Genomic DNA, 72,089 nt, shown 5'->3' with positions numbered 1-72,089 from the left:
TTTTATTCAAGGCGAACTGTCAAGGGGTTCCCATTATAACCCAACCACGTAAGGAACGCAAAATCCGGGAACGTAACACCGATATGATGGAAACTAGTGGGACAAAACACCAGGCATAAGGTCGAGCCTTCCACCCTTTACCAAGTATATAGATGCATTAATTAAATAAGCGATATTGTGATATCCCAACAAGTAAACTTGTTTCAACAAGGAACAATATCTCCATGTTCCAACAAGGAACAAACTTCAATCTTCACCTGCAACTAACAACTCTATAAGAGGGGCTGAGCAAAGCGGTAACATAGCCAAACGACGGTTTGCTAGGACAAGGTGGGTTAGAGGCTTGGTTCAACAATATGGGAGGTATGATAAGCAAGTGGTAGGTATCGCAGCATAGGCATAGCAAAAGAGCGAGCAACTAGCAAGCAAAGATAGAAGTGATTTCGAGGGTATGGTCATCTTGCATGAGGTCCCGCAAGGAAGAAGAACGAGTCCATGAAGAAGACAAACGGACGTAGTCGAACGAACCCTCACAACACGACGTTATCGGAACTAACCCGAAGAAGCAACACCGGAAAGAAGCAAACAATAGTAAACAACCAACACATAATCATGGCATGATGCACAATCAAGTATGATGCATGTCCGGTTAATGAAGCATGGCATGGCAAAGGGCACAAACAAAACTACAAGTTAAGTGGAGCTCAATATGCAACGAGTTCCATATTGACGGAACACCACATCGATTATTTAGTTCTCTCTCGTTTAGGTACCCAACATTATTAAATGTTGTTAAACATGGAAAGAGGTGAGGCATAACAAAACTATACCATCTAGACAATTTAAATGGGGCCGGATATAACAAACAACAAACCCGGTAAATCCCCATATGCAATTATCAATTTGGTGCAACAACAATTTTAACCAATCTTGAAGTTGTTATCATGATGTGGATGACATGTGCAAGTTTATGCAATTTTTATTAAAAGTTTGACAAGAGCATTATGAAGCATTTGGTCGCCATGGCGGAACAAAAGGGGTGCCACGGCAACTACAACGGAAATGGTGCCACAACAACATTCCGGGTGATCCAACAACTCATTGAGATGTCGGTGCAAGAGAAAATGTGGATGAACGGATCATGCGAGGATGGTGGGGTGATCCCGGATACTGGGTTTCCCATGGGTCGACGGCATGGCAACCGAGGAGGAACGTGCAATGACAAATCGGACACGGTTCGAACATGAGCATCTCATACAACATGCATTCATTCTCGGAAGGTCGTCTCGGCGGTTATACCTTTGAAGCGTGCGTTATCGGAGGGGTTCAGGTTCGATGCGGTGTAGGGGAAGTAGACACTCGGGACGCTCGGTAGTGGAAGTAGGGGGACAAGACGATGGTAGAGGTACTCGTGATCTTGGCGGCGGTAGTCGTTCACGTTCTTAGTTGCACAATTTTTCGTAGATGTTCGGGATCACGACGAGGGACTTGACATCCACGGAGGCTTCGAGGGTCGACGGTAGTTGTTCTCGTAACATCGTGGAAGTAGTCGTACTCGGCGATAGTGGTACTTGGTGTTTCGTTCGGTACTCGTTCGACCATCCAAAGTCTTCGGCGCTACGGTAGTCGTACACACATTCGGAAAGGACTTGTCGTTTCGGTATGAAGTCGTTCGGGCATCGGTCTTGCCGGTGGCGTACTTGGAGAAACCCCGTAGTCGTACACAGGTAGTAGAGGAACTTGACGCATCCAAACGAAGCAACACGAAATCCTCGGGTCTTGGTGGTCAACGCAGGGAGGCGGGCGACGAAGAGCTTGTTCTCCTCTGCACTGCTTCGATGTAGAGAAACAGGAGGCAGAGGCGAGACGGGCAACACGAGGCGGGGACAGATGAGGCAGGCGCGGGACGAGCGGATTCTAGCCGCCGGTGAAGGATCCAGGCGGGCACAGCGGCAAGGGCCCTGGACGGCGTCTGCTGCAGAAGGAGTCCCGCGAGGTTAGGACGGAGCGGCAGTGGAGTCGCGAGGAACGCAGGGGCCATGGGTGAGCTCGCTCGGGGAGCTTGTCGGGCGCATCTGGTCGATGTCGAAGCCAACAGAGGCGTAGCGAGAGGAGCTCGGCCCCTGGCATGTGTGAGGACGGGAAGGAGCGGCGCGGCTCCTCGGCGGCTTGGACTCCGCCGGCCGGAGCGACAGCAGGGAGCTCCTTCTCCCACCGAAGACGGCGACGGGAGGAAAGGAGAGAGGCGACGCAAAGATGGAGGCGCCATGGCGTGTGCTAGCGCGGCGCTGGAGGGAGGACGAGGGGAAACGGGCAAGCGGCGGCGCTGAAAGGGCATCGAGGGAGAGAGCGGCGGCGAGGGAGTGAAGGGGTGCAGCGCGTGCGTACTGATCCCCTCTGGCGGCGTTGAGGGACGAGGAGGGAGCGAGGGGAAGGAAACGGGGAGGCTAGGGTTCGGTCGGGCCTTGGCTGGTTCTTGGGCCGTCCGGCCTGAGGCTGCAGCCGGGCCTTAGGGGAAAAAAGTATGGGCCACCCTGAGATCTAGGCTAGGCTCTCTCTCTCACTCTAGAACGAAAAAAACAGAGAAGAAAAAAAACAAGAAAGAAAGAAAGAAAAGAGAGAAAAGAAGATGGTAGGAGAAAGAATATATTCTCAAACTCATAAAAAATGAGTCTAATCCAAGAAAATAGGAGTGGGCATGGATGCAAGGTTTAGATTCAAACACATTTGAATTAAATTCAAATGGGTGAATAGGAAGTGGAGGTTTGGAAGGTCCAAAAATGTTCGGTTTTTAGAGGAACCTCGATAAAAGAGATACAGAATTGTGGACAAGATGTGAAGATCAAACTCGAAGTAGAAATAGGCATGAGGATTATTTTTGCACGTGTGTTATGGTGAATATCAAATTAAAGAAATATTGAATATAGCTCCCTACTATCGGGAGGATAGGTTATAAAGAGAAACCACCAAGTGAGTTCCCTCGATTTAAATATATCAACGATCTATGCAATTTATTTAAGTGAGATGCAAAAGATTTGTGACATGATGACATGATGCAATGCAAAATAAAAGGAGCAAGCAAGAATGAAACACACGGAGAAACCCGGAACCTATGTAAGTCTTCTCGAGCATTGGTCTTGGGGCGTCACAACACTCCACCACTACGAGAGGATCTCGTCCCGAGATCTAGAATGGCACCGGGAGGACAACGGAAGAGAAGGAGAGGAGGTAAAACTAAGTTGCTTCTTTGACCAATGAGTGAAACCAAAGAACCTTGAAAATGTTAAGCCATTTCGAGAAAAGAATACAACGGAGATGACGAAGTTGACAACACTCCATTTTAAAAGAGGAACAAGGGAGAACAACTTTGGGCAGCACTCCAATTGAAAAGAAAAGGAATTGAATAAGAACTTGGCCAGATGAGAACATACTTGATGAGATCAACAACACATTGTCTCCGGAACTATTGAAAGAATGGCATAATGGGTAAGAAAGATCTCAGACAGCACTCCGGTTGAGAAGGGAGTCAAGATTTGATAAGATGAGAGAGCTCGAATGAAAACACGACACATCGATTGGATGGATAAGCAAAAGAAAGAACATGAACTTCACAATACGAGATGATGAGTGAAGAGAACATCATCACAATGCCTCCGGAAGAAATATAAGAATGGAAAACAAAAGAACAGAGAAGAAGACAACAAGTTCTGCCTGAAATGAATTTGGGAGAGCATCCATAAAAAGAAGGATTGAACGGAGTTGTTGGGAAATCAACAACGAAAAGAATAAGATTGATATGGTCTTATGGAATACATCTCAAATTATGAGGTGACAACCTGCCACTCACGGGAAAAAGAATTGGATTGATAAGAACAAGTAGACGAGAAGCTATTTCACCGGGAGGATAAAAGAAGAACTTGGGTCACTTATGAGCACCATAGATAGCAACAATCCTTAGGGAAGGCTTTAGGTGAAGCATGACACAAGATAGCTCCAACTAGTTGGTTGATGGATTTAAAATACCTCATTCTTAATAACATGTGAATCATGAAACATGAACTCAAATTATCAAGAATGACGTAATGCCACCTCGAATGATACACTTGAAAGAATTGCACTCCGGATTACAAGATGAAGAATGCTTAAGCTCCTGTGAAAAGAATCTTGATGAACGCTTCGAGAAGGGGAAAAAATCCTTGATGAACCATCATGTAGAGTCTCCATGAAGAACTCTGGTAAACAAAAGGATGACGAAAAGAAAAGGAAGTTGAAAACACAAGGTGAATCCTTGTACCGATTTAGATGAATCTCCATGGTGAAATAGTTGGAAAAGATTGGAACTCCGGGAAAAATAGAGGATGAACAATTGAAATCAGGAATTTAATCATCGTGAACAAACTCCGAAAGAAAAAATTAACATATGGATGAAACAAGAATAAGAATTACATTATGCTTATCCTTCACCAATTTAGATTGATGACAAGCAACGGATTTGGCATACTACTTATTCTCATAGAAAAAATAAGAGAGATATAACATAAACTTGAGAATGTCTTCCACGAACCACCGGTAGGAATTTGGAAGAACGAATAAATTGATAAAGAAGACAAATCTTGAACGAACCACCGTAAGAATTAAAAATGAACGAAGAGAAGATAAAGAAAACACCAGAAAGAATTAGCAATGAATGAAGATGCTTAAGAGAATTTATATATGAGAGAACAAAGAGATCATGCACTGAGTAGAGGATATTTGATCGATGCACTCGTAAGATTTAGAGAATTAGAGCTGAAAGCTGAGGATGAATAATTCTTCTGAAATGATGGGCTCCGGATGAATCAAACTGAAAATACTCTGAATTACTCCGGATGGGTGAAAAGAAATTTTCACAACCAAAACAATTATGGGAGGATGGCAGAGAATGGGGCAAGATTTAAAAGAAACTCTACTTCGATCTTCAAATGTTGAGGATGACAACAAGAAACAACACCAAGAATTATTGAGGCACACCGGAATGAAGAATGGAAAAGTTGAGCCAACGATGAAAAGAAATGAAAGATCTTGGAGAAAGGCATTTGACTGATGACAATCATTCTTACGTCAAACTTCGAAAAGAAATTTGAGGATAGCTCCGGAAAAAAATAAGAGTTAGGTAAGATCCTGGGAAAAGAACTGTGGGTTAGGGCCCACTCAAAATAAACACCGTTGAACGATTACTTGAAAAGAAGATGGCACCGGTTGAGTTAAACGGCTTGAATGAGATAACAACCTGGAAATAGGTTGACCGGATCTTGAATGACAAGACGAGCCTTCTGAGATATCTTCAGCACTCCGGAACAATTGAATAGCGAGAGGTGAAAGATTAAGAATTGCACCAGCATGAGAAAGCATTGAAAACGAGGAAAGGGATATGATCAACACCAAAAGCTTGAATTGGATGCACCGTAGAAGAAAAGAGAACGAAGAATGATAAACTAGAAGCTCTGTTAGAATCTTCATGAGAAACACCGGGTAAGAATATTGACGGAAAAGGAATGGAGAGACTTTATATCCATAAAATGGATAACGAACTAAGAAATCCGAGTCCTAAAAAAAAAAGGGGGGGGGGGGGGGGAAAAAAACAAAGGCAACTTGGAGACGGATGAAACAAACACCTTGAGAAGAACTGATACTTGATCAAGCGGATGTTGAAAACGATCGGATCCGCTTGAAAAGAAACACGCAGGTGAAAAGGATTTACATGACAATCTCGATTATCATGAGGGATTAGTATTCACATAGGAGTATGAGAACACCATTTAGGAAAGGTATGGAATCAACATTTGACTTCGAAGCAACTCGAATACCACTACTCGAAACAAAAACAAAGGGTTGGCTTGCAGAATAAGCCGGAACAAACATATGATAGAGATTTCGTCTGAAGTTTTCGTGGTGGGGCCTACACAGGCCCGATCGTACAGCACCATCATGTACAAGGCAGTGCACATGACATACGAAGCGTCCCCGAGTCGGCATAGCCAAGGACTCTTTAAGACACAACGAGACCACTGTAAAACCAACCGTGAATAGGCGGACCACTAGACGTCGAACCCCAATTACATATCATACATCTGTCGGAAAGATATCCTAAGAGCTACTTGAATTCCCACTTATAAACTCCCGAAACTTTCCGGTTATGCAATCAGGTGTTGGGGATACAGGGGAAGCATAATATCTCACCCAAAACTAACAAATCCTACATCCAGCTGTATCCATCCTTCAACACATAACCAAGAAACCTTCGGAAATTGTCTACCTCAACCTTCGAAAAGCATCCGTTATACGAGTTATGGCAATACTCCCGAACTCCCGCCCCAGTACTGGGTGGCGTCGAGGTTATCTCACCAACAACTGCATAAAAGAGATTTTCGATGTCGGCGAAACTAAACTCAGGTATTCCAGAACTGCAACGATAAAATTGTGACGACAACACCTCGGAGCTCAACTCCCCGGGACACTGCCACAACCCCTAAATGACAGGAGGCACCAAGAACAATGTTCTCGTCACAAAACCATCGGAACGATTCCAAGATACCCGCGTGATCCTAAATTTTTTTTAGTGAAATTTGAGAAGAGAAGAGTCAAAACTCTACGTCAGGATGCCTCACCAGAGCGACGAAGGGACTGAGGAGTAAAAAGAAGTCCTAACTCTCCAATATATATAATTCCTAAATGACTCAAAACTTTTTTCTAGACTCAACAACGCCAGCTATTCGATCAAGTAGGGGGCTCCTAAGGTCGGGGAAGGCTCTGATTACCAACTTGAAACACCCTCGATGCGACTATATCTCCCACGTGTCGAAGCACGACTTAGAGGCATAACCGCATTGAAAGCAATGTCGCAAGTGAGGTAATCTTCACACAACCCATGTAATACATAAGGGAAAAGAGTTACATAGTTGGCTTACAATCACCACTTCACACAAATACATGAATAAAACATTACATCAACCAGATACAATCAAGGTCCGACTACGGAACCCAAAATAAAAGAAGACTACCCCAAATGATACACAGAACCCCGATCGTCCCGACTGGGCTCCACTACTGATAAACTAGAACGAAACAACACAAAGGACAAGATCTTCATCGAGCTCCTCCTTGAGCTTGGTTGCGTCATCTGCTCGGTTCAACGGCACCTGCAAGCTGGTTTTGGAAGTATCTATGAGTCACGGGGACTCAGCAATCTCACACCCTCGCGATCAAGACTATTTAAGCTTATAGGTAAGGTAAAAGGCATGAGGTGAAGCTGCAGCAAGCGACTAGCATATTTGGTGGCTAACATATACGCAAAAGAGAGTGAGAAGAGAAGGCAAAAGCACGATCGAACAACTGTGATCAAGAAGTGATCCTAGAACAACCTACGTCAAGCATTACTCCAACACCGTGTTCACTTCCCGGACCCCGCCGAGAAGAGACCATCACGGTTACACACGCGGTTGATGTATTTTAATTAAGGTCAACTTCAGGTTTTCTACAACCGGACATTAACAAATTCCCATCTTCCCATAACCGCGGGCACGGCTTTCGAAAGTTCAAATCCCTGCAGGGGTGTCCCAACTTAGCCCATCACAAGCTCTCACAGTCAACGAAGGATATTCCTTCTCCCAAGACAATCCGATCAGGCTTGGTATCCAGGTTACAAGACATCCTCGACAATGGTAAAACAAGTCCAGCAACACCGCCCGAATGTGCCGACAAATCCCGATAGGAGCTGCACATATCTCGTTCTCAGGGCACACTCAGATGAGACATCCTACGAGTAAAACCAACCCTCAAGTTGCGCCGAGGTGGCCCCGCGGTCTACTCGGTCGGACCAACACTCAGAGGAGCACTGGCCCGGGGGGGTTAAATAAAGATGACCCTTGAGTCTGCAGAACCCAAGGGAAAGAAAAGGCTAGGTGGCGAATGGTAAAACCAATGTTGGGCATTGCTGGAGGAGTTTTATTCAAGGCGAACTGTCAAGGGGTTCCCATTATAAACCAACCGCGTAAGGAACGCAAAATCCGGGAACATAACACCGATATGACGGAAACTAGGGCGGCAAGAGTGGAACAAAACACCAGGCATAAGGCCGAGCCTTCCACCCTTTACCAAGTATATAGATGCATTAATTAAATAAGCGATATTGTGATATCCCAACAAGTAAACTTGTTTCAACAAGGAACAATATCTCCATGTTCCAACAAGGAACAAACTTCAATCTTCACCTGCAACTAACAACGCTATAAGAGGGGCTGAGCAAAGCGGTAACATAGCCAAACAACGGTTTGCTAGGACAAGGTGGGTTAGAGGCTTGGTTCAACAATATGGGAGGCATGATAAGCAAGTGGTAGGTATCGCAGCATAGGCATAGCAAAAGAGCGAGCAACTGCCAAGAAAAGATAGAAGTGATTTCGAGGGTATGGTCATCTTGCCTGAGGTTCTGCAAGGAAGAAGAACGAGTCCATGAAGAAGACAAACGGACGTAGTTGAACGAACCCTCACAACATGACGTTATCGGAACTAACCCGAAGAAGCAACACCGGAAAGAAGCAAACAATCATGGTAAACAACCAACACATAATCATGGCATGATGCACAATCAAGTATGATGCATGTCCGGTTAATGAAGCATGGCATGGCAAAGGGCACAAACAAAACTACAAGTTAAGTGGAGCTCAATATGCAACGAGTTGCATATTGACGGAACACCAGATCGATTATTTAGTTCTCTCTTGTTTAGGTACCCAACAATATTAAATGTTTTTAAACATGGCAAGAGGTGAGGCATAACAAAACTATACCATCTAAACAATTTAAATGGGGCCGGATATAACAAACAACAAACCCGGTAAATCCCCATATGCAATTATCAATTTGGTGCAACAACAATTTTAACCAATCTTGAAGTTGTTATTATGATGCGGATGACATGTGCAAGTTTATGCAATTTTTATTAAAAGTTTGACAAGAGCATTATGAAGCATTTGGTCGCCATGGCGGAACAAAAGGGGTGCCACGGCAACTACAACGGAAATGGTGCCACAGCAACATTCCGGGTGATCCGACAACTCATTGAGATGTCGGTGCAAGAGAAAATGTGGATGAACGGATCATGCGAGGATGGTGGGGTGATCCCGGATACCGGGTTTCCCATGGGTCAACGGCATGGCAACCGAGGAGGAACGTGCAATGACAACTCGGACACGGTTTGAACATGAGCATCTCATACAACATGCATTCATTCTCGGAAGGTCGTCTCGGCGGTTATACCTTTGAAGCGTGCGTTACCGGAGGGGTTCAGGTTCGATGCGGTGTAGGGGAAGTAGACATTCTCGGGATGCTCGGTAGTGGAAGTAGGGGGACAATACGACGGTAGAGGTACTCGTGATCTTGGCAGCGGTAGTCGTTCACGTTCTTAGTTGCAAGATTTTCCGTAGATGTTCGGGATCACGGCGAGGGACTTGACATCCACGGAGGCTTCGAGGGTCAACGGTAGTTGTTCTCGTATCATCGCGGAAGTAGTCGTACTCGGCGATAGTGGTACTTGGTGTTTCATTCGGTACTCGTTCGAGCATCCAAAGTCTTCGGCGCTACGGTAGTCGTACACACATTCGGAGAGGACTTGTCGTTTCGGTATGAAGTCGTTCGGGCATCGGTCTTGCCGGTGGCGTACTTGGAGAAACCCCGTAGTCGTACACAGGTAGTAGAGGAACTTGACGCATCCAAACGAAGCAACACGAAAGCCTCGGGTCTTGGTGGTCAACGCAGGGAGGCGGGCGACGAAGAGCTTGTTCTCCTCTGCACTGCTTCGATGTAGAGAAACAGGAGGCAGAGGCAAGACAGGCAACGCGAGGCGGGGACAGATGAGGCTGGCGCGGGACGAGCGGATTCTAGCCGCCAGCGAAGGATCCAGGCAGGCACAGCGGCAAGGGCCCTGGACGGCGTCTGCTGCAGAAGGAGTCCCGCGAGGTTAGGACGGAGCGGAAGTGGAGTCGCGAGGAACGCAGGGGCCGTGGGTGAGCTCGCTCGGGGAGCTCGTCGGGCGCATCTGGTCGATGTCGAAGCCAACAGAGGCGCAGCGAGAGGAGCTCGGCCCCTGGCACGTGTGAGGACGGGAAGGAGCGGCGCGGCTCCTCGGCGGCTTGGACTCCGTCGGCCAAAGCGATAACTGGGAGCTCCTTCTCCCACCGAAGACGGCGACGGGAGGAAAGGGAGAGAGGCGATGCGAAGATGGAGGCGCCATGGCATGTGCTAGCGCGGCGCTGGAGGGAGGACGAGGGGAAACGGGCAAGCGGCGGCGCTGAAAGGGCATCGAGGGAGAGAGCGGCGGCGAGGGAGCGAAGGGGTGCAGCGCATGCGTATTGATCCCCTCTGGCGGCATTGAGGGACGAGGAGGGAGCAAGGGGAAGGAAACAGGGAGGCTAGGGTTCGGTCGGGCCTTGGCTGGTTCTTGGGCCGGCCGGCCTGAGGCTGCAGCTGGGCCTTAGGGAAAAAAAGGATGGGCCACCCTGAGATCTAGGCTGGGCTCTCTCTCTCACTCTAGAACGAAAAAAACAGAGAAGAAAAAAAACAAGAAAGAAAGAAAGAAAAGAGAGAAAAGAAGATGGTAGGAGAAAGAATATATTCTCAAACTCATAAAAAATGAGTCTAATCCAAGAAAATAGGAGTGGGCATGGATGCAAGGTTTAGATTCAAACACATTTGAATTAAATTCAAATGGGTGAATAGGAAGTGGAGGTTTGGAAGGTCCAAAAATGTTCGGTTTTTAGAGGAACCTCGATAAAAGAGATACAGAATTGTGGACAAGATGTGAAGGTCAAACTCGAAGCGGAAATAGGCATGAGGATTAGTTTTGCACGTGTGTTATGGTGAATATCAAATTAAAGAAATATTGAATATAGCTCCCTACTATCGGGAGGATAGGTTATAAAGAGAAACCACCAAGTGAGTTCCCTCGATTTAAATAGATCAACGATCTATGCAATTTATTTAAGTGAGATGCAAAAGATTTGTGACATGATGACATGATGCAATGCAAAATAAAAGGAGCAAGCAAGAATGAAACACACGGAGAAACCCGGAACCTATGTAAGTCTTCTCGAGCATTGGTCTTGGGGCATCACAATCTACCACGAGATCGGAGAGGCTAAACCCTAGAAGCTAGCCTATGGTATGATTGTATGTTGTCCTACGGACTAAAACCCTCCGGTTTATATAGACACCAGAGAGGTTAGGGTTACACAAGGTCGGTTACAAAGGAGGAGATACACATATCTGTATTGCCTAGCTTGCCTTCCACGCCAAGTAGAGTCCCATCCAGACACGAGACGAAGTCTTCAATCCTGTATCTTCATAGTCTAACAGTCCGGCCAAAGGAGATAGTCCGGCTGTCGGGAGACCCCCTAATCCAGGACTCCCACAGTAGCCCCTGAACTAGGCTTCAATGATGATGAGTCCGACGCGCGGTATTGTCTTCGCCATTGCAAGGCGGGTTCCTCCTCCGAATACACCACGGAAGAATTTGAATACAAGGATAGTGTCCAACCTTGCAAAATAAGTTCCACATACCACCGTAGAGAGAATAATATTTCCACAAATCTAATTTGCTGACTTGTTTTGGCAACACGACCTTATGCCATGGCCCGGTGATTATTCGAACCGTTTCCTTTTACCTAGCCCCGCACATAACGCGAGGCAGTTTTTTGACACGTCTTGTCAAAGCAGAGATCGTGTTCCCCTAATTACGGGATTCTCATCAATACGGTCGTGGGTAACCCAACTGTGTCTAGGACTCCTAGATTATAGGCAAGTCCCAAATGGCTATGGAGAGTACGCTTGATATTCACCCTCTTTATAAAGGGACAAGGCTTTTTACTTTTTTCCTCCCGTGCTCAATCGAATCCTTCCCCCGCCTCGAGTTCTAACACCCAAAGCCCAGGTTAGGTGCTCCGGACCTTTAATCATGTCTGGATCTAGCCTTCAAGACCGGTGGCTGCCCTCCTCCGTTACGGAAGAAGACATCAAGAAGTTGAGGGAGGCCAGATACCTGACCGCCGAGGTTTCGCATCGGCTGCCTGCCCGAGGGCAGGTCGTCCCTACTCCTGAACCCAACGAAGACGTCATGTTCATCTCCCACTTCCTCCGAGGTCTAGGCCTCACTCTGGATCCCTTCGTTAGGGGGTTGATGTTTTATTACGGGCAAGATTTCCACGATCTAGCCCCGGACTCCTTTCTCCATATCTCGGCATTTATTGTCGTATGTGAGGCCTTCCTCCGCATTACCCCTCACTTCGGCCTGTGGCTCAAGACCTTTGATGTGAAGCCGAAGATGGTCGAGGGGCAGCATGTAGCGTGCGGAGGTGCATTAATAAGCAAGATCACTGGAGCTCCATGGCCAAAGGGTTCCATTCCAGAGGTGTCCGGATTATGGCAACGGGAGTGGTTTTACATCACAGCTCCCAGAAGTGCCAAGTGGGCGGCTGTCCCCGCTTTCCGCTCAGGCCCTCCACCACAACTGATGTCATGGATTAGCAGAGGGCTGAGCTGGGGTCCAGCCAAGGACGTGCCTGTACTGCAGAGCCGCATTCGAGATCTCTTTGAAGGAGATTTTAGTTTGATTATGGTAATGCAAGTCATGCTGGTTCGACGAATCCAGCCAAGCAAACGCCGGCCCCTCCGCATGTGGGAGTTCAACCCAGAAGGATCGCGTGCTATTCAGAATTTGATGTATAAATCATTCTTCGGACCCCAGATAGAGTGTCTGGACACTATCGAGGACGTGAGCCTGAGCAGCAACCGCACCGCCGACCAAGTAAGTTATCCTCTAGCCGAACACACCGTCTTTCATTTATCTTGACGTCATTATGAGAAATTGCTCTTTGACCAGGACTGGATAACAAAGGCGAAGATGATCCGGTGTTCGGCCTCCCTTCCAGAAGGCTTGGAGAATCCGGTGCTGGAAAAGATGCTCGAGCTAGCACCTTGCCCGGAGCCCTCACAGGAAGATAAAGGGGGGAATAAAGGGGATGAAAGCGGGCCTCCACCGCTACCCATTCCGACCGAGGGAACAGGCGCCTCCATGAGGGAGGATAACCCAGGGGAGGAATCTGGTATTCTCTCACCCCGGGGAAGGAAGAGGACTACCCCTGAAGATCCGGAAACCACGGTTTCCAAACGGGAGAAGAAGTCTCCACCCGAGGGTCCTGCCTTGGAGGGTGCTCTTGCCGCACAAAGTCCGCACGGGGATCTGCCCTCTAACGAGCTGTAAGTAATCAAAAAGTACTTTAATAGTGAAGATATACTACTTCACTTCTGAGGAAAATAACCGAAGCATTTATCTTGCAGTTCGGATCTTACCCCTTCTCAGCAGAGCTCGTCTTCGGGGGATCTTCTTCCGGAGATGATGGAGAGCGAAACGCCTCCCTCGGACTCCCCCGCTCAAGAAAGCGGGCGACCTTGAAGTGTCGTCACGGAGGGCCTCTCCGGATCTGGTGAGGCCAGAAGATAATCCTATAGTCACCCGAAGTCCTCGGCGTCCGGCTCTTGAAGAGAGCAAACAAAAGAGTCCGGCACCGTCTGGTATGCGGTCGGACGTACTGAGGGAGCTGTTGGAGCGAGCGGCCATCTCAGAAGAACACCGTACGTTAATGGGTACGGTGATGGAAAGAATTTCGTCCGCCGAAAGCGGATTGCATGAAGCCTTTATGAGTCTACTGACAGGCTTTGAGGTACGTGATACTTTTTCGATAGTACCGCACACTATTAGGTGTGCCCTGTGTAGATAGTAGCCCCTGAGACTCTGGTTGTCGTCGAGAACGGCGGCAAACAGAGGATCGTAGTCCCAGGTAGTAAGCAAACCGCCTTTATGTGCAGGTGGTGGAAGCTCTGGTGGCTAGCCAGACTAATGAGTTTGCCGAACTAAAGCGGCAAGTGGATGTAGCAGATGCCAACATCGAGCTTGTTAACAAGCGGCTTGACGAGGCACAGGGTAAGTAATGCTTTCTGGTGAATGTCACATAGTAAGAGCAGCATGATGCCAGTATATTTAATATGTTTCGACTGCATATGGAGCTGCCACCGTGGAGACCCTCCGGGCGGAACTTGCCCGAGCCAAAGAACAAGCAAGGATTAGTAATGCGGCTGCTTTGAAGGCGGCCGAAGATTTGAGGGCCGAGAAGGCCGTGCATTGCGAGAGCAAAGAGAAAATGGCCAAGATGGCTGTAAAGTTAAAAGACACTGCCGACCGTTGCCAGTTCCTTGAAGAAGAAAACCGAGTGAAGTTGACGGACCTTGAAAAGGCCACGATGACGACCAAAGATACCCGCTCTGCTTTGAGAGCGAAGAAGGAGGAGCTGCGTGAAGCCGGGGATATTGCGGCTGGGAAGCCCTTCATGCTGCGGAGGAAGTTCGGAGATCCACGGTATGCCCCTCTGGATCGGCTGTGGAGTTCGGCAGACGCATATATGGACTTGGCGGCGAGCACTGTCGATGCGACCAAATACTTCCAAGATCAAATAGATCGTGAAGTGGACAAGCTGTTCTGGTCGCAATTTAATGTTCCAAAGCGTCCGCTTCCATTGACTGATCAGCTGGCCGAATGGGCCGAACTAATTGGTTGTCCGGACTCGCCATGAGGTCTGTCGTGGATCATCTGTGGCCGGAAAAGCCGAAGCCAAACAGCTATTTCAGGTTAGTGCATCAGTTCCTTGGTGCGGTGCCGCGCATCAATGCGATGAAGAGGTCGGCGTGCATAGAAGGCTCGCGGATGGCCCTTGCCCGTGTTAAAGCATACTGGGCGGAGATGGATGCTACCACTGTTGCGGCGCAGGGTTCGGCCATAGGCCAAGTGGCTGCCGAGCACTATTTCGAAGAGGTTCTCGAGGGTGCTCGTTTGATAGAGGCCCAGTGCTCGAAGAATATTATGTTTGAGTGACATGTATTCCCATTGTAAACACAATGTTTTTATGAAATTTATTAAGGCTGTGTTTATACTTTTGCCTGAAAGTAATATGATGCCTCCTGTGCGGCCGTTTATGTATACATGTGTATAACCTAAAAGATTGCAGTCGTCGGCTTCAGCCCCCACGCATATAATGCGGAGGTGTTCACAGAAGACGCGTGTTCACACTTAACCCAACGTCTTGGCCCTATTAAGGAGGTGATAGCGCAGCGAACGAGGCAACCAGACTATAATGCTTTAACACTTTCACTTAGCCATAGGAGTTTCACGGTGGGGCTACTATATAGCCCCTGGTGGCTCCGCACTCTCCCGAATTCAGGGCGCGTACATGCCTGGCCGGGAAACGGCCCTTCGTTAAGGCGGAGGAATTCTAACATTCCTATAGGTCATCGAGTGGTTGACCAGTCTCACGCTATATCATGACAGTCAGTTTTCAGCTTTCTCTACTGAGGTGCTTGTCCGGATGACCCGGGGCACAATCGCAGTAGTTCTCCTAGGGCTACCTTAGCCGATAGAGCGGAACGTAAGGTACCAAAACATAGGAGCCGGGCAAACCCAACATTTGACCAAAGACATGATTCGGAGTTGATGCATATAAGGCCAAACTCGCGACGCCGAACACTCCCTAAGGTATTCGGTCTTTATGGTATAAACCAGGCCTAAACAGTGCCCTTTGTAAGAAGCCCCTGGTGTCCAGGTACGTGCATTATTCTGACGTGGCCACATGCCAAGACATCGGCATCCTTCTCAATTGTACTGAGAATCCGAGGGATGTGTACCAACAAGAGACAGTAAAAAAGGTTGACGCAGGGTCTTAATATAAAAAGAATCCTTGGGACGGGTCCCTGCTGCACGTCTGCGCCTGTGTCTCTGTTGTGCCGTATCCTGGACGGGTGTAGTGCTACGGCTTGAGCTTGCGTTGGTTTTCCCCGAAGAGGAAGGGATGATGCAGCAGAGTAGCGTAAGTATTTCCCTCAGTTTTTGAGAACCAAGGTATCAATCCAGTAGGAGCCCACGCTCAAGTCCCTCGTACCTGCACAAAGCAATAGCTACTCACAACCAACGCGATTAGGGGTTGTCAAGCCCTTCACGGTCACTTACGAGAGTGAGATCTGATAGATATAATATTTTTGGTATAAAGATGCAAAGTAAAAAAGTAAAGGCAAAGTAAAAATCAAAGCAAGATTAAAGTAATGGAGATTGATATGATGAGAATAGACCCGGGGGCCATAGGTTTCACTAGTGGCTTCTCTCAAGAGCATAAGTATTCTACGGTGGGTGAACAAATTACTGTTGAGCAATTGACAGAATTGAGCATAGTTATGAGAATATCTAGGCATGATCATGTATATAGGCATCACGTCCGTGACAAGTAGATCGAAATGATTCTGCATCTACTACTATTACTCCACTCATCGACCGCTATCCAACATGCATCTAGAGTATTAAGTTAAAAACAGAGTAACGCCTTAAGCAAGATGACATGATGTAGAGAGATAAATTCATGCAATATGAAATAAACCCCATCTTGTTATCCTCGATGGCAATGATACAATACGTGCCTTGCTGCCCCTTCTGTCACTGGGTAAGGACACTGCAAGATCGAACCCAAAGCTAAGCACTTCTCCCATGGCAAGAACTACCAATCTAGTTGGCCAAACCAAATAGATAATTCGAAGAGACTTGCAAAGATAACCAATCATACATAAAGGAATTCAGAGAAGATTCAAATATTATTCATAGATAGACTTGATCATAAACCCACAATTCATCGGTCTCAACAAACACACCGCAAAAAGAAGATTACATCGAATAGATATCCACAAGAGAGGGGGAGAACTTTGTATTGAGATTCAAAGAGAGAGAAGAAGCCATCTAGCTACTAACTATGGACCCGAAGGTCTGAGGTAAACTACTCACACTTCATCGGAGAGGCTATGATGATGTAGAAGCCCTCCATGATGACGGCCCTCTTCTGGCGGAGCTTCGGAACAGGCCCCGAGATGGGATCTCGTGGATACAGAAAGTTGCGGCGGTGGAATTAGGTTTTTGGCTCCTCTTCTGATAGTTTGGGGGTACGTGGGTATATATAGGAGGAAGAAGTACGCCGGAGGAGCAACAAGGGGCCCACGAGGCAGGGGGCGTGCCCTAGGGGGGGCGCCCCCCACCCTCGTGACCGCCTCTTTTGTTCCTTGGAGCAGGGTCCAAGTCTCCTGGATCACGTTCAGTGAGAAAATCACGTTCCCGAAGATTTTATTTTGTTTGGACTCCGTTTGATATTCCGTTTATCTGAAACACTGAAATAGGCAAAAAAACAGTAATTCTGGCTGGGCCTCCGGTTAATAGGTTAGTCCCAAAAATAATATAAAAGTGGAAAATAAAGCCCAATATAGTAATATAGCATGGAGGAATCAAAAATTATAGATATGTTGGAGACGTATCATGTAGCACGGTGGTCATCTGTAAAAGAGAGGAACTTAGGTGAAAAGTTGTCGTGCAAAAAGGTAGGTTTTAAAGAAACCATGTAAATTTCAAGATGAGTAAAAATTGCCACTTGTCTGCGTGCGTTGAGCCCCTTGTGTTTGTGATAGGGGTGTGGCCATCAAACCTGTACGAATTTCATATAGCTGCGCCGGACTCGTCTAACCGTGTCCATGGTCTTGACGACCTATCGAATACTTTAGTTGGTGAGGCCGTTTTAGTGTGCGGCTGCCGAGGCAGCCACACCCTCCTCGGCACGCAGGGATCGCTCAATATTTCCATTTACTATAATGATGCCACGTGGATTGGGCATCTTAAGCATGAGGGAAGCGTAATGCGGTATTGCATTAAAGAGAGCGAAAGCTTCGCGTCCAAGTAGTGCTTGATAGCCACTTTGGAACGGAGCAATGTGGAAGGTTAAAATTTTGCTACGGAAGTTATCGGGGAAGACGAATATAACTTCTAGTAGCAGGGAGCCCATGCAATGAGCCCCTGGGCCTGGCGTTACTCCTTTAACGGTAGTATTGCTGAGGCAAATTTTCGTTGGGTCTATCCCCATTTTGCAGATTGTGTCCTGATATATTAGGTTTAGACTGCTGCCACCGTCCATCAGGACTCGTGTGAAGTGGTATCCGTCAATTATTGGGTCTAATACCAAGGCAGCCCATCCTGCACGCCGGATACTTGTTGAGTAATCCCGATGGTCAAAAGTGATCGGTTGAGACGACCAATGGCAGGACTCCGCGGTGATAGGCCCTTGGGCATATTTATCTGGGAGTGCCGCTTTGTTTCTCCCCTTGATCACGTGTAACACATTTATTGTTTTTACTTTTGGTGGAAATTTCTTTTGTTCCCCAGTGTCTTGCTTGAGAGGCTCATCCTTGTCTTCGCTTGGTGTATCCTCCCCCTTGTGTACGGCGTTGAGCTTGCCGGACTGCTTGAAGACCCAACATTCTTTGCGGGTATGATTAGCAGGTTTACCAGGGGTGCTATGGATCTGACATATTTGGTCCAGAATTTTGTTGAGCTGGACAGTTCATCTCTGGCGCCTTTAGAGGGCGGCTTTTGCTGACCTGGCCGAGAGCTTCTGAATCCGACGTTTTCCGCCGTGCTCTTTGGGCTGTCTTCTTTATTCTGGCGCTTATTATTTTTGCTGCATCGTGATTTCCCGTTTTCATCTCTAACTTCGGATGTACTTGGGTCACTGGTTCCGCATCTGGCTAGCCAGCTGTCCTCACCCGCGCAAAAGCGGGTCATGAGGCTTGTTAATGCTACCATTGTTCTGGCAAGCCATTCGTCGCGGACGCTATGTTTAAAAGCTGCCAAGGCTTCGGCGTCCGGACAGTCAACTATTTGGTTCTTTTTAGTAAGAAACCTGTTCCAAAGCTTTCGGGCTGACTCTCCGGGCTGTTGAGTTATATGACTCAAATCGTCCGCAACCGGAGGTCAGACATAAGTCCCTTGAAAATTTGCCCGAAAAGCGTCTTCGAGCTCTTCCCAGCTTCCAATGGAACTTTCGGGGAGGCTCTTAAGCCAGTGTCGAGCTGGCCCTTTGAGTTTGAGGGGTAAATACTTAATGGCGTGGAGGTCATCTCCTCGAGCCATATGGATATGGAGGATATAATCCTCAATCCAGACACCAGGGTCTGTTGTTCCGTCGTATGCCTCTATATTTACGGGTTTGAATCCCTCTGGAAATTCATGGTCCAGCACCTCATCACTGAAACATAGGGGGTGTGTGGCACCCCTGTATCTGGGTGTACCACGTTGTTCGGATGTTTGTTGTGTTGCATCGTATGCTGGAGCGCGCTTGCGTGGTCCATAGATGGATCTGGTTGCGCCGTCCTTTTGATGCGAGCCCTCGCGTGGATCGCGTATTGGCTTATGCGTGGCGTTGTTTGCCGCTCTATGTTGGCCATGAGGACGTCTATCCAGCCAGGTGACAGTTTTGATTTTTGGTTGCGGGGGATCTAAGGCCTCCTCATCGAATTCAGGTAGCAACTTCTGCTTTGGGTAGCTCTTGGTGGGGCGATTACCGCCGTACTTCGCTGCTGTGTTGAGTACTTTGCTCCATCTGATTTCAAGTGTGTCTTGTGCAGCCTTGAGTCTTTGCTTCTGCTTTTTTAGACTCCTCGTGGTGGCAACAAGCCTTTGACGGGCATTCTGTTGCTCTGGGTGTCTGTCCGGTGTGAGGTCGTCCGGACTATTATCTTTGACAGAGTCAGGTTGTTCGGTTTGATTCTCCATGTTGCCATGGTTCGGCGATGGTTCACCCTGCTCTAACGCTGGGTCTATATGATCGTTGTTTTTGTCGAGGCGGGATTTGGAGTGGCGCTTACGCCGCCGCTTTGACTGCTTCTTGAGGGGACAACCCTTCGTTGCGTGCTTCCGTTCCTCATCGTCGTTTTCTTTTGGTGTGTTCACCATGTATACGTCATGTGATGAAGTGGGCGTCCAGTGCCCTGTGGGCAGTGGTTCCTCTTCGTCTCCCGCATCATCGTCCATACCGTCAATGTCTTCGGAGTCGAAGTCGAGCATGTCGGTTAAGTCATCGACAGTGGCTACTAAGTGGGTGGTGGGTGGGCCGCGAATTTCTTCGTTGTCCGCATCCCAGTCCTGCCGGACATAGTTCGGCTAGGATCCTCCTGACAAGGAGAGATACCTTAATGAGTTCAGTATATCGCCGAAGGGCGAGTGCTGAAAGATATCCGCGGAGGTAAACTCCATGATCGGCGCCCAATCGGATTCGATAGGAACGGGCGTAGGCGGTTCGGAGTCCGTGGCCGGAGAAAGATCCGGCAGTTTAACAATGCGGCTCTCGTGCAAGGTAAGGTCGATGTTCGGCTCAATCGCCGCTAAGGGTAAGGCCTCCGTGGCGGGGTCCATCCACCCGTCCATGGACGGCGCAACTGGCTCCAAATTGAGGGTCGGAGCGGCTGCCGGTGCTATCTCCTGAACACTGTCTGATGATACAGCTAAATCGTACTCATCGTGACCGTGTGACGCACAAGGCAGAGGCTCGAATCCGTCGAAGATCAAGTCTCCGCGGACATCGGCCATGTAGTTTAAGCTTCCAAACCTGACCTGGTGGCCAGGGGCGTAGCTTTCAATCTGCTCCAGATGGCCAAGCGAATCGGCCCGCAGTGCAAAGCTGCCAAACACGAAGATCTGTCCAGGGAGAAAAGCCTCACCCTGGACTGCATCGCTATCGATGATAGTAGGAGCCATCAAGCCTAACGGCGACGACATAGAGGAACTCTCAATGAAAGCACCAATGTCGGTGTCAAAACCGGCGGATCTCGGGTAGGGGGTCCCGAACTGTGCGTCTAAGGCGGATGGTAATAGGAGGCAGGGGACACAATGTTTTACCCAGGTTCGGGCCCTCTTGATGGAGGTAAAACCCTACGTCCTGCTTGATTAATATTGATGATATGGGTAGTACAAGAGTAGATCTACCACGAGATCGGAGAGGCTAAACCCTAGAAGCTAGCCTATGGTATGATTGTATGTTGTCCTACGGACTAAAAACCTCCAGTTTATATAGACACCGGAGAGGTTAGGGTTACACAAGGTCGGTTACAAAGGAGGAGATACACATATCCGTATTCCCTAGCTTGCCTTCCACGCCAAGTAGAGTCCCATCCGAACACGAGACGAAGTCTTCAATCCTGTATCTTCATAGTCTAACAGTCCGGCCAAAGGAGATAGTCCGGCTGTCCAGAGACCCCCTAATCCAGGACTCCCACAGAGTGTTTGAAAGGAGTTTTTCAAAGAAAGACCTCGGTGAAGCTGCTTACATATTGAGCATCAAGATCTATAGAGATAGATCAAGATGCTTGATAAGTTTTTTCAATGAATACATACCTTGACAAGATTTTGAGGTAGTTCAAAATGGAACAGGCAAAGAAAGAGTTCTTGCCTGTGTTACAAGGTGTGAAATTGAGTAAGACTCAAAGCCCGACCACGACAGAAGATAGAAAGAGAATGAAAGTCATTCCCTATGCCACAACCATAGGTTCTATAAAGTATCCCATGTTGTGTACCAGATCTATTGTATACCGTACACCCATTTTGGCAAGGGAGTACAATGGTGATCTAGGACTAGATCATTGGACATCGGTCAAAATTATCCTTAGTGGAATAAGGATATGTTTCTCGATTATGGAGGTGACAAAAGGTTCATCGTAAAGAGTTACGTCGATGCAAGCTTTGACACTGATCTGGATGACTCCAAGTCTCGATCTAGATACATATTGAAAGTGGGAGCAATTAGCCACCGTGGAGAGCATTGTATACATAGAAATTTGCGAAATACACATGGATCTGAATGTTGTAGACCCGTAGACTAAACTTCTCTCACAAGCAAAACATGATCACTCTTTGGGTGTTAATCACACAGCGACGTGAACTAGATTATAGACTCTAGTAAACCCTTTGGGTATTAGTCACATGGAGATGTGAACTAATCACATAAAGATGTGAACTAGATTATTGACTCTAGTGCAAGTGGGAGACTGAAGGAAATATGCCCTAGAGGCAATAATAAAGTTATTATTTATTTCCTTATATCATGATAAATGTTTATTATTCATGCTAGAATTGTATTAACCGGAAACATAATACATGTGTGAATGCATAGACAAACATAGTGTCACTAGTATGCTTCTACTTGACTAGCTCATTGATCAAAGATGGTTAAGTTTCCTAACCATAGACATGAGTTGTTATTTGATCAATGGGATCACATCATTAGGAGAATGATGTGATTGACTTGACCCATTTCGTTAGCTTAGCACTTGATCGTTTGTTTACTGCTATTGCTTTCTTCATGACTTATACATGTTCTTATGACTATGAGATTATGCAGCTCCCGAATACCGGAGGAACACTTTGTGTGCTACCAAACGTCACAATGTAACTGGGTGATCATAAAGGTGCTCTACAGGTGTTTCCGATGGTACTTGTTGAGTTGGCATAGATCAAGATTAGGATTTGTCACTCCGATTGTCGGAGAGGTATCTCTGGGCCCTCTCGGTAATACACATCACTATAAACCTTGCAAGCATGATAACTAATGAGTTTAGTTACAAGATGATGTATTACGGAACGAGTAAAGAGACTTGCCGGTAACGAGGTTGAACTAGGTATTGGATACTGACGATCGAATCTCGGGCAAGTAACATACCGATGACAAAGAGAACAACGTATAGTGTTGTGCGGTTTGACCGATAAAGATCTTCGTAGAATATGTAGGAACCAATATGAGCATCCAGGTTCCGCTATTGGTTATTGACCGTAAATGTTTCTCGGTCATCTCTACATAGTTCTCGAACCCGTAGGGTCCTCACGCTTAAAGTTCTATGACGATCAGTTTTATGAGTTTATATGTTTTGATGTACCGAAGGTAGTTCGGAGTCCCGGATGTGATCACAGACATGACGATGAGTCTTGAAATGGTTGAGACATAAAGATTTATATATTGGAAGCCTATATTTGGATATTGGAAGTGTTCCGGGTGAAATCGGGATTTTACCGTAGTACCGGGGGTTACCAGAACCTCCCCGGGGGTTTAATGGGTCATGATGTGCCTTAGTGGAAGAGAGGAAGGGCTGCCAGGGCAGGCCGCGCGCCCCCTCTCCCTCTAGTCCGAATTGGACAAGGAGGGGGGCGGCGCCCCCCTTTCCTTCCTCTCTCCCTCCTCCTTCCCCCTTCTCCTATTCCAACTAGGAAAAGAGGGAGTCCTACTCCCGATGGGAGTAGGACTCCTCCTAGCGCGCCTCCTCCTGGCTGGCCGCCTCTCCCCCCTTGCTCCTTTATATACGGGGGCAGGGGCACCTCTAGACATACAAGTTGATCATTGAGATCTCTCCAGCCGTGTGTGGTGCCCCCCCCTCCACCATAATCCACCTCGGTCATACTGTAGCGGTGTTTAGGCAAAGCCCTGCTGCGGTAGCTTCATCAACATCGTCACCACGCCATCATGCTGACAAAACTCTTCCCCGAGCTCTACTGGATCGTGAGTTCGCGGGACGTCACCGAGCTGAACGTGTGCTGAACGCGGAGGTGCTGTACGTTCGGTGCTGAGGATCGGTCGATTGTGAAGACGTGCGACTACATCAACCGCGTTGTCATAACGCATCCGCTTAACGGTCTACGAGGGTACGTGGATGACACTCTTCCCTCTCGTTGCTATGCATCACCATGATCTTGCGTGTGCGTAGGAATTTTTTTGAAATTACTATGTTCCCCAACAAAAGCGACAACCATATGGCTCCTGCCAGTTGCCGATAACTGTGTTACAAAACATGATCAGCTCATACAATAAAATTTAGTATCATGTCTTGACCATATCACATGACAACATGCCCTGCAAAAACAAGTTAGACGTCCTCTACTTTGTTGTTGCAAGTTTTACGTGGCCGCTATGGGCTGAGCAAGAACCGTTCTTACTATGCAGCAAAAACCACAACACGGTATTGTGATTGCTTTTTGATCTTCAAAAAGAACCCTATTCATTGAATTCAATTCAACTAAAGTTGGGGAAACTGACACCCACCAGCCACCTGTGTGCGAAGCATGTCGGTAAAACCAGTCTCGCGTAAGCGTACGCGTAATGTCGGATTGGGCCGCTTCATCCAACAATACCGCCGAATCAAGAATCAACTAGTGACGGCAAGCAATATGTATATACTCACGCCCACAACTCCTTTGTGTTCTACTAATGCATATAACATCTGCGCATAAACCTAGCTCGGATGCCACTGTTGGGGAACGCAGTAATTTCAAAAGAAATCCTACGCACACGCAAGATCATGGTGATGCATAGCAACGAGAGGGAAGAGTGTTGTCTACGTACCCTCGTAGACCGTAAGTGTTGGAAATATGCCCTAGAGGCAATAATAAAATGGTTATTATTATATTTCCTTGTTCATGATAATTGTCTATTGTTCATGCTATAATTGTATTAACCGAAAACTGTAATACATGTGTGAATACATAGATCCTAATATGTCCCTAGTAAGCCTCTAGTTGACTAGCTCATTGATCTATAGATGGTCATGGTTTCCTGACCATGGACATTGGATGTCATTGAAAACGGGATCACATCATTAGGAGAATGATGTGATGGACAAGACCCAATCTTAAGCGTAGCACAAGATCATGTAGTTCGTTTGCTAAAGCTTTTCTAATGTCAAGTATCATTTCCTTAGACAATGAGATTGTGCAACTCCCGGATACCATAGGAAAGCTTTGGGTGTACCAAATGTCACAATGTAACTGGGTGGCTATAAAGGTGCACTACAGGTATCTCCGAAAGTGTCTGTTGGGTTGGCACGAATCGAGACTGGGATTTGTCACTCTGTATGACGAAGAGGTATCTCTGGGCCCACTCGGTAATGCATCATCATAATGAGCTCAATGTGACTAAGGAGTTAGCCACGGGATCATGCGTTATGGAACGAGTAAAGAGACTTGCTAGTAACGAGATTGAACGAGGTATGGGGATACCGACGATCGAATCTCGGGCAAGTAACATACCGATAGACAAAGGGAATTGTGTACGGGATTGATTGAATCCCCGACATCGTGGTTCATCCGATGAGATCATCGTAGAACATGTGGGAGCCAACATGGGTATCCATATCCGCTATTGGTCATTGGCCGGAGAGATGTCTCGGTCATGTCTGCATGGTTCCCGAACCCGTAGGGTCTACACACTTAAGGTTCGGTGACGCTAGAGTTGCTATGGGAAATAGTATGTGGTTATCGAAGGTTGTTCGGAGTCCCGGATGAGATCCCGGACGTGACGAGGAGTTCCGGAATGGTCCGGAGGTGAAGATCGATATATTGGACGAAGGGTATTGGAGTCCGGAATTGTTCCGGGGGTACCGGGTGACGACCAGCGTGTCTGAAAGGGGTTTCAGAGGCCCCAGCAAGCGTTGGGGGGCCTTATGGGCCAAGGGGAGGGGGCACATCAGCCCACTAAGGGGCCGAGCGCCCCTCCCACCCCATCTCACGTAACCTGGAGAGGTGGGGGCGCCTCCCCTAGGGCAGCCACCCCTCCCGGCTTGGGGGGCAAGTTTCCTAGGGGTGGGGGCGCCCAAACCCATATAGGGTTTCCCCTATGGCCGCCGCCCCTCCCCTAGGGAACCCTAGGGCGCCTCCTCCACCCCTTCCCCCTATATATAGTTAGGGAGAGAGAGGGCAGCCGCACCCTTCCCCTCTCCAACACCTCCTCCTCCTCCGTAGCGCTTGGCGAAGCCCTACCGGAGAACCACGAGCTCCATCACCACCACGCCGTCGTGCTGTCGGAGTTCTCCCTCAACTTCTCCTCTCCCCTTGATGGATCAAGAAGGAGGAGACGTTCCCGGGCTGTACGTGTGTTGAACATGGAGGCGCCTTTGCTCGGCGCTTAGATCAAAATCGACCGCGATCTGAATCGCTGCGTGTATGACTCCACCAACCGCGTTCTTGTAACGCTTCCGCTTAGCGATCTTCAAGGGTATGAAGATGCACTCCCTCTCTCTCGTTGCTAGTATCTCCTAGATTGATCTTGGTGACACGTAGGAATTTTTTAAAATTATTGCTACATTCCCCAACAGTGGCATCATGAGCTAGGTCTATGCATAGATTCTGTGCACGAGTAGAACACAAAGCAGTCGTGGGCGATGATTTGTTCAATTTCCTTACTGTTACTAGTCTTATCTTGATCCGATGGCATTGTGGGATGAAGCGGCCCGGACCGACCTTACACGTACGCTTACGTGACACTGGTTCCACCGACTGACATGCATTTGATGCATAAGGTGGCTAGTGAGTGTCTGTCTCTTCCACTTTAGTCGGATCGGATTCGATGAAAAGGGTCCTTATGAAGGGTAAATAGCAATTGGCATATCACCGTTGTGGTTTTGCATAGGTAAGACACGTTCTTGCTAGAAACCCATAGCAGCCACGTAAAACATGCAACAACAATTAGAGGACGTCTAACTTGTTTTTGTAGGGTATGCTATGTGATGTGATATGGCCAAAAGGATGTGATGAATGATATATATGATGTATGAGATTGATCATGTTCTTGTAATAGGAATCACGACTTGCATGTCGATGAGTATGACAACCGGCAGGAGCCATAGGAGTTGTCTTAATTTATTTATGACCTGCGCGTCAATGAAAACGCCATGTAATTACCTTACTTTATTGCTAACCGTTAGCCATAGTAGTAGAAGTAATAGTTGGCGAGGCAACTTCATGAAGACACAATGATGGAGATCATGGTGTCATGCCGGTGACGATGGTGTTCATGCCGCGCCTCGAAGATGGAGATCAAAGGCGCAATATGATATTGGCCATATCATGTCACTTTATGATTTGCATGTGATGTTTGTCATGTTTACATCTTATTTTCTTAGAACGACGGTAGCATAAATAAGATGATCCCTCACTAAAATTTCAAGAAAGTGTTCCCCCTAACTGTGCACCGTTGCGAAGGTTCGTTGTTTCGAAGCACCACGTGATGATCGGGTGTGATAGATTCTAACGTTCGCATACAACGGGTGTAAGCCAGATTTACACATGCAACACACTTAGGTTGACTTGACGAGCCTAGCATGTACAGACATGGCCTCAGAACACGGAAGACCGGAAGGTCGAACATAAGTCGTATAGAAGATACGATCAGCATGGAGATGTTCACCGTTGATGACTAGTCCGTCTCACGTGATGATCGGACACGGCCTAGTCGATTCGGATCATGTGTCACTTAGATGACTAGAGGGATGTCTATCTGAGTGGGAGTTCATTGAATAATTTGATTAGATGAACTTAATTATCATGAACATAGTCTAAATTGTCTTTGCAAATTATGTTGTGGATTAATAGCTCGCGCTTTAGCTCTTTATTTTAATATGTTCCTAGAGAAAGACTAAGTTGAAAGATATTGTAAGCAATTGTGCGGACTAGGGCCGTAGCCTGAGGATTGTCCTCACTGCTACACAGAAGGCTTCTGTCCTTGATGCACCGCTCGGTGTGCCAACCCCTCTGGCATCGTCTATGGATGTTGTGAACATCTGGTAGACACGTTCTGATGACTACCTGATAGTTTAGTGCGCCATGCTTTACGGCTTAGAGTCGGGGCTCCAAAAGCGTTTTGAACACCATAAAACATATAAGATGTTCGAAGAGCTGAAATTGGTATTTCAGGCTCATGCCCGTGTTGAGAGGTTGAGACCTCTGACAAGACCTTTGCCTACAAGATGGAGGAGAATAGCTCAGCCAGTGGCCATGTGCTCAAAATGTTTGGGTACTTCAATCACTTGAATCAAGTGGGAGTTAATCTTCCAGATAATAGAGTGATTGACAAAAGTTCTCCAGTCGCTATCACCAAGCTACTAGAGTTTCATGATGAACTATAACATACAAGGTAAGATAATCCCGGAGCTGTTCGTCGTGCTTAAGGCCGTAAAGGTCGAAATCAAGAAGGAGCATCACGTGTTGATGGTTAACAAGAGCACTGGTTTCAAAGAAGGGCAAGGGAAAGAAGGGAAACTTCTTGAATGGCAAGCCAGTTGCCGCTCCAGTGAAGAAACCCAAGAACCCAAACCTGAGACAAAGTGCTTCTATTAGGGGAACGGTCACTGGTAGCGGAACTGTCTCAAATACTTGGTAGATAAGAAGGTTGTCAACTTCAACAAAAGTATATTTGATATATGTGTGTTATTGATGTGTACCTTACTAGTACTCCTAGTAGCAGCTAGGTATTAGATACCAATTCAGTTGCTAATATTGGTAACTCGAAATAAAAGCTACGGAATTAACAGAGACTAGCTAAGGGTGAGGTGACGATGTGTGTTGGAAGTGTTTCCAAGGTTGATGTGATCACCATCACACGCTCCCTCTACCTTCGGGATTAGTGTTGAACCTAGATAAATGTTGTTTGCATTGGTGTCTGCGTTGAGCATGAACATGATTAGATCATGTTTATTGCAATACGGTTATTCATTTAAGTCAGAGAATAATGGTTATTCTGTTTACATGAATAATACCTTCTATGGTCATGCACCCAATGTGAATGGTTTATTGAATCCCGGTCATAGTTATACACATGTTCATAACATTGATGCCAAAAGATGTCGACTTGATAATGATAGTACCACTTTCGTGTGGCACTACCGCTTAGGTCATATTGGTGTAAAGCGCATGAAAGAACCTCCATGCTAATGGACTTTTGAAGCCACTTGATTTTGAATCACTTGATACATGTGAACCATGCCTCTTTGGCAATATGACTAAAACCCTGTTCTTTGGAACAATGGAACGGGCAAGTGACTTGTTGGAAATCATACATGCTGATGTGTGCGGTCCGATGAGTGTTGACGCGCGCGGTGGATATCGTTATTTTCTCACCTTCACCGGTGAATTGAATAGATATGGGTATATTTACTTAATGAAGCATAAGTCTGGAATGTTTGAAAAGTTCAAGCAATTTCAGAGTTAAGTTGAGAATCATCGTAACAAGAAGATCAAGTTCCTTCGATCTGATCAAAGGGAAAGTATCTGAGTTATGAGTTTGCCAATCACTAAAGACAAGGTGGAATCGTTTCACAATTGATGCCGCCTGGAACACCATAGCATGATGGTGTGTCCGAACGTCGTAATCGAACCTTATTGGATATGGTGTATGATGTCTCTTACCAATCTACCACTATTTTTTGGGGGTTATGCATTAAAGACAATTACATTCACTTTAAATAGGGCACCATCTAAGTCCGTGGAGACGACACCGTATGAACTATGGTTTGGCAAGAAACCAAAGTTGTTGTTTCTTAAGGTTTGGGGCTACGATGCTTATGTCGATAGGCTTTGGTCGGAAAAGCTCGAACCCAAAGCGGAAAATTGTATCTTCATAGAATACCCAAACAAGACGATTGGGTATACCTTCTATCTCAGATCTGAGGGCAAAGTGTTTGTCGCTAAGAACATGTCCTTTCTCGAGAAAGAGTTTTTGTCGAAAGAATTGAGTGAGAGGAAGATAGAACATGATGAGGTTGTTGAACCTTCACTTCAACCAGAGAGTAGCACGACACAGAAAGATGTTTCTGTGGCAACTACGTCAGTTGAAGAGAAAGCTAATGATGATGATCATGAAGCTTCAGATCAAATTACTATCGAACCTCGTAGGTCGACAAGGGTGTGTACAACTTCTCAGTGGTAACCCTATCTTAAAGGTCATGTTGTTGGACAACGATGAACCTATGAGATATGAAGAAGTGATGGTGGGCCCGGATTCCAACAAATGGCTGGAAGCCATGAAATCCGAGATAGGATCCATGTATGAGAACAAAGTATGGACTTTGGTGGACTTTTCCGTTGATCAGCAAGCCATTGAGAATAAATGGATCTTTAATAGGAAGACAGACGCTGATGGTAATGTCACCATTTATGAAGCTCGACTTGTCTCAAGGAAGTTTCCGACAAGTTCAAGGAGTTGTCTATGATGAGACTTTTCTCAATCACAGCGATGCTAAAGTCAGTTAAAATTGTGTTAGCAGTTGCTGCAATTTTCATTTACGAAATCTGGCAGATGGATGTCAAAACAAAGTTCCCTTAATGGTCTCCGTGAGGAAAGGTTGTATGTGATACAACCAGAAGTTTTTGTCGATCCTAAGGATGCTAAAAGGTATGCAAACTCCATCGATCCTTCTATGGATTGGAGCAAGCATCTTGGAGTTGGAACATATGCTTTGATGAGGCGATCAAAGCATTTGGGTTTATACAAAGTTTGCAAGAAACTTGTATTTGCAAGAAAGTGAGTGGGAGCACTACAACATTTCTGATAGGTATATATGCATGACATATTGTTGATCGGAAATGATGTAGAATTTCTAGAAAGCATAAAGGGTTGTTTGTATGGAGTTTTTCAAAGGAAGACCTGTGTAAAACTGCTTACATGTTGGGTATCAAGATCTATAGAGATAGATCAAGACGCCTGAGAAGACTTTCACAGAGCACATACCTTGACATGATCTTGAAGGAGTTCAAGATGGATCAGTCAAAGAAGGAGTTCTTGCCTGAGTTGTGAGGTGTGAAGTTAAGACTCGAAGCTCGACCACGGCAGAAGAAAGAGAAAGGACGAAAGTCGTCCCCTATGCCTTAGCCATAGGCTCTATATGATATGCCATGCTGTGTACCGCGATGCGCCTTGCCACGTGTCTGGCAAGGGGGTACAAGAGTGATCCAGGAGTGGATCATTGGACAACGGTAAAAATTGTCCTTAGGAATAAGGAAATGTTTCTCGGTTATGGAGTTGATAAAGAGTTCGGCGTAAAGGGTTACGTCGATGCAAGCTTTAACACCTATCCGGATGACTCTGAGTAGCAAACCGGATACGTATAGTGGAGCAACCACTTGGAATAGCTCCAAGTGTAGCATAGTAGCAACATCTAAAATATGAAACCAAGATTTGTGAAGAACACACGGATCTGAATGTTGTAGACCTGTTGACTGACACTTCTGTCATAAGAATAACATGATCAAACCCTAGAACTCATTGAGTGTTAATCACATGGTGATGTGAACTAGATTATTGACTCTAGTAAACTCTTGGGTGTTAATCACATGGCGATGTGAACTAGATTATTGACTCTAGTAAACTCTTCGGGTGTTAGTCACATGGCGATGTGAACTATGAGTGTTAATCACATAACGATGTGAACAAGATTATTGACTCTAGTGCAAGTGGGAGACTGTTGGAAATATGCCCTAGAGGCAATAATAAAATGGTTATTATTATATTTCCTTGATAATTGTCTATTGTTCATGCTATAGTTGTATTAACCGGAAACCATAATACATGTGTGAATACATAGATCGTAATATGTCCCTAGTAAGCCTCTAGTTGACTAGCTCGTTGATCAATAGATGGTCATGGTTTCCTGACCATGGACATTGGATGTCATTGATAATGGGATCACATCATTAGGAGAATGATGTGATGGAGAAGACCCAATCTTAAGCGTAGCACAAGATCGTGTAGTTCGTTTGCTAAAGCTTTTCTAATGTCAAGTATCATTTCCTTAGACCATGAGATTGTGCAACTCCCGGATACCGTAGGAATGCTTTGGGTGTACCAAACATCACAACGTAACTGGGTGGCTATAAAGGTGCACTACAGGTATCTCTGAAAGTGTCTATTGGGTTGGCACGAATCGAGACTGGATTTGTCACTCCGTATGACGGAGAGGTATCTCTGGGCCCACTCGGTAATGCATCATCATAATGAGCTCAATGTGACTAAGGAGTTAGCCACGGGATCATGCATTACAGAACAAGTAAATAGACTTGCCAGTAACGAGATTGAACGAGGTATGGGGATACCGATGATCGAGTCTCGGGCAAGTAACATACCGATAGACAAAGGAAATTGTGTACGAGATTGATTGAATCCCCGACATCGTGGTTCATCTGATGAGATCATCGTGGAACATGTGGGAGCCAATATGGGTATCCATATCCCGCTATTGGTTATTGGCCGGAGAGATCTCGGTCTTGTCTGCATGGTTCCCGAACCCGTAGGGTCTACACACTTAAGGTTCGATGATGCTAGAGTTGTTATGGGAAATAGTATGTGGTTACCACAGGTTGTTCGGAGTCCCGGATGAGATCCCGGACGTGACGAGGAGTTCCGGAATGGTCCAGAGGTGAAGATCAATATATTGAACGAAGGGTATTGGAGTCCAGAATTGTTTCGGGGGTACCGGGTGACGACCAGTGTGTCCGAAAGGGGTTTCGGAGGCCCCGGCAAGCGTTGGGGGGCCTTATGGGCCAAGGGGAGGGGGCCAATCAGCCCACTAAGGGGCTGAGCGCCCGTCCCACCCCATCTCACGTAACCTGGAGAGGTGGGGCGCCTCCCCTAGGGCAGCCACCCCTCCCGGCTTGGGGGGCAAGTTTCCTAGGGGTGGGGGCGCCCAAACCCATCTAGGGTTTCCCCTGTGGCCGCCGCCCCTCCCCTAGGGAACCCTAGGGAGCCTCCTCCACCCCCTTCCCCCTATATATAGTGAGGGAGAGAGAGGGCAGCCGCACCCTTCCCCTGGCACAGCCCCTTCCCCTCTCCAACACCTCCTCCTCCGTAGCGCTTGGTGAAGCCCTGCCAGAGAACCACGAGCTCCATCACCACCATGTCGTCGTGCTGTCGGAGTTCTCCCTCAACTTCTCCTCTCCCCTTTCTGGATCAAGAAGGAGGAGACGTTCCTGGGCTATACGTGTGTTGAACGCGGAGGCTCCATTTTTGGGCGCTTAGATCGGAGTCGACCGCGATCTGAATCGCTGCGTGTATGACTCCACCAACGGCGTTCTTGTAACGCTTCCGCTTAGCGATCTTCAAGGGTATGAAGATGCACTCCCTCTCTCTCGTTGCTAGTATCTCCTAGATTGATCTTGGTGACACGTAGGATTTTTTTGAATTATTGCTACGTTCCCCAACAGTAAGCGGGAGCGTTATGACAACGCGGTTGATGTAGTCATACATCTTCACGATCGACCGATCCTAGCACCGAAGGTACGACACCTCCGCGATCTGCACACGTTCGGCTCGGTGACATCCCACGAACTCACGATCCAGTAGAGCTTCGAGGGAGAGCTTCTCAGCACGACGGCGTGATGACGATGCTACCGGAACATGGCTTCACCTAAGTACCGCTACGATATGACGGAGATGGATTATGGTGGAGGGGGCACCACACACAGCTGAAAACAATCAACTTGTGTGTTCTAGGGTGCCCCCTGCCCCCGTATATAAAGGAGCAAGGGGGGAGGCCAGCCGACCTTGGGGCGCGCCAAGGAGAGGGGGAGTCCTCCTCCTAGTAGGAATAGGACTCCCCTTTTCCTATTCCAACTAGGAAGGGGAAAGGGGGAAGGAAGGAGAGGGAGAGAGGGAGGAAAGAGGGGGCGCCGCCCCCCTCCTTGTCCAATTCGGACTCCCAAGGGGGGCGGCAAGCCCTAGGTCCTCTCCTCTATCTCCCACAAGGCCCATGTTGGCCCATTAGTTCCCTCGGGGGTTCTGATAACCCCTCGACACTCCGATAAATATCCGGTGACCCCCGAAACTCATGCGGTGTCCGAATATAGTCGTCCAATATATCAATCTTTATGTCTCGACCATTTCAAGACTCCTCGTCATGTCCGTGGTCACAACCGGGACTTCGAACTATCTTCGGTACATCAAAACACATAAACTCATAATACCGATCGTCACCGAACGTTAAGCGTGCGGACCCTACGGGTTCGAGAACTATGTAGACATGACCGAGACATGTCTCCGGTCAATAACCAATACCGGAACCTGGATGCTCATATTGGCTCCTACATATTCTACGAAGATCTTTATCGGTCAAACCGCATAACAACATACGCTGTTCCCTTAGTCATCGGTATGTTACTTGTTTGAGATTCGACCGTCGGTATCTCAATACCTAGTTCAATCTCGTTACCAGCAAGTCTCTTTTACTCGTTCCGTAATGCTACATCCCGTAACTAACTCATTAGCTACATTGCTTGCAAGGCTTATAGTGATGTACATTACCGAGAGGGCCCAGAGATACCTCTCTGACAATCGGAGTGACAAATCCTAATCTTGATCTATGCCAACTCAACAAACGCCATCAGAGACACCTGTAGAGCACCTTTATAATCACCCAGTTATGTTCTGACGTTTGGTAGCACACAAAGTGTTCCTCCGGTATTCGGGAGTTGCATGATCTCATAGTCATAGGAACATGTATAAATTATGAAGAAAGCAAGAGGAACAAACTAAACGATCATCGTGCTAAGCTAATCGGATGGGTCAAGTCAATCACATCATTCTCTAATGATGTGATCCCGTTAATCAAATGACAACTCATGTCTATGGTTAGGAAACATAACCATCATTGATTCAACGAGCTAGTCAAGTAGAGGCGAACTAGTGACACTCTGTTTGTCTATGTATTCACATATGTACTAAGTTTCCGGTTAATACAATTCTAGCATGAATAATAAACATTTATCATGATATAAGAAAATATAAATAACAACTTTAATATTGCCTCTAGGGCATATTTCCTTCATCCTCCTCAACCCTTGTTATGAGAATAACCATCGAATCTGGTGGTGGCAGGGTCGGTGTGGTCGAAATCTACATCATTGAGATCGGGGGCATCAAAGAGGTGAAGGCGGTAGAGCTTGGTTGCATATGGTCCTAGCGTAGCTCCACGCCATCGAATCCATCAGTGATAGAAGATAGTACAAGAGAAGGGAGGTGGATCTAGGTTGCATATGGTGTTGGTGCGTCTCCTCGACATCGAATCCATCAATGGTTGGGTGGTCGCATCTCCTCGCTATCGAATCTGACAGCAACGAGGGTTTACAAGGTCGGGTGCAACGCCAACCATTGGGGCAACAAAGAGGTGAACTTGTATGTGCAAATTCGTAGAAGGCCAAGGGATGGTTTGTAGAGTGGGAAAACGCAAACAAAACATGAGATATAAATTAATGAAAAGTGTAACAGAATCACGGGAGAAAATTAGCGTTAGCAAGATACGTCTTGGTTGCGATTGATATACTATGTCCTTTGTATTAGAAGACGAAGCAGAGACAACTACCACTATTAAAATCTCACAATTCGTTTCGTTGAAAAAGAATTTTCTTTTTTGCTGAGATGGTAGATTTGTTGAGGTGGAAACTGCATGTTGATTACTGATGTGGTTAAGCTCCATGTCAAGAGAAATCAGGAAGTGGAGACTCCTATTTAGATATAATAGATAGGATATAGCGAATAACTTGTAATTAAAAATAGTTTTTCATGTTTTTGGAAAAAGCCCGTGTAACTTTTACGAAGGGGCTCACATTATCAAATATGTTAGTACTTAAATTTAAATAATAATAATACTTTTTAAAATGTCCATATAATCTTGAAAAGTGTTCATGCATTTTTAAAATATTTGGGTATTTCTTTGAAAATGTTTAATTTCTTTAAAAATTGAAAAATGAAAGGAACAGAAAATTAAAATAAAAAATAAAACATAGTCACAAAAAAGGGGAAAACATAAAAGTTAGGAAACATGGAAGAAATAGAAACCAAAAAGTAAAAAAACTAAGAGGAAAAACACATGGAAAATGCCTGAAAGTCAATGCAAATGCCCCAACACCCCCGGTTGCACTAGGCGAGTGCTTAATTTACATGCCACTAGTAATCATGTAGATTTATCAAAAGAAAACTAGTAACCTTGACAACAATATTGTTTTCAAAATTAATCATATTAATTTATGTTTAATATAAATAATATCATTTTGAAATTACAATTAATGCAATTAACATGTTTCTAAATTATTGATGAGGTGATAGATACATCTTGGGAGCAGCGTGAGATGTTAGATATAGATGGGTAGATGGCTCAGATGATATTCACCAAATTCGTGCTTTTATAAGTAGTACTTCCTTCATATCCAAATATAAGATGTTTTTTTTGACACTATGACAATGTCAAAAAAGTGTTATATTTTGATACAGAGGAAGTGGTAGATGGTAGATATACAATGATAACATTTATATTCTAAAAAGGAAATATTAATTTATGTCATTATAAATATTCATACATATAAAGCAATGTTAATCATATTTTTAAAGATATACACATATAGTTATATTTGTGTATTCTTAGAAGTTCAAATATATTTTTAAATGTTCACACTGATGAAATAAAATATCCATCATGTATATAACAACTATTCCTACATAATAGTATAATACCTTATGTTTATCTATTTATTTTTAAAAGTTCATATATTTTAAGAAATATACATACACATCTGAATATTTTTTGGAGGATATAAATATATGTTCATACAACGTGGAAAAATGTTGGCATCCAAAGAGGACTAAAATATAAAAAAGTCTAAGATGATTTGGATATTTCATTATGGAATATATATATAGACTTTAATGAGTGAACTAACACACTAAAAGGTCAACATTACGAGATGGGCCTCGGCTTCACGGTCTGAAATAAATTTTCATGTTGGGCCTCCTGATCGCGAAGTGCCGAGAAAGTGTTCGAGAATTATCGAGAGAGCCCCACAAACCTGAAGAACACCCGGGCCTCTCCAACCAGGTACTCTGAGCGGTGTGCGTTGTCCCGAAGCTTCAACATCTTTCCCCATCGTTCCACGATCATGGCATGAAATCCCCACCGCTCTATAAAAGGGCGCGGCAAAGTCGCCATCTCCCACCGAACAAGCGAGCAAGATAAGCATTGGCTTCCGAGTTCCAACGATCTCGTAGACACTCTCTCGTTTCAATTCTCGACCGACATTTAATCTTCCAAAGCTCCGTATCTGGTGCAATGGCCGCAGCGAATGCCCCCTTCGCTCTCAGCCGCCTCTCCCCGACCGCGCGCCTGCCGTTCCGTGCCTGGAGAGCCGCGAGGCCGGCCCCGGTCTGGACCGGGAGAACCCGCCCGCTCTCCGTGGCCTCCGCGGCGCAGGAGAACAGAGACAACTCCGTCGACGTCCAAGTCAGCCAGGCCCAGAACGCTGGAAACCAGCAGGGCAATGCAGTCCAGCGCCGCCCTCGTCGCGCTGGATTTGACATCTCCCCGTTCGGTAAGTCCTCGTTCCTGATGTTCTTTTACACGGAATTTTGTTGCAGGTGTAGGAGAAGCAGAGCATGACGGTTTACTTCAACGAATGCAGGGCTAGTGGACCCGATGTCGCCGATGAGGACGATGCGGCAGATGCTGGACACGATGGACCGGCTGTTCGACGACGCCGTGGGGTTCCCCACGGCGCGGCGCTCGCCGGCGGCGGCGAGCGAGACGCCGCGGATGCCGTGGGACATTATGGAGGACGAGAAGGAGGTGAAGATGCGGTTTGACATGCCTGGGCTGTCGCGGGAGGAGGTGAGGGTGATGGTGGAGGACGACGCGCTGGTCATCCGCGGCGAGCACAAGAAGGAGGCCGGCGAAGGGCAGGGCGAAGGCGGCGACGGGTGGTGGAAGGAGCGCAGCGTGAGCTCCTACGACATGCGACTGGCTCTGCCGGACGAGTGCGACAAGAGCCAGGTGCGCGCCGAGCTCAAGAACGGCGTGCTGCTCGTGTCCGTGCCCAAGAGGGAGACCGAGCGCAAGGTCATCGACGTGCAGGTCCAGTGATGAGTTTGTGCGAGACTCTGTACCCTGCATCTGAGGCTTTGAGATTTCAGCTGTCCGAGGCGTGACCGTGCGAGTGCGTGCTCTTTGTAGACGTAGTGTGCCGTTCTTCTCCGACCCTATCTGCGCGCTCGTTGCGCAGAACATGTCGTGCTGTACGTAAATGTACTTGGCAAATCATTGGAATAAGTGTTCGGCTGCTTGATCAGCTGGATACATTTCGATTAATTACTACTGTATCGAGACATTAGTTCCCTGTTGTGTCATCGTGTGATGTGATGTGTTCTTCTTTCAGAATGCGGAAGAAGCCGATAACTGAATCGAGATGCTATAATATAGGCAGCGCATCCTGATGAATCTGTAAGAGTGCAGTCTACTGGGCATAAAATTTTAAGAATGTGTTAACGGATACAATTCTTTTCTTCACTTTTGTTAGTCATGGACAACGGCTCGGGGTGCAAGGCTACATCAAGCCGCAGCTCTCCTATCAGTGTCAGACGACGTGTCGGATCCGACGGCCGCTGCAGCTCCACCCGTCCCCGTAGCTGCAGCAACGAGCAGATAAACTTGGTTTTCAGGAGTTCTTGAAAATCAACCAACACACACAGATCTGTTGTTTGCCTCAATTGGAAGGACAAATCGCAATCCTAACCTGAGTCGCTGGCGCTCTCTGGAGCGTCGGCGCTGTGGAGCCCGGCGGCGTGCGCCGCTTGCTGCATGTGTGCCGCGTACTGCATCATCTGTGAGTACTGCATGACTGCCGCGGAAGAACTCTGACCTTGGTTGCTGCCTGCTTGCATCTGCTGGAGATAGTACGGTGAGAACCCTTGCTGAGCTCCTTCCGGCCCAGCTGCTGTGTAGTATGTTTGCACTTGCGACTGCTGCTGCTGTTGCTGCTGCACGCTCGTTCCACCTTGCGCGCCATAGTAGCTCTGCGGCACGTATGCAGTAGGTAAAAATATTACTAAAACTTTATTTTCAATTGTTTTTTCAAAAAATGATGTCAGGCTTATAGCCGTGGCAGGGCAAATCAAACATTTTTAATGGCAATTTATATCAGCACGCAATGACAAATTTAGTTTGCAATTTCCTGGCAAAAAAGTTGAATCACAGATTTGTCATACTCGCCAATTAAACTTGTACGAACATAATGGTTCAAAAAACATGCGATTTTGCTGAAACCTAAAAATCTGGTCCACAAAATAAGTATTTCCTTCGATCCAAATTAAATACTACCTCCGTTTCAGTTTATAAGTCCTATGCGTATACCTAGGTTATCAATTTTATCACCTTAATATAAACTATATAACACAAAAATTATACGGTTTGAAAATAGAGCATCTGAAGTTTATATTGATATATTTTTTGTAATATATGACTTATATTAAGTTGGTTAAATTAACGACGACACGCACACGCCCTATAAACTGAGACAAAGGTAGTAACGCGGCTCTAGTACAAATAACACTTCTTTTCCTGAAGACAAAAGGTTCCCGTTCACCATGTCTCTATCTTTTTTTATCTATCCATTTTTCCATCACATCATATTCTACCGTAAGTAGGTCACTCAATCATATTAATTTACTTACCTTTCACAATAATATGGAATTATGTAGTTGATTTCCGCACAATATTTCATCGCACCTTCCCATGCGCCGATTGATCACATTAATGTACTTAACATGTGTGACCCAGACTACCAAATTATTAAGCTAAAAAATATTTGGCTCCCGTGGCAATGCACGAGCACGTACCACCATGTCCCTCCAATGATATCTTTCATCCAGCTGGGTTTTTTCTCGCCATGTCATATTTGACTGCACCTTCCCAGCAACTTAGCCACAATAATATTTTTTTACCAATTCCATCTTAATTTACGAATGAACTTCTCATCAAACTATAAGGTAAATCATGAGCAGAGTTTGATTAACATTTATTCACACAATTGGATTAATATGAACAGGTAAATCACGAGCTAACATATTAGAATATTTATATCCAGTTGCAACGCACGGGTTGTCTAGTATAAATAAATAAAAACTATGTGCATGGTAGTTTTCTTTTTGACATCTACTCCTCCATTCCTAAATATAAGTCTTTTTAGAGATTTCAATAAGAAATATATATACAGATGTATATGGACATATTTTAGAGTGTAGATTCACTTATTTTGCTCCGTATATAGTCCGCATTGAAATCTTTAAAAAGACTTATATTTAGAAACGGAGGGAGTAGTAATGAAAGGCCCATTTAGGAATTTTGGTACCAACGTCCTACGAGGTTCCTACAGAAAATATTCCTTTGGTACCAATGTCCTATGTTCCTTTGAAATTTCTATGTAATCGACTAATTACATCTGGATTTATCAAGGTTTTAAAACATGTTTTTCCCGGCATCGCAATGAGGTCCGAGCTATGGCTCTGCCAACTATCGCAGGCTATAGCGAAAGTACAATGTTGTTTTGAAGTAAAAAGTGAAAAATAGGTACCTAACATAGAAACATTGGCCACGCAAGGACTAAAGTGAATCCATCGTCTTACCTCACCTCATGTTTCTTCTCTTTCTGTCTATACAATTTATGTATTTTCCTTATAACATCCAAACACCAATTTTAGTTTTCTTAGTGTACACCATTAAAGTAATGAAAATCAAAACTTGTTTTTGAAAAATATTTTAAAAATAGAGTTTTTCCGAAAACATAAAACTATTGAAAAATCCAAGGAGCTTCTGGAAATTGCTAAGGCCCTGTTTGGTTCATAAGTCCTAGGAATTTTTTTAGTCCCAACTTATAAGTCTCAAGTCCTTAAAAAGTCCCTATATGTTTGGTTCCTGGGACTTATAAGTCTCTATAAGACCATATTACAACTATAAGTCCCTCCTTAAGAGTCTTATTTCATAAGTCCCAAATGCCCACTTTAAGTCCCTATAAGTCCCTCCTGTTTGGTTTAGATGAGACTTATAGGGACTTATTTAAGTCCCTGAAAACAAACACCCTCTAAGTGAGGGAATGTCATGTCTTCATAAATGATCATAATTATTCGTGGGTTCTAGTGTTATTTAACAATACTCTAGGTTTTTTTTCTTCTGAAATTTGGATGTTTGAATTCATATATTTCGGCAGCAATATTTCTGATTTATTTTAATCTTCTTGTTTTGCGATTTTATATTTTCGTACTTTTAAATGCATTTTGAATTGGGATTCCTAGTTTCAAAGAAACTTTGCTTAATTTGAACAATTCCTTTTCAAGACCATGCTAATTTAAATAAGTTTTGGTTAGCTCAATAATAGATGGATTCTTTGTCACGGGGGAAAGAATGATTTGTGCAACTTGGGATCTCAAAACGACCGTGTATGATTGCAAACCTCATGCTTCAAGCATCAAATCTTAGAGAAGGATACTAACCATTTGCATTTGATACATGTTTTCGTGAGAATACCCTCCCGTATACCTGCAGAGGCAAAACATCAAGCAGATGAATACACTTCCTGACGAAAATGGCCAATTAACTTCTTTTTGCGAGCAAATGCCAAGCTAATGGCAAGCGAAAGAAAGCAAATTTACCCGTAGTAGTAAGGATAGGCGTAGTGAGCCTGCTGGGGGAAGTAGGAGGCTGCAATCGCGGCGGCGGCAGAGCTCTGGTACGACGAAGACGATGTCGCCGGCGGCGTCGACCTGACCATCCCTGAACAAGATCGCAGTTCGTAGAGGTTTTCAGCGATAATTCGGTAGCTGTGAGTAGAAAAGCTGCTGATGCGAATCGATCGTACCAAACAGCGCCGCGGCGGCCGGATGCGCGCGCTGCGAAGCGCCGAGCGCCGCCAGGTTGCAGTTGGCCCTTCTCCCGTCGATCACCGGCGTCGGGTCCTGCAGCGCCCGCGCCGCGGCCTCGGGGTCCCTGAACGTCACCTGGGAAAGGATCGACACGAGCACCAGAGATGAGCTTGGCGCTCACATTGTGACCGAACGGAATCTATCTGCGGGAACCGAAGCTCACGAATCCGTAGCCCCTGGAGCGGCCGGTGTGCTTGTCGGCGATGACGACGGCCTCCGCGATGTCGCCGAACTGCTCGAAGTAGCGCCGCATGGCGTCGCGCTGCGTCTGCCACGCCAGGCCGCCCACGAACAGCTTCGTGAACGTCGTGTCGCCGTCCATCGGTCGAAGCTGGCTGGCGGAGGTGGTGGCTACCGATCGGCGGGTGCGGCAGTTGTGCGGACGTGCTGGCGAATGGCTCGCTGGATGTCTGAGACCGGGCGAGTATTTTTGTACGGGGGAGAGACGGCGAGATGGAGCCCACGACGGGGGGCTGAAGCTGGCGATGATGAGCGCGTCGTGCGCGTAGTAATAGTCGTGTAATGGAGGGAGGGATCAGCGCACCCAAACGGTGTTCCTTTTTTGAGGTAGAAGATGCGTGGACCATGGTCAAGCCTGGCTGGTTCCACTCTACATACATAGTTACACAAGCGATAGCTACAGATAATTACACCTTGCCACACTTTACCACATCTAACATTAGACAAATTTGATCAAGTTAGATAGGTGTTTGGTTCTAGCCACACCTAAGACAAGAATTTTTTTATGAGCAGTGAACTCCACATGTCATAGACACAAAAAATATGGTAAGATTCTTTTAAGCAAGCCAAAAGGTGACTAATAATTTAAGCAACTCAATTAAGGCAAATGCGACAAGTGTAACAAAAATTATATGACAGTATATGACAAAGATAGTCACAATCCAAACAGCCCCACAGTACTTCGGTCTGTAAAGAAATATAAAAACGTTTAGATCGAAACCACAGGAACATAGACCAGGCTGGTCAATCATGCGTTGTGGTTGGGACGTCTGCTCGAGTGCTCGCACGCAAAAGCAAAGGGACCACATACAGCCTGACATAGAATGGGAAAGTACCAATTGCATCGCAGATTTGCTGAAACCTGAAAGCGATGAGACAGGCTGAGCAGTGCAGCTAAGCCAGCGTTTTAACGCCGGACTGTCCAAACAAGAATCGAAGGTTTGTATGGGTATACGAACGGACCAAACTACAGAAGTAGGGAGAGAGCAAGGATCAGAAGGAGGCTATGCACCTGGAAGGTACGGCGTATGTATCGCGCTATGCACCTGTAAAGGGAGCTACGATAATTAGCATGCTTTCTTCTTTTATTTTTTGCGAATAAAATTAGCATGCCTCCGCTTTGTGTGCTGGCTGCTCGGTTGGCGCCTTGGAGGCAGGCTTTCGAAAAGACAAGGAGTAGTAGGATACGTGAAGGGCACGCACGCAGATGAATTACGTATGAGTTGGGATGAGACTTTTTTTCAAGAATACACCAAAAGTGTATTGTATTTTTATAGAAAAAAGAGAAAAGTTGATTACAAGCGACCGTACAAGACGACGAGTCGTCAAGACAGGAACTCCGACTCCATACAGAGAAGACCAAAGCCTACTCTCTCACGAATCTAGCTAAACCCTCAACTCCTAATCCCGCCGACTTCCATAGCTTTATCTCTTCAAGAATTTTAAGCACTAAGCTAGTGTCCGACCTGATTTGGTCGTTCCTATTAAACACCCTAGCGTTCCTTTGCTTTCAGAGGTGCCACGCGGTAGCAATGACAAAGGAATCGAAACCTCTCTTGATCTTCCCATGAAAGAAGGCACGCGTCCTCTCTCATCATGCCATGAAAGTGTCGTCTTGGTTTGGGATTTGGATGTTGACTTGTAGGGCCTCGAAGCATCCGTGCCAAAATTGTCTCGCATAAACGCATTGGGCTAGGATGTGATCCACCGTGTCCTCCTCCTCCTCGCACGTGTAACAAGACGATGTAGTCTCTTGTAGCCCATGTCTAGCTCTACGATCCGAGGTCCAGAGCCGATATTGGGAGGCCAACCAGGTGAAGATTTTGCATTTGAGAGGCACCCAACTTCTCCAAATTTGGTTGGCGGTGGCCGAGCGGGTTAGGCCTAAGCACAACCTATTGTAGGTGGACTTTGCCGAATAGGTGCCGGACACATCACATGGCCAAGTGAAGGCATCAGGCTCCGTGTCATTCCTGGCCACCGTTGCAATAGCCTGCTGGAGGTGGATGAGCTGCATGTGGGCAGTGAAGGAGAGCTGGTCAGCTATATCATGTACCCAAGCGCCATGGAGAAGATCCTGTTGGACAGTTCTCTTGTTCTTGATCCGTTTGTCAACCATTGCTGCGATCAGGGGGGCGATGTCCCTGATTGAGAAGCCATTTATCCACCTATCTGTCCAGAATAGGACCGAAGAACCGTCTCCAACTTTGATGAGGACCATGATATCGAACACTGCTTTGGCTTCCTTGCCGATCACGAGATGCAAGCCTTGCCAGGGCCGGCTGGGGTCCGTTCTTCTGAGCCACTCCCACCGTACACGCAAGGCCAGCCCTTGTAGCTCGAGGTTCTTAATGTCCAAACCACCGAAGCAAGTGGGCCGACATATGATTTGCCAAGCCACCAAACATTGCCCACCATTGACAGCCATTCCCAGCCCAAAAAACCCGCTCTAATTGAGGGAGTCCTGGATTAGGGGGTGTCCGGATGGCCGGACTATACCTTCAGCCGGACTCCTGGACTATGAAGATACAAGATTGAAGACTTCGTCCCGTGTCCGGAAGGGACTTTCCTTGGCGTGGAAGGCAAGCTTGGAGATACGGATTTGTAGATCTCCTACCATTGTAACCGACTTTGTGTAACCCTAACCCTCTCCGGTGTCTATATAAACCGGAGAGTTTTAGTCCGTAGGACAATATACAGAACAACAATCATACCATAGGCTAGCTTCTAGGGTTTAGCCTCTCCGATCTCGTGGTAGATCTACTCTTATACTACCCATATCATCAATATTAATCAAGCAGGACGTAGGGTTTTATCTCCATCAAGAGGGCCCGAACCTGGGTAAAACTTCGTGTCCCTTGCCTCATGTTACCATCCGGCCTAGACGCACAGTTCGGGACCCCCTACCCGAGATCCGCCGGTTTTGACACCGACATTGGTGCTTTCATTGAGAGTTCCTCTGTGTCGTCGCCGTCAGGCTTGATGTCTCCTACTATCATCGATAGTGATGCGATCCAGGGTGAAACTTGTCTCCCCGGACAGATCTCTGTCTTCGGCGGCTTTGCACAGCGGGCTAATTTGCTTGGCCATCTGGAGCAGATCGAAAGCTACGCCCCTGGCCGTCAGGTCAGGTTTGAAAGTTTAAACTACACGGCTGACATCCGCGGGGACTTGATCTTCGACGGAGTCGAGCCACTGCCGAGCGCGCCGCACTGTCACGACGGGCATGATCTAGCTCTGCCGCCGAACAGTGCCCTAGAGGCCGCACCCGCATCGGCTTCGACCCTTAATTCGGAGCCAACTGCGCCGATCGAGGATGGGTGGTTGGACGCCGCCTCGGGGGCTGCGATCCCAACGACGATCGAGCCGAACAACAGCCCCGCACTCCGCGAGACTCGTGACTCCAAGGAGCCGGACTCCTCCCCGGACTCCTAACCTTCCGCGCCCCTGCCGATCAAATCCGATTGGGCGCCGATCATGGAGTTTGCTGCCGCGGACATCTTTTAGCACTGGCCCTTCGGCGATATTATGAAATCACTAAAGTCTCTTTCTTTGTTAAGAGAGCCCTACCCGGATCATGGCCAGCAGGATTGGGATGCGAAAGACGAAGAAATTCAACGCCCACCCACCACCCACTTTGTAGCCACTGTCGACGATTTAACCGACATGCTCGATTTCGACTCTGAAAACATCGATGGTATGGACGACGATGCGGGAGGCGAAGAAGAACCACCGCCCACAGGGCGCTGGACGCCCACCTCATCATATGACGTATACATGATGGACGCACCAAAAGATGTCGATGAGGAGCAGAAGGACACACCGAAGGCTTGTTCCCTCGAGAAGCAGTCAAAGCGGCGACGCAAGCGCCGCCCCAAATCCCGCCTTGACAGAAATAACGATCACACAGACCCGGCGCTGGAGCAGGGCGAACCGCTGCCGGACAACGGCAATCCGGACAATCAAACCGAACAAACAAATTCTATTAAGGATAATAGTCCGAACGACATAATGCCGGACAGGCACCCGGAGCAGCAGAATGCCCGTAAAAGGCTTGTTGCCACCGCGAGGAGTCTTAAAATGCAGAAGCAAAGGCTCAAGGCTGCGCAAGATACACTCCAAATCAGATGGAGTAAAATACTCAACACAACATCGAGGTACGCGACAATCTCCCCTCCAAGAGCTACCCAAAGCGGAAGCTGCTACCTGAATTCGATGAGGAGGCCTCAGACCCCCCACAACCAAATATCAAAGCAGCCACCTGGCCGGATAGACGACCCCTCTACCAACACAGAGCGGCATACAACGCCACTCACAATACAACACGCGACCCATGCGAGGCTCGCACCCAAAGGACGACGCAACAAGATCCATCTATGGACCATGCAAGCGCGCCCCAGCATACAATGCAACACAACAAACATCCAAACAACGCGGTACACCCAGCTACAGGGGTGCCGCACACCCCCTATGTTTCACCGATGAGGTGCTGGACCACGAATTTCCAGAGGGATTCAAACCCATAGAGGCATACGACGGAACAATAGACCCTGGGGTCTGGATTGAGGACTATATCCTCCACATCCATATGGCTCGAGGAGACGATCTCCACGCCATTAAATACTTACCCCTCAAACTCAAAGGGCCAGCTCGGCACTGGCTTAAAAGCCTCCCCGAAAACTCCATTGGAAGCTGGGAAGAGCTCGAAGACGCTTTTCGGGCAAATTTTCAAGGGACTTATGTCCGAACTCCGGACGCGGACGATTTGAGTCATATAACTCAACAGCCCGGAGAGTTAGCCCGAAAGCTTTGGAACAGGTTTCTTACTAAAAAGAACCAAATAGTTGATTGTCCGGACGCTGAAGCCTTGGCAGCTTTTAAGCATAGCGTCCTTGACGAATGGCTTGCCAGACACCTCGACCAAGAAAAGCCGAGAACAATGGCAGCATTAACAAGCCTCATGACCCGCTTTTGCACGAGTGAGGATAGCTGGCTAGCCAGATGCAGCGCCAACGACCCCAGTACATCCGAAGCTAGAGATGGAAACGGGAAATCATGGCACAACAACAATAAAAAAACGCCGGAATAAAGAAGACAGCACAAAGAGCATGGCAGTAAACACCGGATTCAAAAGCTCTCGGCCAAGTCAGCAAAAGCTGCCCTCTAAAGGCGCCAGAGACGAACTGTCCAGCCTAAACAAAATTCTGGACCAAGTATGTCAGATCCATAGCACCCCTGGTAAACCCGCTAATCATACCCACAAAGAATGTTGGGTCTTCAAGCAGTCCGGCAAGCTCAACGTCGTACACAAGGGGGAGGATACACCAAGCGAAGACGAGGATGAGCCTCTCAAGCAAGACACAGGGGAACAAAAGAAGCACCAGAAGTCAAAACAGTAAAAGTGTTACACGTGATCAAGGGAAAAAACAACGCGGCACTCCCAGGAAAATATACCCAAGTGCCTGTCACCGCGAAGTCCTGCCACTGGTCGTCTCAACCGATCACTTTCGACCATCGCGATTACTCAGCAAGTATCCGACGCGCAGGATGGGCTGCCCTGGTATTAGACCCAGTAATTGGCGGATATCACTTCACACGAGTCTTGATGAATGGTGGCAGCAATCTAAACCTAATATATCAGGATACAATCCGCGGGATGGGGTTAGACCCAACAAAAATTCGCCATAGCAATACTACCTTTAAAGGAGTAACGCCAGGCCCAGGGGCTCGTTATACGGCCTCCCTCCTACTACAAGTTATATTCGGCTCCCCCGACAACTTCCGTCGCGAGCATTTAACGTTCCTAATTGCTCCGTTCCAAAGTGGCTATCAAGCACTGCTCGGACGCGAAGTTTTCACTCGCTTTAATGCAATACCACACTACGCCTCCCTCACACTCAAGATGCCCGGTCCACGTGGCATCATTTCAGTTAACGGAAACATTAAGCGATCTCTGTGCGCCGAAGAGAGTGCGGCTGTCTTGGCAGCCGCACACTAAAGGCGCCCGGACCAGCGAAAGCATCCAATAGGTCGTCAAGACCTCAGAACAACTAATCAAGTCCGGCGCCGCTATTTATACCGAATAAATGGTCACACCCCTATTTGTCAATACAAGGGGCTCAACGCGCGCAGACAAGTGGCAATTTTTTCTCATCTTGAATTATACATGGTTTCTTTAAAAACTATCTTTTTGCACGACAACTTTTTCACCTAAATTCTCTCTTTTACAGACGATCATCGTGCTACACCCGTCCAGGAAACGGCACAACGGAGACACAGGCGCAGACGTGCAGCAGGGACCCGCTCCAAGGATTCTTTTTAGATTAAGACCCTGCGTAAACCTTTTTTACTGTCTCTACATATCCACCATTGAGAAGGATGCTGACGTCTTGGCATGTGGCCACGCCAGAACAATGCACGTACCTGGACACAAGGGGCTTCTTACAAAGACCATTATTTAGGCCCGGTTTATACCACCAAGACCGAATACCTTAGGGAGTGTTCGGCGTCGCGAGTTTGGCCCTATATGCATCAGCTCCGAATCATTGTCTTTGGTCAAATGTTGGGTTTGCCCGGCTCCTGTGTTTTGGTGCCTTACGTTCCGCTTTACCGGCTAAGGTAGCACCAGGAGAACTACTACGATTGTGCCCTGGTTCATCCGGACGAGCACCTCAGTAGAGAAAGCCGAAAACTGACTGTCATGATATAGCGTGAGATTGGTCAACCACTCGATGACCTGTTGGAATGTTAGAATTCCTCCGCCTTAACGAAGGGCTGTTTTCCGGCCAGGCATGTACGCACCCCGGGATCGGGAGAGTGCGGAGCCACCAGGGGCTATCTAGTAGCCCCACTGTCAAACTCCTATGGCTAAGTGAAAGTGCTAAAGCATTATAGTCCGGTTGCCTCGCTCGCTCCGCTATCACCTCCTTAATAGGACCAAGACGTTGGGTTAAGTGTGAACGCGTGTTTTTTGCGAGCACCTGGTTAAGTGTGAACGCGTGTTTTTTGCGAGCACCTCCGCATTATATGCGTGGGGGTTGAAGCCGACGGGTGCAATCTTTCAGGTTATACACATGTATACATAAACGGCCGCCCAGGAGGCATCATATTACTTTCAGGCCAAAGTATAAAAATAGCCTTATAAAAATTTATAAAAGCATTTCGCTTACAATGAGATTACATATCACTCAAACATAATATTTTTTGAGCACTGGGTCTCTATCAAACGAGCACCCTCAAAAACTTCTTCAAAGTAGTGCTCAGCAGCCATCCGGCCTATGGCCGAATCCCGCACTGCAACAGTGGTAGCATCCATCTCCGCCCAGTATGCTTTAACACAGGCAAAGGCCATCCGTGAGCCCTCTGTGCACGCCGACCTCTTCATCGCATTAATGCGCGGCACCACGTCAAGGAACTGCTGCACCAAGCTGAAATAGCTGTTCGGTTTTGGCCTTTCCGGCCATAGCTGATACACAACAGACCTCATGGCGAGTCCGGACAACCTATTCGGTTCGGCCCATTCGGCTAATTGGTCAGTCAATAAAAGCGGACGCTCGGGAGAATGGAATTGTGTCCAAAACAGTTGGTCCACTTCACGGTCCGTCTGACCCTGGAAGTACTTGGCCGCATCAGCAGCGCTCGCCGCCAAATCCATATACACATCCTCTAAACTCCACAGCCGATCCAGAGGGGCATACCGTGGATCTCCGAACTTCCTCCGCAACATAAAGGATTTCCCAGCTACAATATCCCGGCTTTCCGCAGCTCCTCCTTCTTCGCCCTCATAGCAGAGCGGATGTATTTTCTCGTCGCAGCAGCCTTCTCAAGGTCCGATGCCTTCGCTAGGTTTTCCTTTTCAAGAACCCGGCAACGGTCGGCGGCGGCTTGTAATTCTATGGCCATCTTGGCCATCTTATCTCGGCTCTCACCATGCGCGGCCTTCTCGGTTTTCAACTCTTCGGCCGCCTTCAAAGCAGCCGCATTACCAAACCTCGCTTGTTCCTTGGCTCGGGCAAGTTCTGCCCACAAGGCTTCAACAGTGGCAGCTCCATCTGTAGTCACAACATATTAAAGATACTGGCATCATGCTGCTCTTACTATGTGGCGTTTACCAGATAATGACACTTACACTGTGCCTCGTCAAGCCTTTTGTTAACAAGCTCGATGTCGGCGTCTGCCGCATCCAACTGCCGTTTTAAATGGGCAAACTCGCTAGTCCGACTAGCCACCAGAGCTTCCATCACCTGCACATAGAGGTAGTATGGTTATTACCTGGGAATATGATCCTCTGTTTGTCATCGTTTCCGACGACAACCAGAGTCTCAGGGGCTACTATCTACACAGGGCACACCTAGCATGTGCAGGACTATCATACATTATTTTACGTACCTCAAAGCCTGTCAGTAGACTCATAAAAGCTTCATGCAATCCGCTTTCGGCGGACGAGATTCTCTCCATCACCATATTCATCAGCATCCGGTGTTCATCTGAGATGGCCGCTCGCCCCACCAACTCCCTCAGAACATCCGATCGCACACCAGACGGTGCCGGACTCTTTTGTCTGCTCTCTTCGGAAGCCGGACACTGGGAGCTTCGGGGGTCAATGGGATTATCTTCTGGCCTCACCGGACTCGGAGAGGCCCTCCGTGACGACACTTCGGGGTCGCCTGCTTCCGGAGCGGAGGAGTCCGGAGGAGGCGTTTCGCTCTCCATCATCTCTGGAAGAAGATCCCCCGAAGACGAGCTCATTTGAGAGGGGCTAAGGCCCGAACTGCAAAGATATATGCGGTGGTTATTTTCTTAGAAGAAAAAGATGGCATACCTGTACTATTAAAGTATTTCGGGTCACTTACGACTCGCTGGAGAATTGATCCCCCCGCAGACTTTGTGCGGCAAAAGCACCCCCCAAGGTAGGACCCTCTGTGGGAGACTTCTTCTCCCGTTTGGAAGCTTCGGCTTCCGAATCCCCGGGTGCAATCCTTTTCCTCCTCCGGTCGTCTTCCTTCATGGAGACGCTCGCTCCCTCGGTTAGAATGGGCAGCGTTAGGGGCCCGCGTCCGCCCGTATTATCCTCCCCAGTATCTTCCTTCAAGGGCTCCGGGCAAGGTGCGACCTGGAGCATCTTTTCCAATACCGGATTGTCCAAACCCTCAGGGAGGGGGGCCGAACACCGAATCAACTTCGCCTTTGTTAGCCAGTCCTGGTCAAAAAGCGAACTCTCAGAAATAACTTCGTAACAAATGAGAGATAGTATGTTCGGCCGGAAGATTTCTTACCTGTTTGGCGGCACGGTTACTGCTCAGGCCCACGTCCTCGGTGATTTCCGGACACTCTACCTGAGGTCCGAAGAATGACTTGTACATCTCCTCGTGCATCAGGCCAAGGAAATTTTGAATGACACGCGGTCCCTCGGGATTGAACTCCCACATGCGAAGGGGCCGGCGTTTGCAGGGCTGGACTTGACGAACCAGCATAACTTGTATTACCGCAACCAAACTAAAATCTCCATTGAAGAGATCTCGAATGCAGCTTTGCAGTATAGGCACGTCCTTGGCTGGAACCCCGCTCAGACCTCTGCTGATCCATGACATCAGTTGTGGTGGAGGGCCCGAGTGGAAAATAGGGGCGGCCGCCCACTTGGCACTTCTAGGAGCCGTGATGTAGAACCACTCCTGTTGCCACAATTCAGACACCTCTGTAATGGAACCTTTGGGCCATGGAGCTCCCGTCATCTTGCATATTGAGGCACCTCCGCACGCTGCATGTTGCCCCTGGATCATCTTCGGCTTTACTTCAAAGGTCTTGAGCCACAGGCCAAAGTGAGGGGTAACCCGGAGGAAGGCCTCACACACGACAATAAATGTCGTGATATGAAGAAAGGAGTCCGGAGCTAGATCCTGGAAATCTAGCCCGTAATAAAACATCAAACCCCTAACGAAAGGATCCAAAGCAAGGCCTAGACCTCGGAGGAAGTGGGAGACGAACACGACGTTCTCGTTGGGTTCGGGGGAGGGGACGGCCTGCCCTCGGGCAGGCAGCCGATGCGAAACCTCGGCGGTCAAATATCTGGCCTCCCTCAACTTTTTGATGTCTTCTTCCGTGACGGAGGAAGGCACCCATCGGCCTTGAAGGCTAGATCCGGACATGATTGAAGGTTTGGAGCACCTGACCTGAACTTTGGGTGTTTGAGCTTGAGGTGGGGAAAGGATTCGATTGAGCGCGGGAGGAAAAAAATAAAAGCCTTGTCCCTTTATAAAGAGGGTGAATATCAAGCGTCCTCTTCGTGGCCGTTTGGACTTGCCTATAGTCTAGGAGTCCTAGAAGCGGTTGGGTTACCCATGCCCGTATTGATGAGAATTCCGGAATAAGGGGACACGATCTCTGCTTCGACGAGACGTGCCAAGGAAACCGCCTCGCATGACACGCTGAGGTGGGACAATAAAACGATCCGAATAAAGGCTTGGCCGTGGTGCGATGTCACACTACGGAATACGTCAGCAGATTAGATTTGTGTAAATATTATTCTCTCTATGGAAATATGTGGAAACTTATTTTGCAGAGCCGGACACTATCTTTGTGTTCAAAATCTTCTATGAAGTACTTGGAGGAGGAACCCGCCTTGCAATGCCGAAGACAATCTGCGCGCCGGACTCGTCGTCATTGAAGCCTGGTTTAGGGGCTACTGAGGGAGTCCTGGATTAGGGGGTGTCCGGATGGCCGGACTATACCTTCAGCCGGACTCCTGGACTATGAAGATACAAGATTGAAGACTTCTTCCCGTGTCCGGAAGGGACTTTCCTTGGCGTGGAAGGCAAGCTTGGCGATACGGATATGTAGATCTCCTACCATTGTAACCGACTTTGTGTAACCCTAACCCTCTCCGGTGTCTATATAAACCGGAGGGTTTTAGTCCGTAGGACAATATACAGAACAACAATCATACCATAGGCTAGCTTCTAGGGTTTAGCCTCTCCGATCTCGTGGTAGATCTACTCTTGTACTACCCATATCATCAATATTAATCAAGCAGGACGTAGGGTTTTACCTCCATCAAGAGGGCCCGAACCTGGGTAAAACTTCATGTCCCTTGCCTCCTATTACCATCCGGCCTAGACGCACAGTTCGGGACCCCCTACCCGAGATCCGCCGGTTTTGACACCGACACTAATCCACTTGTCCACCTCTTCAAAAACCCATAGTGGCACGTCCATGACAAGCAAATGATGGATCGGTCTCGCCGAGATCACGCTTTTAACAAGCACAAGCCTGCCGCCTTTGTATCAGTCCTCGTTGCCAAGCCAGGATGAAGTTTTTGACCTGATCGAGCATTGGCTACCATTGAGCTTTAGATAACTTGTGGATGCCAAGATGGAGACCAAGATACTTGCAAGGGAACGCACCCAATTGGCAGTTGAAAAACTATGTACTCTTTCGGCATCACCTGGGAGTCCTTGAATGAGTATTGCTGATGTTTTGCGATAGTTGACTCTCAGCCCGGATGCATGCCCAAAAGCCTGAAGCACCTCTCCGACACAGGCCAAATCCTGCTCCGTGGGTCGCACAAAAAGTGCAACGTCGTCAGCATATAAGGATAGCCTTTGATTTGCCATTATGCCGTTGAACGAAGATAAAACGCGCGTGCTAGTAGCTCTGCAGATCAGGGCGGATAGAACATCCATGGCTATAACAAAGAGGAGTAGTGAGCTGGGGTATCCTTGTCTCAGTCCCCGAGCGTGATCAAATCTCTTCCCTTGGTTTCCATTCACAATGACTCTAGTGGATGCAGATTGGAGCAAGATGGCAGTCCAACGCAGGAAATTGATGTCGAAGCCCTTGGCTCTGAGAACTTCGAAAAGGAATGGCCGCGAGATAGTGTCAAACGCATGGGAGATGTCCATTTTGAGAAATACACCGGGTGCCTTTCTTGCATGAATTTCCCTAGCGACCTGCCTGACCAAGAGGAAGTTGTCATGCAAACTTCTTCCCTGAATGAATGCTGATTGGTTCGCGTTAACCAGCTCGGGCATTCTCCTCCTGACTCTGTTAGCCATTATCTTGGAGAAAAGCTTCCCAAAGCTCTGGGGCAAGCTAATAGGCCGGTAGTCTCCAATTTCCTCCGCGTCACATCTCTTAGGGATGAGCACCATCAACGCCCTGTTTAGCTTGGCAAAGCCCCTACCGTCGCATACATATAACTTGAGGATGGCAGCCATAATATCATGCTTGATGATTGGCCAAGCTCGCTAATAGAAAGAACCTATAAATCCATTGAGCCCTGGTGCACGGTCCGGATGCAGCTCTTTGATGACATGCCACACTTCCTCCTCGGTGAAGATCACATCGAGCAACTAGAAAAGTGTTGGCAACCCACCACCGCCTCTCAACTTCTCCTCTCTCTGCTACTCTCTTCGTCGGCGAATATGCATACATTTAGCTTTTGTCTAAGTCAAAGTTTTCAAACTTTGACCATCTTTTTAGGAAAAAGTAAAAGCATTTATGGCAGTAAATTAGTACCACTAGATTCGTTTTGAAATGTACTTTGACAATATATTAATCTAATGTCATATATGTTACTATTATTTTTTATAAAGTTGGTCAAAATTTTAACTAAATACAAAAAGTAAATGTACACTTATTCGCAGACGGAGTGAGTAGGCGATAGGGCCTCTGCTAAGATCTCCACCACCTCCCTCCCGCCGGCAAGGCGGTGGTTCCCCACCCTACTACTTCGGCAGGGGGAGGTGAAAAGTGAAAGTGGATATGCATAGATGCCTTGGCAGATATTGGTAGTTTTTTTTGCGGGGTGGATATTGGTAGTTGATAACAAGCAATTTCCCCCATAAAAAAGGCAACGAGCAATTAAGGAACTAATTGAGACAGGCTTGGAGACTTATATCAAAGCCCGGTAGTCTTTATGCGCAAGTTCTTAAAGCTAGATATTACCCTGAAGGTAAACTAGAGGATACAGTATTTACAGGCAATGCGTCTTTTTCTTGGCAGACTATTAGTTATGGGTTGCTTAAAAAAGGCTTAGTTTGGAGAGTGGGTAATGGGAAGAGCATCACGTATGGGTTGTTACATGAGCTTTATGGGGACCCTTTCCTCTAATTCGCTCCACCCCCTGATTTTCAGGTGGGTGGGCCCCCTCCCTCCCTTTAATCCAATGATAATTTGCCAACTTAAACCTGCCCCGTAAAAGCCTGTAAGGGTCCGTTGTTGTAGCATTACTGGAAGAGCATCCGAGTTTGGCGTGATAACTGGATCCCGAGACCGTTCTCTTATAAGCCTATTACGATGCGAGGAAGATGTCATATACATTTTGTTTCCGAGCTACTAGATGTTAATGGCGCATGGAATATGGGGCTGCTCAATGAGCACTTCTTGCCGGCGGATGTGTCGGAGATCATCAAAATACGAGCGTCGCCGAGGGTTGAAGAAGGCACACTGGCTTGGGGACCCGCTAAGTATGGGACTTTTTCTGTCAAAAGCGCTTACTATTTGGCTTTTGAGGAGGCACATAGAGGTTCGGCTACTGGTTCTAGTTCTCGGCCAGCTGGACGTCGGTCATGTTGGAAGTTGATTTGCTCGTGCAATGTACCCCCCGACAGTCCGTACCCATGCATGGAAGGTCGCCACAAATGCATTGCCGACTTGGCAAAATAAGTACAACAGGGGTTTGGAGATTAATGATTCTTGTTCGGTATGTGGTGCTGAACCGGAGGACAACTTCCATCATTTTCTTCGCTGTCCATTGGCACGTGAGTTATGGAAAACTATGTCTGAGGTTTGGATTTTGCCGGAGTTATCTTCTATTCAGAATACGGGAAAGGATTGGCTTTTACATGCATTGGCTCTGCTCCCGGATGTGGAACGTAATATGTTACTAGAAGAACACCCGTGCGTTGTAACGGGGCTACATTAACTTAAAGAGTTTAATATTAATATTCTCATACATATCGAGTTACATTGGTGATCTTTTTTTTACCATCAAATCCTCACACACACACACTCTCCCTCCCTCTTCCTCACTCTCTCTCTCTCCCCTCTTCCTCTCTCTCTAAAACACACACACACATATCCATCTCTCCCCCCTCCCCCCTCGCGTCGCCCCCGCGGGCGACCCGGGGGGAAAACCCTAGCCGCCGCCCCTCGAGTCTCCTCCTCCTCTCCCCCTCCTCGCCGCCGTCCATAGCGCCGCCAGGCGAAGCCTGGCCGGCTGCGCGGCGGCGGGGCTTCTCCCCATCCTCTCCGTCTTGGCTGGCGCGGGACAGCGGGATCCAGAGGAACGCCGAGCGAACATGGGGTCCGGCGGCGCGGCGGGCGGGTCTCCCATCGGCGTCGTGCGCGGTGCGGCGGTGGCGACCTGCATGTCATGAGGTGGTGGCTGTGTTGGCCTGACCGGTGGTCGCGGGTGCCGCCGGATCCAGATCGGATCCATTTGGATCCTTTCTTCGGACTCCGTCGGCCGCCGCGGGGTGGTGATGATCGTCGCTGGCCACGTCGGATCGTTGGATTCAGCGTCTGGAGATCTACAAGGAGTTCTTCTCGATCCTCCTTTCTGGTGGGTTAGCCCCATGGCTCTTTCATCTTCACGGGTTTCGGATCATGGCTTGCCGGATCCGGAGTACACGGAGGTTTGATGGCATAGGATGGGACCGGAGGAAACTTTGGTCGGCGTGTTCGGCCCGACATCGGCGACGTAACTTGACGCCGTTACCCTTCCTAGAGGCGAAGCCGAGGTCCCCCCTATCCACCCCCGAACCCCTCCCGGACGAAAGTCCAAAATTCAGCCTGGATTGGGCGGCGACGGCGTCCTGCGCGTCGTATCCTCCATGGAGGCGCCGTCTAGGGAGGAACTGCTGTTCGGGGGAGAGATATTGTGGATGGTAGGCTCCGGGTAGCTCCAGCAGTGGCGATGGTGTGGAGGTTGCCAAGTGGTGCGGCGTTGTATCTACCGCGTCATTGACAACGAGTGGTGGCGGCATGGTGCAGCTGCATATCGACGACAGATGTGGATGGATGGACGAGCGCAGGGTGGTCGAGCTGTCTGGCGCCATGGTGGCGTCGACGGCAGGCCTGGCAAGGTCTGTGCGTCAGTACCTGCTTTGGAGATGGATCGGTGGAAGGCGGCGGCAGCCTTGGTGAGTGCGCCGGACCGGCGTGTGACCCAGTCTCGGTATGTGGCTAGGATGGGGCATCCGACATTAGATGTTAGGATTTGGCGCGATGTTTGTTTGGTATTAGGCTCGGACATTCGACACCACTGCATCAAGGGGGTAGGAGTAGCGATAGATGTTGCCTAGATGGTGGCTTCAGGCTTACTGATGTACTACTTTGTAAGGTCTTTTGTGCTTAATAATTAATAAAATGGCCGTATGCATCGTCCAGATGCAGAGGCCGGGGGTGCATCCTCCTTTTCTAAAAAAAACACATATCCATCTTATTGGGTACGGGACCATAATCCATCTATTTCACACACACACACGCTAGTCCATAAAAATATGGATTATGTGTATTATATTTGCCACCACAACTGGGGGAATTAATTTTATGTAAATCGGCCAGCCATAGCTCCAAGAATATGAGGAGGAGGTGGCTTGGGTCGGAGTCGGCGCCGTCCGGCGCGGGCCACGGGCCCGCTTCCAAGTGCGTCTGCATGCCGGCCACTCACGCCGAGTCCTTCAAGTGCCGCTTCCACCGCACCAACTCCCATTGCCACGGCCACGACCAGGGCCAGGGCCAGGGAAGTCGCCCTTCTTCGCCCCCTTCACCGGCCGCAGCCAACGCGGTGCCGCGGCACCCGGCCTTGCCATCCTTGTCCTCCGGCACCGTCGCGACCCAGTGACGCAGCCCAAGCATCGGTCTTGAGAATCAAGAAAGCGTGACAACGGAGAGGGAAGGGAAGATCATATACATGTCATAAGAAAGGGAGTTTATTTACTGCTTCCTCTATGTATTGTTTTCTTTGTTTGGAGATTGATTACTGCTACGTCTTGAGCTTGCGTTGGTTTTCCCCGAAGAGGAAGGGATGATGCAACAGAGTAGCGTAAGTATTTCCCTCAGTTTTTGAGAACCAAGGTATCAATCCAGTAGGAGGCCACGCTCAAGTCCCTCGTACCTGCACAAAACGATAGCTACTCGCAACCAACGCGATTAGGGGTTGTCAATCCCTTCATGGTCACTTACGAGAGTGAGATCTGATAGATATAATATTTTTGGTATAAAGATGCAAAGTAAAAAGTAAAAGCAAAAATAAAAAGTAAAGCAAGATTAAAGTAATGGAGATTGATATGATGAGAATAGACCCGGGGGCCATAGGTTTCACTAGTGGCTTCTCTCAAGAGCATAAGTATTCTACGGTGGGTGAACAAATTACTGTTGAGCAATTGACAGAATTGAGCATAGTTATGAGAATATCTAGGCATGATCATGTATATAGGCATCACGTCCGTGACAAGTAGATCGAAACGATTCTGCATCTACTACTATTACTCCACTCATCGACCGCTATCCAGCATGCATCTAGAGTATTAAGTTAAAAACAGAGTAACGCCTTAAGCAAGATGACATGATGTAGAGAGATAAATTCATGCAATATGAAATAAACCCCATCTTGTTATCCTCGATGGCAACGATACAATACGTGCCTTGCTGCCCCTTCTGTCATTGGGTAAGGACACCGCAAGATCGAACCCAAAGCTAAGCACTTCTCCCATGGCAAGAACTACCAATCTAGTTGGCCAAACCAAACGGATAATTCGAAGAGACTTGCAAAGATAACCAATCATACATAAAAGAATTAAGAGAAGATTCAAATATTATTCATAGATAGACTTGATCATAAACCCACAATTCATCGGTGTCAACAAACACACCACAAAAAGAAGATTACATCGAATAGATCTCCACAAGAGAGGGGGAGAACTTTGTATTGAGATTCAAAGAGAGAGAAGAAGTCATCTAGCTACTAACTATGGACCCGAAGGTCTGAGGTAAACTACGCACACTTCATCGGAGAGGCTAGGATGATGTAGAAGTCCTCCGTGATGACGGCCCTCTTCCGACGGAGCTCCGGAACAGGCCCCAAGATGGGATCTCCTGGATATAGAAAGTTACGGCGGTGGAATTAGGTTTTTGGCTCCTGTTCTGATCGTTTGGGGGTACGTAGGTATATATATAGGAGGAAGGAGTACATCGGTGGAGCACCGAGGGGCCCACGAGGCAGGGGGCGCACCCTAGGGGGGGCGCCCCCCACCCTCGTGACCTCCTCTTTGACTCCCTGGAGTAGGGTCCAAGTCTCCTGGATCACGTTCGGTGAGAAAATCATGTTCCCGAAGATTTTATTCCGTTTGGACTCCGTTTGATATTCTGTTTCTCTGAAACACTGAAATAGGCAAAAAAACAGCAATTCTGGGTTGGGCCTCCGGTTAATAGGTTAGTCCCAAAAATAATATAAAAGTGGAAAATAAAGCCCAATATAGTCCAAAACAGTAGATAATATAGCATGGAGCAATCAAAAATTATAGATACGTTGGAGACGTATCAGGCATCCCCAAGCTTAATTCCTGCTCGTCCTCGAGTAGGTAAATGATAAAAAGAGAATTTTTGATGCGGAGTGCTACTTGGCATAATTTCAATGCAAATCTTCTGAATTGTGGTATGAATATTCAGATTAGAAAGATTCAAGACAAAAGTTTATATTGACATAAAAACAATAATACTTCAAGCATACTAACAAAGCAATTATGTCTTCTCAAAATAACATGGCCAAAGAAAGTTATCCCTACAAAATCATATAGTCTGGCTATGCTACATCTTCACCACACAAAGTATTTAAATCATGCACAACCCGATGACAAGCCAAGCAATTGTTTCATACTCTAACTTTTTCAATCTTCACGCAATACATGAGCGTGAGCCATGGATATAGCACTATAGGTGGAATAGAATGGTGGTTGTGGAGAAGACAAAAAGGAGGGGAAGATAGTCTCACATCAAGTAGGCTTATCAACGGGCTATGGAGATGCCCATCAATAGATATTAATATGAGTGAGTAGGGATTGCCATGCAACGGATGCACTAGAGCTATAAATGTATGAAAGCTCAACAAAAGAAACTAGTGGGTGTGCATCCAACTTGCTTGCTCACGAAGACCTAGGGCAATTTTGAGGAAACCCATCATTGGAATATACAAGCCAAGTTCTATAATGTAAAATTCCCACTAGTATATGAAAGTGACAACATATGAGACTCTCTATATGAAGAACATGGTGCTACTTTGAAGCACAATATATGTGTTGGAAATATGCCCTAGAGGCAATAATAAATTAGTTATTATTATATTTCCTTGTTCATGATAATCGTTTATTATCCATGCTATAATTGTATTGATAGGAAACTCAGATACATGTGTGGATACATAGACAACACCATGTCCCTAGTAAGCCTCTAGTTGACTAGCTCGTTGATCAATAGATGGTTACGGTTTCCTGACCATGGACATTGGATGTCATTGATAACGGGATCACATCATTAGGAGAATGATGTGATGGACAAGACCCAATCCTAAGCCTAGCACAAAGATCGTGTAGTTCGTATGCTAAAGCTTTTCTAATGTCAAGTATCATTTCCTTAGACCATGAGATTGTGCAACTCCCGGATACCGTAGGAATGCTTTGGGTGTGCCAAACATCACAACGTAACCGGGTGGCTATAAAGGTACATTACAGGTATCTCCGAAAGTATCTGTTGGGTTGGCACGAATCGAGACTGGGATTTGTCACTCCGTGTAAATGGAGAGGTATCTCTGGGCCCACTCGGTAGGACATCATCATAATGTGCACAATGTGATCAAGGAGTTGATCACGGGATGATGTGTTACGGAACGAGTAAAGAGACTTGCCGGTAACGAGATTGAACAAGGTATAGGGATACCGACGATCGAATCTCGGGCAAGTACAATACCGCTAGACAAAGGGAATTGCATACGGGATTGATTAAGTCCTTGACATAGTGGTTCATCCGATGAGATCATCGTGGAACATGTGGGAGCCAACATGGGTATCCAGATCCCGCTGTTGGTTATTGACCGGAGAATGTCTCGGTCATGTCTGCATGTCTCCCGAACCCGTAGGGTCTACACACTTAAGGTTCGGTGACGCTAGGGTTATAGAGATATTAGTATGCGGTAACTCGAAAGTTGTTCGGAGTCCCGGATGAGATCCCGGACGTCACGAGGAGTTCCGGAATGGTCCGAAGGTAAAGAATTATATATAGGAAGTGCTATTTCGGCCATCGGGACAAGTTTCGGGGTCACCGGTATTGTACCGGGACCACCGGAAGGGTCCCGAGGGTCCACCGGGTGGGGCCACCTGCCCCGGGGGGCCACATGGGCTGTAGGGGGTGCGCCTTGGCCTACATGGGCCAAGGGCACCAGCCCCTAGAGGCCCATGCGCCAAGTGAAGAGAAAAAGGGGAGAGTCCTAAAGGGGGAAGGCACCTCCGAGGTGCCTTGGGGAGGATGGACTCCTCCCACCCTTGGCCGCACCCTTCCTTGGAGGAAGGGGCAAGGGCTGCGCCTCCCCCCTCTTCCTTGGCCCTATATATAGTGGGGAAAAGGAGGAGCAAACATACCTGAGCCCTGGCGCCTCCCTCTCCCTCCCGTGACACAATTCCCTCCTCCCGCAGCGCTTGGCGAAGCCCTGTTGGAATCCCGCTACTTCCACCACGCCGTCGTGCTGCTGGATCTCCATCAACCTCTCCCTCCTCCTTGCTGGATCAAGGCGTGGGAGACGTCTCTGTTCCGTACGTGTGTTGAACGCGGAGGTGCCGTCCGTTCGGCGCTAGGATCATCGGTGATTTGAATCACGACGAGTACGACTCCATCAACCCCGTTCTCTTGAACGCTTCCGTGCGCGATCTACAAGGGTATGTAGATCCACTCCTCCCTCGTTGCTAGATGACACCATAGATTGATCTTGGTGACACGTAGGAAAATTTTGAATTTATGCTACGTTCCCCAACAGTGGCATCATCAGCTAGGTCTATGCGTAGTTTCTATGCACGAGTAGAACACAAAGTAGTTGTGGGCGTTGATTTTGTTCAATATGCTTGCCGTTACTAGTCTTATCTTGATTCGGCGGCATCGTGGGATGAAGCGGCCCGGACCGACCTTACACGTACTCTTACGTGAGACTGGTTCCACCGACAGACATGCACTAGTTGCATAAGGTGGCTAGCGGGTGTCTGTCTCTCCCACTTTAGTCGGATCGGATTCGATGAAAAGGGTCCTTATGAAGGGTAAATAGCAATTGGCATATCACGTTGTGGTTTTTGCGTAGGTAAGAAATGTTCTTGCTAGAAACCCATAGCAGCCACGTAAAACATGCAAACAACAATTAGAGGACGTCTAACTTGTTTTTGCAGGGTATGCTATGTGATGTGATATGGCCAAAAGGATGTGATGAATGATATATGTGATGTATGAGATTGATCATGTTCTTGTAATAGGAATCACGACTTGCATGTCGATGAGTATGACAACTTCATGGAGACACGATGATGGAGATCATGATGATGGAGATCATGGTGTCATGCCGGTGACAAGATGATCATGGAGCCCCAAGATGGAGATCAAAGGAGCTATATGATATTGGCCATATCATGTCACAATTATTTGATTACATGTGATGTTTATCATGTTTATACATCTTATTTGCTTAGAACGACGGTAGTAAATAAGATGATCCCTCATTAAAATTTCAAGAAGTGTTCTCCCCTAACTGTGCACCGTTGCTACAGTTCGTCGTTTCGAAGCACCACGTGATGATCGGGTGTGATAGATCCTTACGTTCACATACAACGGGTGTAAGACAGTTTTACACATGCAAAAACACTTAGGGTTAACTTGACGAGCCTAGCATGTGCATAGACATGGCCTCGGAACACAGAAGACCGAAAGGTCGAGCATGAGTCATATAGAAGATATGATCAACATGAAGATGTTCACCGACGTTGACTAGTCCGTCTCACGTGATGATCGGACACGGCCTAGTTGACTCGGATCATGTAATCACTTAGATGACTAAAGGGATGTCTATCTGAGTGGGAGTTCATAAGATGAACTTAATTATCCTGAACATAGTCAAAAGATCTTTGCAAATTATGTCGTAGCTCACGCTTCAGTTCTACTGTTTAGATATGTTCCTAGAGAAAAATTTAGTTGAAAGTTGATAGTAGCAATGATGCGGACTAGGTCCGTAAACTGAGGATTGTCCTCATTGCTTCTTAGAAGGCTTATGTCCTTAATGCACCGCTCAGTGTGCTGAACCTCGAACGTTGTCTGTGGATGTTGCGAACATCTGACACACACGTTTTGATAACTACATGATAGTTCAGTTAACCGGTTTAGAATTAAGGCACCGAAGACGTTTTTGAAACGTTGCGAAACATATGAGATGTTTCGAGGGCTGAAATTGGGATTTCAGGCTCGTGCCCACGTCAAGAGGTATAAGACCTCCGACGATATTCTTAGCCTGCGAACTAAGGAGAAAAGCTCAATTGTTGTGCTTGTGCTCAGATTGTCTGAGTGCAACAATCGCTTGAATCGAGTGGGAGTTGATCTTCCAGATGAAATAGTGATGGTTCTCCAAAGTCATTACCACCAAGCTGCTAGAGCTTCGTGATGAACTATAATATATCAGGGACATATATGATGATCCTTGAGATATTCGCGATGTTTGACACCGCGAAAGTAGAAGTCAAGAAGGAGCATCAATTGTTGATGGTTGGTGAAACCACTAGTTTCAAGAAGGGCAAGGGCAAGAAGGGATACTTCATGAAATGGCAATTCAGCTGCTGCTCTAGTGAAGAAACCCAAGGTTGAACCCAAACCCGAGACTAAGTGCTTCTGTAATAAGGGGAACAGCCACTGGAGCAGAATTACCCTAGATACTTGGTAGATGAGAAGGCTGGCAAGGTCGATAGAAGTATATTGGATATACATTGTGTTGATGTGTACTTTACTAGTACTCCTAGTAGCACCAGGGTATTAGATACCGGTTTGGTTGCTAAGTGTTAGTAACTCGAAATAAAAGCTATGGAATAAACGGAGACTAGCTAAAGGTGAGCTGACGATATGTGTTGGAAGTGTTTCCAATGTTGATATGATCAAGCATCGCACGCTCCCTCTACCATCGAGATTGGTGTTTGCGTTGAGCATAGACATGATTGGATTATGTCTATCGCAATACGGTTATTCATTTAAGGAGAATAACGGTTACTCTGTTTATTTGAATAATACCTTCAATGGTCTTGCACCTAAAATGAATGGTTTATTGAATCTCGATCGTAGTGATACACATGTTCATGCCAAAAGATAGTAATGATAGTACCACCTACTTGTTGCACTGCCACGTAAGTCATATCGGTATAAAACGCATGAAGAAGCTCCATGTTGATGGATCTTTGGGCTCACTCGTTTTTGAAAGGTTTGAGACATGCGAACCATGTCTATTGGTGTATTTGCATGAAGAAACTCCATGCAAATGGACCGTTTAGACTCACTTGATTTTGAATCACTTGAGACATGCAAATCATACCACATGGGCAAGATGACTGAAAGCCTCGGTTTCAGTAAAATGGAACTAGAAAGCAACTTGTTGGAAGTAATACATTTTGATGTGTGCAGTCCAATGAGTGCTGAGGCATGTAGTGGATATCGTTATGTTCTTACTTCACAGATGATTTGAGTAGATGTTGAGTATATTTTCTTGATGGATCACGAGTCTGAATTATTGAAAGGTTCAAGTAAGTTCAGGGTGAAGTTGAAAGATCGTCGTGACAAGAGGATAAAAGATCTATGATATGATCATAGAGATGAATATATGAATTACGAGTTTGGCACAGAATTAAGACATTGTGGAAATTGTTTCACAACTAATACAGCCTGGAACACCATAGTGTGATGGTGTGTCCGAACATCATAACAGCACCCTATTGGATATGAAGCATACCATGATGTCTCTTATCGAATTACCACGATAGTTTATGGGTTAGGCATTAGAGACAACCACATTCACTTTAAATAGGGCACCACGTAATTCCGATGAGATGACACCGTATGAACTATGGTTTAGAGAAACCTAAGCTGTCATTTCTTAAAAGTTTGGGGCTGCGACGCTTATGTGAAAAAGTTTCAGGCTGATAAGCTCGAACCCAAAGCGGATAAATGCATCTTCATAGGACACCCAAAACAGTTGGGTATACCTCCTGTCTCAGATCCGAAAGCAATAAGGGATTGTTTCTAGAATCGGGTCCTTTCTCGAGGAGAAGTTTCTCTCGAAAGAATTGAGTGGGAGGATGGTGGAGACTTGATGAGGTTATTGAACCGTCTCTTCAACTAGTGTGTGGCAGGGCACAGGAAGTTGTTCCTATGGCACCTACACCAATTGAAGTGGAAGCTTATGATAGTGATCATGAAACTTCAGATCAAGTCACTACCAAACCTCGTGGGATGACAAGGATGCGTACTACTTCAGAGTGATACGTAATCCTGTCTTGGAAGTCATGTTGCTAGACAACAATGAACCTACGAGCTATGGAAAAACGATGGTGGGCCCGGATTTCGATAAATGGCTCGAGGCCATAAAATCCGAGAGACGATCCATGTATGAAAACAAAGTGTAGACTTTGGCAGAACAGCTCGATGGTCGTAAGGCTGTTGAGTACAGATGGATTTTAAAAGGAAGACGGACAATGATGGTAAGTATCACCATTAAGAAAGCTCGACTTGTCGTTAAGATGTTTTCCGACAAGTTCAAGGAGTTGACTACGATGAGACTTTCTCACTCGTAGCGATGCTAAGAGTCTGTTGGAATTATATTAGCGCTTACTGCATTATTTATGAAATCTTGTAGATAGGATGTCAAAACATTGTTTCCTCGACGTTTTTTGAGGAAAGGTTGTATGTGATACAAACCGGAAGGTTTTGTCAATCCTGAAAGATGCTAATAAGTATGCAAAGCTCCAGCTATCCTTCTAGGGACTGGAGTAAGCATCTCGGAGTTGGAATGTATGCTTTGATAAGATGATCAAAGTTTTGGGTTTGTACAAAGTTTATGAGAAACTTGTATTTCCAAAGAAGTGAGTGGGAGCACTATAGAATTTCTGATAAATATATGTTGACATATTGTTGATCAGAAATGACGTAGAATTTCTGGAAAGTATATAGGGTTATTTGGAAAGTGTTTTTCAATGGAAAGCCTGGATTAAGCTACTTGAGCATTGAGCATCAAGATCTATAAGGATAGATCAAAACGCTTAATGGAACTTTCAAATGAGCACATACCTTGACATGATCTTGAAGGTGTTCAAGATGGATCAGTCAAAGAAGGAGTTCTTGCCTGAGTTGTAAGGTATGAAGTTAAGACTTAAAGCTCGACCGCGGCAGAATAGAGAGAAAGGACGAAAGTCGTCCCCTACGCTTAAGACGTAGGCTCTACAGTATGCTATGCTGTGTACCGCACCTGAAGTGTGCCTTGCCATGAGTCAGTCGAGGGGTACAAGAGTGATCCAAGAATGGATCACAGGACAGCGGTCAAAGTTATCCTTAGTAATAAGTGGACTAAGGAATTTTCTCGATTATGGAGGTGGTAAAAGAGTTCGTCGTAAAGGGTTACGTCGATGCAAGCTTAACACCTATCCGGATAGCTCTGAGTAGAGATACCGGATACGTATAATGGAGCAACAATTTAGAATAGCTCCAAGTAGAACAGTTATTTGGAATAGCTCCAAATAGAGCGTGGTAGCTGCATCTAGGAGATGACATAGAGATTTGTAAAGAACACACGGATCTGAAAGGTTCAGACCCGTTGACTAAAACCTCTCTCACAAGCAACATGATCAAACCCAGAACTCATTGAGTGTTAATCACATAGTGATGTGAACTAGATTATTGACTCTAGTAAACTCTTTAGATGTTGGTTACATGGCGATGTGACCTGTGAGTGTTAATCACATGGCGATGTGAACTAGATTATTGACTCTAGTGCAAGTGGGAGACTGTTGGAAATATGCCCTAGAGGCAATAATAAATTAGTTATTATTATATTTCCTTGTTCATGATAATCGTTTATTATCCATGCTATAATTGTATTGATAGGAAACTCAGATACATGTGTGGATACATAGACAACACCATGTCCCTAGTAAGCCTCTAGTTGACTAGCTCGTTGATCAATAGATGGTTACGGTTTCCTGACCATGGACATTGGATGTCATTGATAACGGGATCACATCATTAGGAGAATGATGTGATGGACAAGACCCAATCCTAAGCCTAGCACAAAGATCGTGTAGTTCGTATGCTAAAGCTTTTCTAATGTCAAGTATCATTTCCTTAGACCATGAGATTGTGCAACTCCCGGATACCGTAGGAATGCTTTGGGTGTGCCAAACATCACAACGTAACCGGGTGGCTATAAAGGTACATTACAGGTATCTCCGAAAGTATCTGTTGGGTTGGCACGAATCGAGACTGGGATTTGTCACTCCGTGTAAATGGAGAGGTATCTCTGGGCCCACTCGGTAGGACATCATCATAATGTGCACAATGTGATCAAGGAGTTGATCACGGGATGATGTGTTACGGAACGAGTAAAGAGACTTGCCGGTAACGAGATTGAACAAGGTATAGGGATACCGACGATCGAATCTCGGGCAAGTACAATACCGCTAGACAAAGGGAATTGCATACGGGATTGATTAAGTCCTTGACATAGTGGTTCATCCGATGAGATCATCGTGGAACATGTGGGAGCCAACATGGGTATCCAGATCCCGCTGTTGGTTATTGACCGGAGAATGTCTCGGTCATGTCTGCATGTCTCCCGAACCCGTAGGGTCTACACACTTAAGGTTCGGTGACGCTAGGGTTATAGAGATATTAGTATGCGGTAACTCGAAAGTTGTTCGGAGTCCCGGATGAGATCCCGGACGTCACGAGGAGTTCCGGAATGGTCCGAAGGTAAAGAATTATATATAGGAAGTGCTATTTCGGCCATCGGGACAAGTTTCGGGGTCACCGGTATTGTACCGGGACCACCGGAAGGGTCCCGAGGGTCCACCGGGTGGGGCCACCTGCCCCGGGGGGGCACATGGGCTGTAGGGGGTGCGCCTTGGCCTACATGGGCCAAGGGCACCAGCCCCTAGAGGCCCATGCGCCAAGAGAAGAGAAAAAGGGGAGAGTCCTAAAGGGGGAAGGCACCTCCGAGGTGCCTTGGGGAGGATGGACTCCTCCCACCCTTGGCCGCACCCTTCCTTGGAGGAAGGGGCAAGGGCTGCGCCTCCCCCCTCTTCCTTGGCCCTATATATAGTGGGGAAAAGGAGGAGCAAACATACCTGAGCTCTGGCGCCTCCCTCTCCCTCCCGTGACACAACTCCCTCCTCCCGCAGCGCTTGGCGAAGCCCTGTTGGAATCCCGCTACTTCCACCACGCCGTCGTGCTGCTGGATCTCCATCAACCTCTCCCTCCTCCTTGCTGGATCAAGGCGTGGGAGACGTCTCCGTTCCGTACGTGTGTTGAACGCGGAGGTGCCGTCCGTTCGGCGCTAGGATCATCGGTGATTTGAATCACGACGAGTACGACTCCATCAACCCCGTTCTCTTGAACGCTTCCGCGCGCGATCTACAAGGGTATGTAGATCCACTCCTCCCTCGTTTCTAGATGACACCATAGATTGATCTTGGTGACACGTAGGAAAATTTTAAATTTATGCTACGTTCCCCAACAATATGAGACTCGCTATATCATGGTGCTACTTTGAAGCACAAGTGTGGAAAAAAGGATAGTAGCATTGCCCCTGTTTTTTTTGGGCCTTTTTTTTTCTTTGGCCTTTCTTTTTTTGGGACAATGCTGTATTGAATGATGATCATCACACTTTTATTTATTTACAACTCAATGATTAAAACTCAATTCTAAAACAAAGTATGACTCTATATGGATGCCTTCGGCGGTGTACCGGGATATGTAATGAATCAAGAGTGACAAGTATGAAGAAATTATAAACGGTGACTTTGCCACAAATACTATGTCAACTACATGATCATGCTAAGCAATATGACAATGATGAATGTGTCATGATGAACTAGATGGTGGAAAGTTGCATGACAATATATCTCAGAATGGCTATGGAAATGCCATAATAGGTAGGTATGGTGGCTGTTTTGAGGAAGGTATATGGTAGGTGTATGATACCGGCGAAAGGTGCGCGGTATTAGAGAGGCTACCAAAGGTTGAAGAGTGAGAGTGCGTATAATCCATGGACTCAACATTAGTCATAAAGAACTCATATACTTATTGCAAAAATCTAGAAGTTATCAAAGCAAAGTATTACGCACATGCTCCTAGGGGATATATTGGTAGGAAAAGACCATCGCTCGTCCCCGACCGCCACTCATAAGGAAGACAATCAATATATAAATCATGCTCCGACTTCGTCACATAACGGTTCACCATACGTGCATGCTACGGGAATCACAAACTTTAACATAAGTATTCTTTAAATTCACAACTACTCAACTAGCATGACTTTAATATTATCACCTCCATATCTCAAAACAATTATCATGCTTCAATCTTTTCTTAGTATTCAACACACTCAAAAGAAAGTTTCACAAATCTTGAATACCAAGCATATTATTATTAAGCAAATTACCATGCTATTAAGAGACTCTCAAAATAATTTAAGTGAAGCATGAGAGATCAATAGTTTCTTTAAAACAAATCCACCACCGTGCTCTAAAAGATCTAAGTGAAGCACATAGAGCAAAATTAACTAGCTCAAAAGATATAAGTGAAGCACATAGAGCAAAACTACTTAGCTCAAAAGATATAAGTGAAGCACATAGAGCAAAACTACTTAGCTCAAAAGATATAAGTGAAGCACATAGAGTATTCTATCAAATTTTAATTCATGTATGGCTCTCTCAAAAGGTGTGTACAGCAAGGATGATTGTGGCATACTAAGACACAAAGACAAATAATACAAGACGCTCCAAGCAAAACACATATCATGTTGGTGAATAAAAATATAGCTCCAAGTAAATTACCGATGGAAGTGGACGAAAGAGGGGATGCCTTCCGGGGCATCCCCAAACTTTGACTTTTTGGTGTCCTTGGATTATCTTGGGGGTGCCTTGGGCATCCCCAAGCTTAGGCTCTTGCCACTTCTTATTCCATAATCCATCAAAAGAATTCACCCAAAACTTGAAAACTTCACAACACAAAACTCAAAATAGAAAACTCGCGAGCTCCGTTAGCGAAAGAAAACAAAAGACCACTTCAAGGTACTGTAATGAACTCATTCTTTATTTATATTGGTGTTAAACCTACTGTATTCCAACTTCTCTATGGATTATAAACTATTTTACTAGCCATAGATTCATCAAAATAAGCAAACAACACACGAAAAACAGAATTTGTCAAAAACAGAACAGTTTGTAGTAATCTGTAGCTAGCGCAAGATCTGGAACCCCAAAAATTCTAAAATAAATTGCTGGACGTGAGGAATGTTTCTATTAATCATCTGAAAAAATAATTAACTAAATATCACTCTTCAAATAAAAACGACAGCAGTTCTCGTGAGCGCTAAAGTTTCTGTTTTTTACAGCAAGTTCAACAAGACTTTCCCCAAGTCTTCCCAACGGTTCTACTTGGCACAAACACTAATTAAACACAAAAAAACACAACCAAAACAGAGGCTAAATAATTTATTTATTACTAATCAGGAGCAAAAAGCAAGGAATAAAAATAAAATTGGGTTGCCTCCCAACAAGCGCTATCGTTTAACGCCCCTAACTAGGCATAAAAGCAAGGATAGATCTAGGTATTGCCATCTTTGGTAGGCAATCCATAAGTGGCTCTCATGATAGTTTCATATGGCAATTTTATTTTCTTTCTTGGAAAGTGTTCCATGCCCCTTTTTAGACACATCAATAACTTTTAGATCTTCATCTTGATTTTCATAGGAATCCGGTTTAGCAGCCATCTTATTAACTAAGGTGTCTTGCATATCCGAAATTTCAGCAGTCATCTTTTCTAGACGAGCAATTTGGGATCTTATACCATAAAATTCTTTAGACATATCATCTAGCTCTTTATTCATATAACTCATAAAACTTTTTTGTTCCTTAAGCTCGTTTCTAAAGAAATTGTTATGCTCAAATTACAAAACCATAAACTTCCTAATGTTGGTTTCGATCTCCTCTAACCTTTTGAGGTGGAGATCACCAAATCTCGGTTGAGCCATCAAGACAAACAAGCAATCTAATACACGAGCAAACAAAAAGCAAGCGGGCAAAAGGAGACAAATAGAGAGGGAGGATAGAGAGAGAGGGCGAATAAAACGGCAAGGGTGAATTGGGGGGAGAGGAAAATGAGAGGCAAATGGCAAATAATGTAATGCGAGAGATAGGGATTGTGATGGGTACTTGGTATGTTGACTTTTTGCGTAGACTCCCCGGCAACGGCGCTCGAAATCCTTCTTGCTACGTCTTGAGCTTGCCTTGGTTTTCCCCAAAGAGGAAGGGATGATGCAGCAGAGTAGCGTAAGTATTTCCCTCAGTTTTTGAGAACCAAGGTATCAATCCAGTAGGAGGCCACGCTCAAGTCCCTCGTACCTGCACAAAACGATAGCTACTCACAACCAACGCGATTAGGGGTTGTCAATCCCTTCATGGTCACTTACGAGAGTGAGATCTGATAGATATAATATTTTTGGTATAAAGATGCAAAGTAAAAAGTAAAAGCAAAAATAAAAAGTAAAGTAAGATTAAAGTAATGGAGATTGATATGATGAGAATAGACCCGGGGGCCATAGGTTTCACTAGTGGCTTCTCTCAAGAGCATAAGTATTCTACGGTGGGTGAACAAATTACTGTTGAGCAATTGACAGAATTGAGCATAGTTATGAGAATATCTAGGCATGATCATGTATATAGGCATCACGTCCGTGACAAGTAGATCGAAACGATTCTGCATCTACTACTATTACTCCACTCATCGACCGCTATCCAGCATGCATCTAGAGTATTAAGTTAAAAACAGAGTAATGCCTTAAGCAAGATGACATGATGTAGAGAGATAAATTCATGCAATATGAAATAAACCCCATCTTGTTATCCTCGATGGCAACGATACAATACGTGACTTGCTGCCCCTTCTGTCACTGGGTAAGGACACCGCAAGATCGAACCCAAAGCTAAGCATTTCTCCCATGGCAAGAACTACCAATCTAGTTAGCCAAACCAAACGGATAATTCGAAGAGACTTGCAAAGATAACCAATCATACATAAAAGAATTAAGAGAAGATTCAAATA

The 72,089-nt window shown here is 46.6% G+C and overlaps 2 protein-coding genes across 2 annotated transcripts; one reads left to right on the top strand and one right to left on the bottom strand.

Annotated features, from left to right (window-relative positions):
• The first annotated feature begins 36,705 nt into the window (after positions 1-36,705).
• On the top strand, positions 36,706-37,869 carry LOC125552330 (small heat shock protein, chloroplastic-like). Its single transcript, XM_048715834.1, has 2 exons — positions 36,706-37,096; positions 37,187-37,869. Exons 1-2 carry the CDS (start codon positions 36,838-36,840, stop codon positions 37,642-37,644), a joined length of 717 nt encoding a protein of 238 aa, XP_048571791.1. The 5' UTR covers positions 36,706-36,837; the 3' UTR covers positions 37,645-37,869.
• Positions 37,870-38,017: 148 nt separating this feature from the next.
• On the bottom strand, positions 38,018-41,951 carry LOC125552329 (RNA-binding protein 38-like). Its single transcript, XM_048715833.1, has 6 exons — positions 41,638-41,951; positions 41,411-41,549; positions 41,205-41,325; positions 41,046-41,091; positions 38,294-38,573; positions 38,018-38,186 (listed from the first exon to the last, which is right to left on the bottom strand). Exons 1-6 carry the CDS (start codon positions 41,794-41,796, stop codon positions 38,110-38,112), a joined length of 822 nt encoding a protein of 273 aa, XP_048571790.1. The 5' UTR covers positions 41,797-41,951; the 3' UTR covers positions 38,018-38,109.
• Between the last annotated feature and the right edge of the window lie 30,138 nt (positions 41,952-72,089).

The sequence above is a fragment of the Triticum urartu genome, chromosome 4 (genome assembly GCF_003073215.2).
Source record: "Triticum urartu cultivar G1812 chromosome 4, Tu2.1, whole genome shotgun sequence".
NCBI lineage: Eukaryota > Viridiplantae > Streptophyta > Magnoliopsida > Poales > Poaceae > Triticum > Triticum urartu.
This window is presented reverse-complemented; position numbering and strand designations above follow the sequence as displayed.

What these genes read in the sequence shown, in the direction of transcription:
- LOC125552330 (XM_048715834.1), top strand. Translation starts at nt 36,838, where the DNA reads ATGGCCGCAGCGAATGCCCCCTTCGCTCTCAGCCGCCTCTCCCCGACC. An exon ending in ATTTGACATCTCCCCGTTCG is followed by an intron (nt 37,097 to 37,186) that starts GTAAGTCCTCGT and finishes CAACGAATGCAG; the next exon opens with GGCTAGTGGACCCGATGTCG.
- LOC125552329 (XM_048715833.1), bottom strand. Translation starts at nt 41,796, where the DNA reads ATGGACGGCGACACGACGTTCACGAAGCTGTTCGTGGGCGGCCTGGCG. An exon ending in GCCTATCCTTACTACTACGG is followed by an intron (nt 41,092 to 41,204) that starts GTAAATTTGCTT and finishes TTGCCTCTGCAG; the next exon opens with GTATACGGGAGGGTATTCTC. An exon ending in AGAGAGCGCCAGCGACTCAG is followed by an intron (nt 38,187 to 38,293) that starts GTTAGGATTGCG and finishes TCGTTGCTGCAG; the next exon opens with CTACGGGGACGGGTGGAGCT.